Source organism: Grus americana, chromosome 9 (assembly GCF_028858705.1).
Source record: "Grus americana isolate bGruAme1 chromosome 9, bGruAme1.mat, whole genome shotgun sequence".
Classification (NCBI taxonomy): Eukaryota; Metazoa; Chordata; class Aves; order Gruiformes; family Gruidae; genus Grus; species Grus americana.
In genome coordinates this window covers 1,160,156-1,227,466 of record NC_072860.1, presented here as the reverse complement: position 1 = coordinate 1,227,466, position 67,311 = coordinate 1,160,156, and the positions used below count along the sequence as shown (strand labels likewise).

Here is a 67,311-nt window from a genome sequence, read left to right as displayed (position 1 = left end):
GCCCTCGCACAGACCCACTCACATTCGGGCTGCGGGCTCGCCCAACCCAGAAAGGCCTCAACATAGTGCCTTACGTCACTCTCGACCAAAATTTGCGTCCATCCTCAAAACTGTAAACGTCGAGCCCCTGCTCCCAGGCCAAAGGTGCCAGCCCCAAAACTGGGGCCTGGCCTCAAACCTCCCTCAGCGGCCCTCGCACAGACCCACTCACATTCGGGCTGCGGGCTCGCCCAACCCAGAAACGGCTGAACATAGTGCCTTACGTCACTCTCCACCAAAAATTGCATCCATCCTCAAAACTGTAAACGTCGAGCCCCTGCTCCCAGGCCAAAGGTGCCAGCCCCAAAACGGGGGCCTGGCCTCAAACCTCCCTCAGCGGCCCTCGCACAGCCCCACTCACATTCGGGCTGCGGGCTCGCCCAACCAAGAAAGGCCTCAACATAGTGTCCTATGTCACACTCGACCAAAATTTGCGTCCATCCTCAAAATTGTAAACGTCGAGCCCCTGCTCCCAGGACAAAGGTGCCAGCCCCAAAACGGGGGCCTGGCCTCAAACCTCCCTCAGCGGCCCTCGCACAGCCCCACTCACATTCGGGCTGCGGGCTCGCCCAACCCAGAAACGGCTGAACATAGTGCCTTACGTCACTCTCGACCAAAATCAGCGTCCATCCTCAAAACTGTAAACGTCGAGCCCCTGCTCCCAGGACAAAGGTGCCAGCCCCAAAACGGGGGCCTGGCCTCAAACCTCCCTCAGCGGCCCTCGCACAGCCCCACTCACATTCGGGCTGCGGGCTCGCCCAACCCAGAAAGGCCTGAACATAGTGCCTTACGTCACTCTCGACCAAAATCAGCATCCATCCTCAAAACTGTAAACGTCGAGCCCCTGCTCCCAGGCCAAAGGTGCCAGCCCCAAAACGGGGGCCTGGCCTCAAACCTCCCTCAGCGGCCCTCGCACAGCCCCACTCACATTCGGGCTGCGGGCTCGCCCAACCAAGAAACGGCTGAACATAGTGCCTTACGTCACACTCGACCAAAATTTGCGTCCATCCTCAAAATTGTAAACGTCGAGCCCCTGCTCCCAGGACAAAGGTGCCAGCCCCAAAACGGGGGCCTGGCCTCAAACCTCCCTCAGCGGCCCTCGCACAGACCCACTCACATTCGGGCTGCGGGCTCGCCCAGCCGAGAAAGGCCTCAACATACAGCCTTACGTCACACTCGACCAAAATTTGCGTCCATCCTCAAAACTGTAAACGTCGAGCCCCTGCTCCCAGGACAAAGGTGCCAGCCCCAAAATGGCTGCCTGGCCTCAAACCTCCCTCAGCGGCCCTCGCACAGCCCCACTCACATTCGGGCTGCGGGCTCGCCCAACCCAGAAACGGCTGAACATAGTGCCTTACGTCACTCTCGACCAAAATCAGCATCCATCCTCAAAACTGTAAACGTCGAGCCCCTGCTCCCAGGCCAAAGGTGCCAGCCCCAAAACGGGGGCCTGGCCTCAAACCTCCCTCAGCGGCCCTCGCACAGACCCACTCACATTCGGGCTGCGGGCTCGCCCAACCCAGAAAGGCCTCAACATATTGTCCTATGTCACTCTCGACCAAAATCAGCGTCCATCCTCAAAACTGTAAACGTCGAGCCCCTGCTCCCAGGACAAAGGTGCCAGCCCCAAAACGGGGGCCTGGCCTCAAACCTCCCTCAGCGGCCCTCGCACAGCCCCACTCACATTCGGGCTGCGGGCTCGCCCAACCAAGAAAGGCCTCAACATAGTGCCTTACGTCACACTCGACCAAAATTTGCGTCCATCCTCAAAACTGTAAACGTCGAGCCCCTGCTCCCAGGACAAAGGTGCCAGCCCCAAAATGGGGGCCTGGCCTCAAACCTCCCTCAGCGGCCCTCGCACAGCCCCACTCACATTCGGGCTGCGGGCTCGCCCAACCCAGAAACGGCTGAACATAGTGCCTTACGTCACTCTCGACCAAAATTTGCGTCCATCCTCAAAACTGTAAACGTCGAGCCCCTGCTCCCAGGACAAAGGTGCCAGCCCCAAAACGGGGGCCTGGCCTCAAACCTCCCTCAGCGGCCCTCGCACAGCCCCACTCACATTCGGGCTGCGGGCTCACCTAGCCGAGAAAGGCCTCAACATAGAGCCTTACGTCACTCTCGACCAAAATCAGCATCCATCCTCAAAACTGTAAACGTCGAGCCCCTGCTCCCAGGACAAAGGTGCCAGCCCCAAAACGGGGGCCTGGCCTCAAACCTCCCTCAGTGGCCCTCGCACAGCCCCACTCACATTCGGGCTGCGGGCTCGCCCAACCCAGAAAGGCCTCAACATAGTGCCTTACGTCACACTCGACCAAAATTTGCGTCCATCCTCAAAATTGTAAACGTCGAGCCCCTGCTCCCAGGACAAAGGTGCCAGCCCCAAAATGGGGGCCTGGCCTCAAACCTCCCTCAGCGGCCCTCGCACAGACCCACTCACATTCGGGCTGCGGGCTCGCCCAACCCAGAAACGGCTGAACATAGTGCCTTACGTCACTCTCGACCAAAATCTGCGTCCATCCTCAAAACTGTAAACGTCGAGCCCCTGCTCCCAGGACAAAGGTGCCAGCCCCAAAACTGGGGCCTGGCCTCAAACCTCCCTCAGCGGCCCTCGCACAGCCCCACTCACATTCGGGCTGCGGGCTCGCCCAACCCAGAAACGGCTGAACATAGTGCCTTACGTCACTCTCGACCAAAATTTGCGTCCATCCTCAAAACTGTAAACGTCGAGCCCCTGCTCCCAGGACAAAGGTGCCAGCCCCAAAACGGGGGCCTGGCCTCAAACCTCCCTCAGCGGCCCTCGCACAGCCCCACTCACATTCGGGCTGCGGGCTCGCCCAACCCAGAAAGGCCTCAACATAGTGCCTTACGTCACTCTCGACCAAAATTTGCGTCCATCCTCAAAACTGTAAACGTCGAGCCCCTGCTCCCAGGCCAAAGGTGCCAGCCCCAAAACGGGGGCCTGGCCTCAAACCTCCCTCAGTGGCCCTCGCACAGCCCCACTCACATTCGGGCTGCGGGCTCGCCCAACCCAGAAAGGCCTCAACATAGTGCCTTACGTCACACTCGACCAAAATTTGCGTCCATCCTCAAAATTGTAAACGTCGAGCCCCTGCTCCCAGGACAAAGGTGCCAGCCCCAAAACGGGGGCCTGGCCTCAAACCTCCCTCAGCGGCCCTCGCACAGCCCCACTCACATTCGGGCTGCGGGCTCGCCCAACCCAGAAACGGCTGAACATAGTGCCTTACGTCACTCTCGACCAAAATTTGCGTCCATCCTCAAAACTGTAAACGTCGAGCCCCTGCTCCCAGGCCAAAGGTGCCAGCCCCAAAACGGGGGCCTGGCCTCAAACCTCCCTCAGCGGCCCTCGCACAGCCCCACTCACATTCGGGCTGCGGGCTCGCCCAACCGAGAAACGGCTGAACATAGTGCCTTACGTCACTCTCGACCAAAATCAGCATCCATCCTCAAAACTGTAAACGTCGAGCCCCTGCTCCCAGGCCAAAGGTGCCAGCCCCAAAACGGGGGCCTGGCCTCAAACCTCCCTCAGTGGCCCTCGCACAGCCCCACTCACATTCGGGCTGCGGGCTCGCCCAACCCAGAAACGGCTGAACATAGTGCCTTACGTCACTCTCGACCAAAATTTGCGTCCATCCTCAAAACTGTAAACGTCGAGCCCCTGCTCCCAGGACAAAGGTGCCAGCCCCAAAACGGGGGCCTGGCCTCAAACCTCCCTCAGCGGCCCTCGCACAGCCCCACTCACATTCGGGCTGCGGGCTCGCCCAACCAAGAAAGGCCTCAACATACTGCCTTACGTCACTCTCGACCAAAATCAGCGTCCATCCTCAAAACTGTAAACGTCGAGCCCCTGCTCCCAGGACAAAGGTGCCAGCCCCAAAACGGGGGCCTGGCCTCAAACCTCCCTCAGCGGCCCTCGCACAGCCCCACTCACATTCGGGCTGCGGGCTCGCCCAACCCAGAAAGGCCTCAACATAGTGCCTTACGTCACTCTCGACCAAAATTTGCGTCCATCCTCAAAACTGTAAACGTCGAGCCCCTGCTCCCAGGACAAAGGTGCCAGCCCCAAAATGGGGGCCTGGCCTCAAACCTCCCTCAGCGGCCCTCGCACAGCCCCACTCACATTCGGGCTGCGGGCTCGCCCAACCCAGAAAGGCCTGAACATAGTGCCTTACGTCACTCTCGACCAAAATCAGCATCCATCCTCAAAACTGTAAACGTCGAGCCCCTGCTCCCAGGCCAAAGGTGCCAGCCCCAAAACGGGGGCCTGGCCTCAAACCTCCCTCAGTGGCCCTCGCACAGCCCCACTCACATTCGGGCTGCGGGCTCGCCCAACCCAGAAACGGCTGAACATAGTGCCTTACGTCACTCTCGACCAAAATTTGCATCCATCCTCAAAACTGTAAACGTCGAGCCCCTGCTCCCAGGACAAAGGTGCCAGCCCCAAAACGGGGGCCTGGCCTCAAACCTCCCTCAGTGGCCCTCGCACAGCCCCACTCACATTCGGGCTGCGGGCTCGCCCAACCGAGAAAGGCCTCAACATAGTGCCTTACGTCACACTCGACCAAAATTTGCGTCCATCCTCAAAATTGTAAACGTCGAGCCCCTGCTCCCAGGACAAAGGTGCCAGCCCCAAAACGGGGGCCTGGCCTCAAACCTCCCTCAGCGGCCCTCGCACAGCCCCACTCACATTCGGGCTGCGGGCTCGCCCAACCCAGAAACGGCTGAACATAGTGCCTTACGTCACTCTCGACCAAAATTTGCGTCCATCCTCAAAACTGTAAACGTCGAGCCCCTGCTCCCAGGCCAAAGGTGCCAGCCCCAAAACTGGGGCCTGGCCTCAAACCTCCCTCAGCGGCCCTCGCACAGCCCCACTCACATTCGGGCTGCGGGCTCGCCCAACCCAGAAAGGCCTGAACATAGTGCCTTACGTCACTCTCGACCAAAATCTGCGTCCATCCTCAAAACTGTAAACGTCGAGCCCCTGCTCCCAGGACAAAGGTGCCAGCCCCAAAACGGGGGCCTGGCCTCAAACCTCCCTCAGTGGCCCTCGCACAGCCCCACTCACATTCGGGCTGCGGGCTCGCCCAACCGAGAAAGGCCTCAACATAGTGCCTTACGTCACTCTCGACCAAAATTTGCGTCCATCCTCAAAACTGTAAACGTCGAGCCCCTGCTCCCAGGACAAAGGTGCCAGCCCCAAAACTGGGGCCTGGCCTCAAACCTCCCTCAGCGGCCCTCGCACAGCCCCACTCACATTCGGGCTGCGGGCTCGCCCAACCCAGAAACGGCTGAACATAGTGCCTTACGTCACTCTCGACCAAAATTTGCGTCCATCCTCAAAACTGTAAACGTCGAGCCCCTGCTCCCAGGCCAAAGGTGCCAGCCCCAAAACGGGGGCCTGGCCTCAAACCTCCCTCAGTGGCCCTCGCACAGCCCCACTCACATTCGGGCTGCGGGCTCGCCCAACCGAGAAAGGCCTCAACATAGTGCCTTACGTCACACTCGACCAAAATTTGCGTCCATCCTCAAAATTGTAAACGTCGAGCCCCTGCTCCCAGGACAAAGGTGCCAGCCCCAAAACGGGGGCCTGGCCTCAAACCTCCCTCAGCGGCCCTCGCACAGCCCCACTCACATTCGGGCTGCGGGCTCGCCCAACCCAGAAACGGCTGAACATAGTGCCTTACGTCACTCTCGACCAAAATTTGCGTCCATCCTCAAAACTGTAAACGTCGAGCCCCTGCTCCCAGGACAAAGGTGCCAGCCCCAAAATGGGGGCCTGGCCTCAAACCTCCCTCAGCGGCCCTCGCACAGCCCCACTCACATTCGGGCTGCGGGCTCGCCCAACCGAGAAACGGCTGAACATAGTGCCTTACGTCACTCTCGACCAAAATTTGCGTCCATCCTCAAAACTGTAAACGTCGAGCCCCTGCTCCCAGGACAAAGGTGCCAGCCCCAAAACGGGGGCCTGGCCTCAAACCTCCCTCAGCGGCCCTCGCACAGCCCCACTCACATTCGGGCTGCGGGCTCGCCCAACCCAGAAACGGCTGAACATAGTGCCTTACGTCACTCTCGACCAAAATTTGCGTCCATCCTCAAAACTGTAAACGTCGAGCCCCTGCTCCCAGGACAAAGGTGCCAGCCCCAAAACGGGGGCCTGGCCTCAAACCTCCCTCAGCGGCCCTCGCACAGCCCCACTCACATTCGGGCTGCGGGCTCGCCCAACCCAGAAAGGCCTCAACATAGTGCCTTACGTCACTCTCGACCAAAATCAGCGTCCATCCTCAAAACTGTAAACGTCGAGCCCCTGCTCCCAGGACAAAGGTGCCAGCCCCAAAACGGGGGCCTGGCCTCAAACCTCCCTCAGCGGCCCTCGCACAGACCCACTCACATTCGGGCTGCGGGCTCGCCCAACCAAGAAAGGCCTCAACATAGTGCCTTACGTCACACTCGACCAAAATTTGCGTCCATCCTCAAAATTGTAAACGTCGAGCCCCTGCTCCCAGGACAAAGGTGCCAGCCCCAAAACGGGGGCCTGGCCTCAAACCTCCCTCAGCGGCCCTCGCACAGCCCACTCACATTCGGGCTGCGGGCTCGCCCAACCCAGAAACGGCTGAACATAGTGCCTTACGTCACTCTCGACCAAAATTTACATCCATCCTCAAAACTGTAAACGTCGAGCCCCTGCTCCCAGGACAAAGGTGCCAGCCCCAAAATGGCTGCCTGGCCTCAAACCTCCCTCAGCGGCCCTCGCACAGACCCACTCACATTCGGGCTGCGGGCTCGCCCAACCCAGAAACGGCTGAACATAGTGCCTTACGTCACTCTCGACCAAAATTTGCATCCATCCTCAAAACTGTAAACGTCGAGCCCCTGCTCCCAGGACAAAGGTGCCAGCCCCAAAACGGGGGCCTGGCCTCAAACCTCCCTCAGTGGCCCTCGCACAGCCCCACTCACATTCGGGCTGCGGGCTCGCCCAACCGAGAAAGGCCTCAACATAGTGCCTTACGTCACACTCGACCAAAATTTGCGTCCATCCTCAAAATTGTAAACGTCGAGCCCCTGCTCCCAGGACAAAGGTGCCAGCCCCAAAATGGGGGCCTGGCCTCAAACCTCCCTCAGCGGCCCTCGCACAGACCCACTCACATTCGGGCTGCGGGCTCGCCCAACCCAGAAACGGCTGAACATAGTGCCTTACGTCACTCTCGACCAAAATTTCCATCCATCCTCAAAACTGTAAACGTCGAGCCCCTGCTCCCAGGCCAAAGGTGCCAGCCCCAAAACGGCTGCCTGGCCTCAAACCTCCCTCAGCGGCCCTCGCACAGCCCCACTCACATTCGGGCTGCGGGCTCGCCCAACCCAGAAAGGCCTGAACATAGTGCCTTACGTCACTCTCGACCAAAATTTGCGTCCATCCTCAAAACTGTAAACGTCGAGCCCCTGCTCCCAGGCCAAAGGTGCCAGCCCCAAAACGGGGGCCTGGCCTCAAACCTCCCTCAGTGGCCCTCGCACAGCCCCACTCACATTCGGGCTGCGGGCTCGCCCAACCAAGAAACGGCTGAACATAGTGCCTTACGTCACTCTCGACCAAAATTTGCGTCCATCCTCAAAACTGTAAACGTCGAGCCCCTGCTCCCAGGACAAAGGTGCCAGCCCCAAAACGGGGGCCTGGCCTCAAACCTCCCTCAGTGGCCCTCGCACAGCCCCACTCACATTCGGGCTGCGGGCTCGCCTAGCCGAGAAAGGCCTCAACATACAGCCTTACGTCACTCTCGACCAAAATTTGCGTCCATCCTCAAAACTGTAAACGTCGAGCCCCTGCTCCCAGGACAAAGGTGCCAGCCCCAAAACGGGGGCCTGGCCTCAAACCTCCCTCAGCGGCCCTCGCACAGCCCCACTCACATTCGGGCTGCGGGCTCGCCCAACCGAGAAAGGCCTCAACATAGAGCCTTACGTCACTCTCGACCAAAATTTGCGTCCATCCTCAAAACTGTAAACGTCGAGCCCCTGCTCCCAGGACAAAGGTGCCAGCCCCAAAATGGGGGCCTGGCCTCAAACCTCCCTCAGCGGCCCTCGCACAGCCCCACTCACATTCGGGCTGCGGGCTCGCCCAACCCAGAAACGGCTGAACATAGTGCCTTACGTCACTCTCGACCAAAATTTGCGTCCATCCTCAAAACTGTAAACGTCGAGCCCCTGCTCCCAGGACAAAGGTGCCAGCCCCAAAATGGCTGCCTGGCCTCAAACCTCCCTCAGCGGCCCTCGCACAGCCCCACTCACATTCGGGCTGCGGGCTCGCCCAACCCAGAAACGGCTGAACATAGTGCCTTACGTCACTCTCGACCAAAATCAGCATCCATCCTCAAAACTGTAAACGTCGAGCCCCTGCTCCCAGGACAAAGGTGCCAGCCCCAAAACGGGGGCCTGGCCTCAAACCTCCCTCAGCGGCCCTCGCACAGCCCCACTCACATTCGGGCTGCGGGCTCGCCCAACCGAGAAAGGCCTCAACATAGTGCCTTACGTCACTCTCGACCAAAATTTGCGTCCATCCTCAAAACTGTAAACGTCGAGCCCCTGCTCCCAGGACAAAGGTGCCAGCCCCAAAACGGGGGCCTGGCCTCAAACCTCCCTCAGCGGCCCTCGCACAGCCCCACTCACATTCGGGCTGCGGGCTCGCCCAACCCAGAAACGGCTGAACATAGTGCCTTACGTCACACTCGACCAAAATTTGCGTCCATCCTCAAAACTGTAAACGTCGAGCCCCTGCTCCCAGGACAAAGGTGCCAGCCCCAAAATGGGGGCCTGGCCTCAAACCTCCCTCAGCGGCCCTCGCACAGACCCACTCACATTCGGGCTGCGGGCTCGCCCAACCCAGAAAGGCCTCAACATACAGCCTTACGTCACTCTCGACCAAAATTTGCGTCCATCCTCAAAACTGTAAACGTCGAGCCCCTGCTCCCAGGACAAAGGTGCCAGCCCCAAAACGGGGGCCTGGCCTCAAACCTCCCTCAGCGGCCCTCGCACAGCCCCACTCACATTCGGGCTGCGGGCTCGCCCAACCAAGAAAGGCCTCAACATACAGCCTTACGTCACTCTCGACCAAAATTTGCGTCCATCCTCAAAACTGTAAACGTCGAGCCCCTGCTCCCAGGACAAAGGTGCCAGCCCCAAAACGGGGGCCTGGCCTCAAACCTCCCTCAGCGGCCCTCGCACAGCCCCACTCACATTCGGGCTGCGGGCTCGCCCAACCGAGAAAGGCCTCAACATAGTGCCTTACGTCACTCTCGACCAAAATTTGCGTCCATCCTCAAAACTGTAAACGTCGAGCCCCTGCTCCCAGGACAAAGGTGCCAGCCCCAAAATGGCTGCCTGGCCTCAAACCTCCCTCAGCGGCCCTCGCACAGCCCCACTCACATTCGGGCTGCGGGCTCGCCTAGCCGAGAAAGGCCTCAACATACAGCCTTACGTCACTCTCGACCAAAATTTGCGTCCATCCTCAAAATTGTAAACGTCGAGCCCCTGCTCCCAGGACAAAGGTGCCAGCCCCAAAACGGGGGCCTGGCCTCAAACCTCCCTCAGCGGCCCTCGCACAGACCCACTCACATTCGGGCTGCGGGCTCGCCCAACCCAGAAACGGCTGAACATAGTGCCTTACGTCACACTCGACCAAAATCTGCGTCCATCCTCAAAACTGTAAACGTCGAGCCCCTGCTCCCAGGCCAAAGGTGCCAGCCCCAAAACGGGGGCCTGGCCTCAAACCTCCCTCAGCGGCCCTCGCACAGCCCCACTCACATTCGGGCTGCGGGCTCGCCTAGCCGAGAAAGGCCTCAACATACAGCCTTACGTCACTCTCGACCAACATCAGCATTCACTCTCAAAACTGTAAACGTCGAGCCCCTGCTCCCAGGCCAAAGGTGCCAGCCCCAAAACGGGGGCCTGGCCTCAAACCTCCCTCAGTGGCCCTCGCACAGCCCCACTCACATTCGGGCTGCGGGCTCGCCCAACCAAGAAAGGCCTCAACATAGTGCCTTACGTCACACTCGACCAAAATTTGCGTCCATCCTCAAAACTGTAAACGTCGAGCCCCTGCTCCCAGGACAAAGGTGCCAGCCCCAAAACGGGGGCCTGGCCTCAAACCTCCCTCAGCGGCCCTCGCACAGCCCCACTCACATTCGGGCTGCGGGCTCGCCCAACCCAGAAACGGCTGAACATAGTGCCTTACGTCACTCTCGACCAAAATCAGCGTCCATCCTCAAAACTGTAAACGTCGAGCCCCTGCTCCCAGGACAAAGGTGCCAGCCCCAAAACGGGGGCCTGGCCTCAAACCTCCCTCAGCGGCCCTCGCACAGACCCACTCACATTCGGGCTGCGGGCTCGCCCAACCCAGAAACGGCTGAACATAGTGCCTTACGTCACACTCGACCAAAATTTGCGTCCATCCTCAAAACTGTAAACGTCGAGCCCCTGCTCCCAGGACAAAGGTGCCAGCCCCAAAACGGGGGCCTGGCCTCAAACCTCCCTCAGCGGCCCTCGCACAGACCCACTCACATTCGGGCTGCGGGCTCGCCTAGCCGAGAAAGGCCTCAACATACAGCCTTACGTCACTCTCGACCAAAATCAGCGTCCATCCTCAAAACTGTAAACGTCGAGCCCCTGCTCCCAGGACAAAGGTGCCAGCCCCAAAACGGGGGCCTGGCCTCAAACCTCCCTCAGCGGCCCTCGCACAGCCCCACTCACATTCGGGCTGCGGGCTCGCCCAACCGAGAAAGGCCTCAACATAGTGCCTTACGTCACACTCAACCAAAATTTGCGTCCATCCTCAAAATTGTAAACGTCGAGCCCCTGCTCCCAGGACAAAGGTGCCAGCCCCAAAACGGGGGCCTGGCCTCAAACCTCCCTCAGCGGCCCTCGCACAGACCCACTCACATTCGGGCTGCGGGCTCGCCCAACCCAGAAACGGCTGAACATAGTGCCTTACGTCACACTCGACCAAAATTTGCGTCCATCCTCAAAACTGTAAACGTCGAGCCCCTGCTCCCAGGACAAAGGTGCCAGCCCCAAAATGGCTGCCTGGCCTCAAACCTCCCTCAGCGGCCCTCGCACAGCCCCACTCACATTCGGGCTGCGGGCTCGCCCAACCCAGAAACGGCTGAACATAGTGCCTTACGTCACTCTCGACCAAAATTTGCTTCCATCCTCAAAACTGTAAACGTCGAGCCCCTGCTCCCAGGACAAAGGTGCCAGCCCCAAAACGGGGGCCTGGCCTCAAACCTCCCTCAGCGGCCCTCGCACAGCCCCACTCACATTCGGGCTGCGGGCTCGCCCAACCCAGAAACGGCTGAACATAGTGCCTTACGTCACTCTCGACCAAAATTTGCGTCCATCCTCAAAACTGTAAACGTCGAGCCCCTGCTCCCAGGACAAAGGTGCCAGCCCCAAAATGGCTGCCTGGCCTCAAACCTCCCTCAGCGGCCCTCGCACAGCCCCACTCACATTCGGGCTGCGGGCTCGCCCAACCCAGAAAGGCCTGAACATAGTGCCTTACGTCACACTCGACCAAAATTTGCGTCCATCCTCAAAACTGTAAACGTCGAGCCCCTGCTCCCAGGCCAAAGGTGCCAGCCCCAAAACGGGGGCCTGGCCTCAAACCTCCCTCAGCGGCCCTCGCACAGCCCCACTCACATTCGGGCTGCGGGCTCGCCCAACCAAGAAAGGCCTCAACATACAGCCTTACGTCACTCTCGACCAACATCAGCATTCACTCTCAAAACTGTAAACGTCGAGCCCCTGCTCCCAGGACAAAGGTGCCAGCCCCAAAATGGCTGCCTGGCCTCAAACCTCCCTCAGCGGCCCTCGCACAGCCCCACTCACATTCGGGCTGCGGGCTCGCCCAACCAAGAAAGGCCTCAACATAGTGTCCTATGTCACACTCAACCAAAATTTGCATCCATCCTCAAAATTGTAAACGTCGAGCCCCTGCTCCCAGGACAAAGGTGCCAGCCCCAAAACGGGGGCCTGGCCTCAAACCTCCCTCAGCGGCCCTCGCACAGACCCACTCACATTCGGGCTGCGGGCTCGCCTAGCCGAGAAAGGCCTCAACATACAGCCTTACGTCACTCTCGACCAAAATTTGCGTCCATCCTCAAAACTGTAAACGTCGAGCCCCTGCTCCCAGGCCAAAGGTGCCAGCCCCAAAACGGGGGCCTGGCCTCAAACCTCCCTCAGCGGCCCTCGCACAGCCCCACTCACATTCGGGCTGCGGGCTCGCCCAACCCAGAAACGGCTGAACATAGTGCCTTACGTCACTCTCGAACAAAATCAGCGTCCATCCTCAAAACTGTAAACGTCGAGCCCCTGCTCCCAGGCCAAAGGTGCCAGCCCCAAAATGGCTGCCTGGCCTCAAACCTCCCTCAGCGGCCCTCGCACAGACCCACTCACATTCGGGCTGCGGGCTCGCCCAACCCAGAAACGGCTGAACATAGAGCCTTACGTCACTCTTCACCAAAATTTGCATCCATCCTCAAAACTGTAAACGTCGAGCCCCTGCTCCCAGGACAAAGGTGCCAGCCCCAAAACGGGGGCCTGGCCTCAAACCTCCCTCAGCGGCCCTCGCACAGCCCCACTCACATTCGGGCTGCGGGCTCGCCCAACCAAGAAAGGCCTCAACATACAGCCTTACGTCACTCTCGACCAACATCAGCATCCATCCTCAAAACTGTAAACGTCGAGCCCCTGCTCCCAGGCCAAAGGTGCCAGCCCCAAAACGGGGGCCTGGCCTCAAACCTCCCTCAGCGGCCCTCGCACAGACCCACTCACATTCGGGCTGCGGGCTCGCCCAACCCAGAAACGGCTGAACATAGTGCCTTACGTCACACTCGACCAAAATTTGCGTCCATCCTCAAAACTGTAAACGTCGAGCCCCTGCTCCCAGGCCAAAGGTGCCAGCCCCAAAACGGGGGCCTGGCCTCAAACCTCCCTCAGCGGCCCTCGCACAGACCCACTCACATTCGGGCTGCGGGCTCGCCTAGCCGAGAAAGGCCTCAACATACAGCCTTACGTCACTCTCGACCAGAATTTGCGTCCATCCTCAAAACTGTAAACGTCGAGCCCCTGCTCCCAGGACAAAGGTGCCAGCCCCAAAACGGGGGCCTGGCCTCAAACCTCCCTCAGTGGCCCTCGCACAGACCCACTCACATTCGGGCTGCGGGCTCGCCCAACCAAGAAAGGCCTCAACATACAGCCTTACGTCACTCTCCACCAAAATCAGCATCCACTCTCAAAACTGTAAACGTCGAGCCCCTGCTCCCAGGACAAAGGTGCCAGCCCCAAAACGGGGGCCTGGCCTCAAACCTCCCTCAGCGGCCCTCGCACAGACCCACTCACATTCGGGCTGCGGGCTCACCCAACCCAGAAACGGCTGAACATAGTGCCTTACGTCACACTCGACCAAAATTTGCGTCCATCCTCAAAACTGTAAACGTCGAGCCCCTGCTCCCAGGACAAAGGTGCCAGCCCCAAAATGGGGGCCTGGCCTCAAACCTCCCTCAGCGGCCCTCGCACAGACCCACTCACATTCGGGCTGCGGGCTCGCCCAACCGAGAAAGGCCTCAACATACAGCCTTACGTCACTCTCGACCAAAATTTGCGTCCATCCTCAAAACTGTAAACGTCGAGCCCCTGCTCCCAGGACAAAGGTGCCAGCCCCAAAACGGGGGCCTGGCCTCAAACCTCCCTCAGAGGCCCTCGCACAGACCCACTCACATTCGGGCTGCGGGCTCGCCCAACCCAGAAACGGCTGAACATAGTGCCTTACGTCACACTCGACCAAAATCAGCGTCCATCCTCAAAACTGTAAACGTCGAGCCCCTGCTCCCAGGCCAAAGGTGCCAGCCCCAAAACGGGGGCCTGGCCTCAAACCTCCCTCAGCGGCCCTCGCACAGCCCCACTCACATTCGGGCTGCGGGCTCGCCTAGCCGAGAAAGGCCTCAACATACAGCCTTACGTCACTCTCGACCAACATCACCATTCCACTCTCAAAACTGTAAACGTCGAGCCCCTGCTCCCAGGCCAAAGGTGCCAGCCCCAAAACAGGGGGCCTGGCCTCAAACCTCCCTCAGTGGCCCTCGCACAGCCCCACTCACATTCGGGCTGCGGGCTCGCCCAACCAAGAAAGGCCTCAACATAGTGTCCTATGTCACACTCAACCAAAATTTGCGTCCATCCTCAAAATTGTAAACGTCGAGCCCCTGCTCCCAGGCCAAAGGTGCCAGCCCCAAAACGGGGGCCTGGCCTCAAACCTCCCTCAGCGGCCCTCGCACAGCCCCACTCACATTCGGGCTGCGGGCTCGCCCAACCCAGAAACGGCTGAACATAGTGCCTTACGTCACTCTCGAACAAAATCAGCGTCCATCCTCAAAACTGTAAACGTCGAGCCCCTGCTCCCAGGCCAAAGGTGCCAGCCCCAAAACGGGGGCCTGGCCTCAAACCTCCCTCAGCGGCCCTCGCACAGACCCACTCACATTCGGGCTGCGGGCTCGCCCAACCCAGAAACGGCTGAACATAGTGCCTTACGTCACACTCGACCAAAATCAGCGTCCATCCTCAAAACTGTAAACGTCGAGCCCCTGCTCCCAGGACAAAGGTGCCAGCCCCAAAACAGGGGCCTGGCCTCAAACCTCCCTCAGCAGCCCTCGCACAGCCCCACTCACATTCGGGCTGCGGGCTCGCCTAGCCGAGAAAGGCCTCAACATACAGCCTTACGTCACTCTCGACCAACATCAGCATTCACTCTCAAAATTGTAAACGTCGAGCCCCTGCTCCCAGGCCAAAGGTGCCAGCCCCAAAACGGGGGCCTGGCCTCAAACCTCCCTCAGCGGCCCTCGCACAGCCCCACTCACATTCGGGCTGCGGGCTCGCCTTGCCGAGAAAGGCCTCAACATACAGCCTTACGTCACTCTCGACCAACATCAGCATTCACTCTCAAAATTGTAAAAGTCGAGCCCCTGCTCCCAGGACAAAGGTGCCAGCCCCAAAACGGGGGCCTGGCCTCAAACCTCCCTCAGCAGCCCTCGCACAGCCCCACTCACATTCGGGCTTCAGGCTCGCCTTAACACCTAGCAGTTCCCTACCTCTGTCTCCCCTCAACAGTCCTATTCATACAGCTCGTCTTAAATGTCAGGAGAGGGAACCCACTAGATAGCAGAAGGACTTTGTTAGAGCCATGGGCTACAGAGCAGAGGGACACACTGAAGACAGAGACAGGCTGCTGGATAGGCATACATATGCATTTGTTAGGAGCACTGTGGGAAGAATTAATACCAGCTGGGGTAGGAGAACTAGAGAGGCATATAAAGGAGAAGTGGAAGGCAGCATGGTACAGGGCAGTATTGGCAGAAGAGCAAAAATCTTGGGGGATCCGGTCAGCCTGAAAGGGTGATGGAGGCAGCGACAGGAAGGAGATAGGCAGAGATCTGGAGAAGCATGGCAGGCATGGGCCCGGACACACGTCTCACCACACTTCCTGGCACCCACGGGAGACCTTCACCACCCTGAGGCCTCTCTCTGCCTCCGCCCCTTGCTCTTCCACAGTGCTGGCTGCCCGACCCTCACCCACCCAGGAGCAGGTGGTGGGTGCCTCCACACTCCTCTCCCACCAGGCTTCCAGGATGCACCACAGCTCACACGCACAGCTGACGGACGCACCGAGCTCCCAGCGCTGTGTGCTGAAGGTGTGCACTGTCGTTGAATGCTGGGAGGGATCCGTCCTTGCCGCAGGGTCCGGCTGTTCCTTGTCAGAGGCAGCTGCCTGTGGTAGCCCCTTCATTTCTCTCCTAGGCCAGCTCCCAAGGACAGGCAAGCACAGGCAGCCCCCTCCCCAGCCAGAGCCCTTGGCACAGCAGGGCCAGCCCCAGTGCCTACACAAAGAGTTGCCCTGCCCCTTCACCACCTGCAGCCCTTTTAAAAACCAGGCACAGCCCCCATCCTAATCAGACACACATGGGCTGCCTACTCCCAGCACACACCTGTGAAGATTTGTTCCTTAATGCACAACAAAAATGCAAGCCAGAGAGAGGATGTTTCTAGAAGGAAACTTCCCTCAGTGGTCCCTGCACAGCCCCACTAACATTGAGACTGTGGGCTTGCCTAGACCCCGAAAGCGTCCAAAGAGCACCTTAATGTCCTTGTCACCCAAAATCAGCATCCATCCTCAAAACTGTAAACGTTGAGCCCCTGCTCCCAGGCCAAAGGTGCCAGCCCCAAAACGGGGGCCTGGCCTCAAACCTCCCTCAGCGGCCCTCACACAGCCCCACTCACATCGGGGCTGCGGGCTCCCCTTAACACGTAACAGTTCCCTACCTTACTCCGTCCCTCCAACAGTTCTATCCAGACAGGTAAGTTCTCAGATGTGAGGAGAGCAAACCCAGCAGAAAGCCTCAGGGAAAAGGACCTTGGAAGAACACCATGGTCAATCCTAGTTGTTACACAAAGAGCAGCCCTCACCCTTTGCCACCTGCAGCCCTTTTAAAAACTAAGCCCAGCCCCATCCTCATCACACCCACCTGGGCTGCCAGCCCAAGCACACAGCTGTGAAGATTTGCTTGTAAAGCACAACAGAAATACCAGCCATGGAGAAGTTTCTACACAGAAACTTTTCTGAGTGGTACTTTAAAATACATACTCACACTGGAGCTACGGACTCGCCTACCCACAGAAGGGGTCAAAAAAAAAAAAAAAAAAAAAAAACCCTTACGTCCCTCTTGCCAAAATCAGCATCCAGTCTCCAAACTGCAAACATCCAGCCCCTGCTCCCAGGCCAAAGGTGCCAGCCCCAAAACGGGGGCCTGGCCTCAAACCTCCCTCAGCAGCCCTCGTACAGCCCCACTCACACTGGGGCTGTGGGCTCGCCTAGCCGCGCAAGGGCTCACAACAGCGCCTTGCCATGCCTTTTGTCATCCATGCCACGCCTTTGCTTGTTTTGCCTATCTAATTTAGGGGCTCAGCTACAAGCCCATCTCCCCGTGACTGGTTCCCCTAGCACGTGAGAACGGTACTTATTGGGGTTGACACTCTTTACAAGAAATATTAAATGTAGGAAACAGCATTTGTATCAAAATGCTGTGCCAGGGCAGCCTTCAAAACCTTCAACTCCACAGCTGTTAATAAATTAGCATTTCTTCTCATTAAGCAGTAAAGATGTTGCGCCCCTCTAACACCCACTGTACAGGTAAAACCCTTGCCCTAGGACACGTGCCAGGCTTATCCGAGAACTCTGATTTATTGACATTTGTCAAAACAACACAAACGTATAAGAAAGTTAATTCCATAAAATCACATTGCTTAAGTGCCATGTTCATGTTAAAAAAAAAAAAAATCCATTGAATTTCATTCATTAAAATATCAAACGTTTCCTTTTCACATTTATAAAAACAGTGCAGCTGGTGTGTACCATAAAGACATGTGCATTGGCCGGGGCCCTGCGTCCCACTTTGCACCGGGAAGGGCTCCTTTACTGGGTACTTGCACGCCATGGACACTACCCGTGACAACAGCCTCCCCGCTAAAGGATGTGCGGCAAGGCATATTTCATCATCCTCTAGTGACATCTGCTTTCTCAGTTACCAACAGAGTAGTTACAGCACATTCCTTAGAAATCCTAAACCAGACGGACAGTCCAATCCACACCGAAGCCAGGCGTCAGGTTCACATCAAGCGTGTTCAGTCAGGATGGCTGCAAAGTCTTAATGAGAACTGATTTCAGTGTATTGCTGCCTGTTCCCAGAACTCTGTAACAAAATAAGAGGAGAAAATTTTACTCCCAACACTAGCAAAGAAAAAGCAACTCAAATGCTAAGAAAAAAAAAAAAAATCAAGTTTCTAATGGTTTGAAACGTGCAATGGTAGAAAAACACGATAAGGGCTTGTCTCCAACTCCTTAACCACTTCTACTCGGGCAGAGAAAGACCCTACAAAGAAAGAATTATTTGAAGTCTCACTGGATTTTCTTAAGCAAAAAGTGAGACAGGTAAGCACAGACATTAATGCATACAGCCTCTTTGAAAGGGCAGCTGTTCATATAAGTTTTTACATCAGATTAGGTACAATAGGGCTATGTCGTGGTTTAGGCCCAGCCGGTAGCTGGGTGCCACGCGGCCGCTCACTCACCCCTCCCCCAGCGGGATGGGGAGGAGAAGTCTAACAAAAGGCTTGGGTCGAGATAAGGACAGGGAGAGATCACTCACTAATTACCGTCACGAGCAAAACAGACAACGTAGAGAGGAGATTCATCTAACTTATTACTAAGCAAAACAGAGTAGAGGAATGAGAAAATCAACTCTTAAAACACCTCCCCCCACCCCTCCCATCTTCCCGGGCTCAACTTCACTCCCGGCTTCAACCTCCTCCCCCCTCAGCGGCACAGGGGGGCGGGGAATGGGGGTTGCAGTCAGTTCAGCACACGGTGTTTCTGCCGCTTCTTTGTCCTCAGGGGGAGGACTCCTCTCAACATTCCCCTGCTCCAACATGGAGTCTCTCCCACAGGCTACAGCCCTTCACAAACTGCTCCAGCGTGGTCTCTCCCACGGGGTGCAGATCTTCAGGAGCAAACTGCTCCAGCATGGGGTCCCCCACAGGGTCACAAGTCCTGCCAGCAAACCTGCCCTGGCGTGGGCTCCCCTCTGCACGGGTCCACCGGTCCGGCCAGGAACCTGCTCCAACGTGGGCTTCCCACGGGCCACAGCCTCCTTCAGGTGCCTCCACCTGCTCCGGCGTGGGGTCCTCCATGGGCTGCAGGTGGAATCGCTACACCCCCTCATCCTTCCTCCATGGGCTGCAGGGGGACAGCCTGCTTCACCATGGCCTTCACCACAGGCTGCAGGTGGATCTCTGCTCTGGTGCCTGGAGCTCCTCCTCCCCCTCCATCTGCACTGACCTTGGTGTCTGCAGAGTTTCTTACATCTTCTCACTCCTCCCTCCGGCTGCAAAAGCTCCCCCAACTGTTTTGTTTCCCTTCTTAAATATGTTATCACAGAGGCGCTGATTGGCTTGGCCTTGGCCAGGGGCGGGTCCGTCTTGGAGCCGGCTGGCATTGGCTCTATCAGACACCGGGGAAGCTTCTAGCAGCTTCTCACAGAAGCCACCCCTGTAGCCCCCCCCCCCCCCAAACTTTGCCATGCAAACCCAACACAGGCTATCTGCCTTTACAGACACACACAGACACCCCTGACAAATCAAACAGAACGCCTGCAGAGAACAAGGGAGGTGCTGAGTACACAGGGAACAGATTCAAATTGAAAAGAGGTTTTGCCTGCAAAAGAACTAAAACCAAATGCAAGGCTCTTGGGAGAACGTCCGCTGAATAGCCTCCTAGTTCTTCCACCTTTGCCTAGGTTGTGCGCACAAACGTGGGACAATTCTTCTAGAAAAGAACCGAGAGGAACAGGCCCTCTGCTCACCTTTCCTTTCACTACACAGGAACACGGTGCTATCCTGCTGCCTGCTTGGAGCCCACAGCAGGAGGGACAAGGCTATCCAGCTGCTGACGGTTCCCTGTCTGAACCAGCCACTCGTAGAATTTGTTTTCCACCAGCATCTGGAACTGTTTCCTCTGATCCCTGAAACCAAGACAAGAGCAGGGAAGTAGTAAAGGTCACATTTATGTATAGTATTATACTTCTATAACTTCACTTTTGCTACCAAAACAAGCCTCCATATCTATCAGCCAAGAGCCAGGCTTGGCTCCTGAACTGCCTGGAAGAGGCTTTTACCAAGTGAACATGACTGGAATGAACCCCAAAAGCAGAACTCAGCACAGCACAACTTCCCCGTCCCATTAGCACAGCGACCCTGCTCCACAGGGCTGCCTCTGCTTTAGAGCACAGATTAAAAACAGTCTAAAAAGGGTGAAAAAGAAGATTAGTAACCGGCGTTTAAGCACTGAAGACACAAAATTCTGTTCTGACAGCATCTGAAAGAGAGAGGATGGGATCAGGAGGAAAAAAAGTGCATATAAACAACACTCCTCAAATAATTCCCATTACTGCTAAATAACTTTTGGGGTGCTTTTGGCAAGACCAGCAATAACAGGGTGTATGACGTAGCTCAGGCTCGCTGTCCCTGGCACGAGGCAGGTGCCCAAGAGCAGCACAGGCTCACGGCAGTGTTTCTCCAGAGTCATCTGGGATCAGCTCAGCTCCAGAAGTTCTTAAGCCAAAGGTGGCATGGGTGTTGAGTAGCTCCTGCTAGACTTTCTTTTTTAACTATGAACTTACATAATTCCTTTCCAAACCCATATAAAACATGAACATTTTCAACATCCCGTGGAGATTTTATGTGCTTTTGCTTTGAACCCATTCCTAATTTGTTGTGTCGATCCCATCCTGTAGTGGGAAAAGCAGCAAACCAGCTCTATTCCTTTCTGTACTGCTCAGCTTCAAAGGGGCCCAGCGTACCCAGACCCTTTTTTCAAGTTCAAGGGCTCTTCTTTGTACGATAGCTTCCACTGGAGATGTTCGCTGACGTGCTCCGCAGAAAGCAGGGTTCTAGGACATAAACTAACCTAAATTCCTCCCCAGCGAACGTGAACACAAAGGCAGTCACTTCTCTCTTCTCTTAGGGTTTTATCTTCTCCAAGTGCTTTTTCTATACCTTGATTTGCTACTGACCCTGAAAGACTTTCTGTCTGATATGCTCAGAAAATGAATAAACAGGATTTTATGCTTTGGCAAGTTGTTCCTCAAGCTGTCTTATTGGTCCTGTCTTACGGGGGTTTTACTTTCAGCCTGGCAGGATTTACATTCTTTCTTTTTTTTGCCCCACTTTCCTCATTCAGACAACTTCAGCTTCTTGAAAGATGTCTTCTTATTTCTAACATCCTCTTTCACCTCCCCGTTCAAGCATGGCAGCTTTTTTCTTTCTACAAGTCTGATATCCTGTTTGCTCTAAGCTTCCTAGTTGTCCCGCTGCCTGCAGGAGACAGAGACATTTTACACTGTCAGCTGCCCAGTTTCTTTTCAGCAAGCTTCTAAATTTGGCACAGTTTTTCCTCCTTTTATGAAATAAGCCACTCCAGTAGCAATTTCTTGCCTCCTGTGATTGCCGTAAAGGATGTTAAATCTAAGCACATCATTCATATTACCTCACATTTCTTTAACGGTAAGATTTTTGGCAGGCCGAATGCCTTCACAAAACCCTAGGGTGAGAAGCAGCAGCCCTGGGAGGGGCCAGAGGGGGAAGCACCTTAGATGATGTCAATAGATACAACAGATGACTCTAGCACAAGGGCTGAACTCATAACTTTCCTCTCTGCTGCCCTTGAAGACTCAGGGCTGAGAGTTTTGAAGGTTTTTATACCTCTGTCACCACTACTGGGTCACTGCTGCTCAGCCACCCTCCACCTGTAGCTAAATCGTGCCCCAGAACCCTTCCTCTCTCCCAGCCTAGAGCTCTTCCAAACCACAGGCTCCTCCACGCTTGGCGCAGAGGCACCTGGATTTCAGAAACCAACAAGGGAAGCAGCAGGAGCTCCTCCAAAACAAGGAACGATCAAGTGGACTAGAACTCAGCCTGGTATGGTGGGAAATGTTGAGAGTTTGACCCGAGAGGAGGTCTTCATATTCTGTGTATCCTCCAAGACCACTGCTTATCAGCGCCCAGTTACACGCCCGTTACAAGTCACCGACTGAGCACAGAACAGAAAGAAAATCTACGCAGCTCAAGCACAGCTTAGGGAACAAAACATGTTCTCATCTCTTCAAGCACCTACATTTGAATATCCAGGTTTCTATCCCCAGTCTGTATTTGCAAAAGAAGCCAGGTTCTTCAGGTTGCTGCACCAAAATGGCTCACGAAAGGATAAAAGCAGCTAAACTGAAGTAGGCAGAGATTTGTACCCTCGCCTGATCCGGCTGGCTGCTGAAGAAAGCACGCTGACAAAGGAAGTAAGCGGAGCTTTTTCAGAGCTCCACAATAGGTGCTGAGAAAGCAGACAGACGTGCACCGGTACATGACAGGGGCTAGGACAGGCCTAGCTAGTACAGTAAACGCTGGGCAGAGGATTCCATGGGATCTGATAAAGAGGACTTTAAAAGCTACTGCCCACGAGGTGATCAGCTGTAATGGTCCACGTGCACATTCTCAGCTCACCTCAACAACAGATGGGACAGTAATTTAAAGTCTCAATGTAAAGGTCAGGCTAAGAGTGACCACCGATCAGCTGCAGGGCAATAATTAGTTGAGCTGTTGCTCAGGGTATGCACCCAGACCTCACCCACAGCAGCGCGCGACGCTTAAGCAGAACAGAGACGGTACCCAGCGTGAGGTGAGTTATAAACTCTTTCTGCCAGGGTGGATCCCCAGCAGTGCCTAGGCATGCTTCTCCTCAAGTCTCGCAAGCGGGAAAATGCAATCGTAACAAAGCACTTCCTTCAGAGTTACGATCGCAAGCGTTATTCTTACCACTTACAGCAAAGTAACGCTAAAGACCAGGATCCCAAGACTGCCAATTACTAATGCTCTGGAAATGGCACGCAAGACACGGCTCGTGCAAATCGACCCATGATTAAAGCATTTTTGATGAACTACATCAAATGACTCCTCTTTGTACATCTGAAGTGAGCTGCGACGCAGCCGACGCGTTCCTGTTCGGATGCAGCACTCACTTGGTCAGGCCCGCCTCCTTCACAGTTTTCTGCCAGATCTGTACCTTCTGCTCTCGCTGACTCAGCGCCTTCTGATACGCGGGAGGAAGCCCGCCCGGCGTCTCCGTGGTGTCTCCTTCCATCTCAAAAGGAATCACGAAGGTGTAGAAGTCCGAGGGCGGCAGGAGACGGAAGACACTGGTGTCACCGCTGTCCTTGCACACCAGCATGGGAGTGTCCCAGTAGTTCGGCAGAGTGGCCAAGCCCACCTGAGCCATGTGGTCTTCGAGCATCGGATAATGGGTGTGGAAAGGGGCAAAGCTGACCGTTTGGTTCCCCGAGAGGATGAGAGGCTGGGTAGGCGTGAGAATGTAAAAACTGCAGCCGGCAGTGGAAGAAAGGGACAAACGATGGCAAACCACAATGACTTTGACGTTGTCACAGCTCTGGACGTGAACAGACACCTGCACAGGGCCGAGGACAAAAGTGCTGTTTCGGCACTTCTCAATGGTCACGGATCTGCAGAAGAACAAGAGAGCGAGGATGCAGTGAGTGGGAAAGAGCAAAACCAGGACTTTTTCACTGCTTAGTCCATCTAACAGGAGCTTAGCGCTTGAACAAGACATCTCGCCATGTCCCAGGAGAAACACAAACTCACCGGAGAGGAGAGAGGAGATAAATGAAGGACTCGTTGCAGCGATGAATTCTTACGTGAGCCCCCACCAGGGTGTCCGAGCTCTTGGCCAGCGTCTGCTTGTACACCTGGCTCATTATCACCATGGGGAACACCTCGGGCGCCACACGAGTATTGCAGGCAATCTTTGCTCTCCTGGTTGTTCCTTCAACTGCAAAATAAAGTTAACCAATGCATTTAAAAGAAAAAAAAAATTAAAATAAAGCACAAAAAGGCTACACATGATTCCTACAGACACGCAGACGTGACGGTTCACTGTCCACATCACTCAGCAATCCCCGAAGAAAATAATCAGCCCAAAACCTGAAGGACGGTACTGTCAAACTGCACCACTTCATGCGTCAGGTGTACCACCCACCGATGCCGACTGGGCAGGTCAGCAGTACGTAGCGCTCAGAACCTCCAGAATTCGGGGACGTTGAAAGATCAAAACCACCTTAAGATTATTCAGGGGCAGCCAAAGCCCCCCAAAAGCTACAGAGAGCCCTGACCTAGGCAACTCCACTTCCAGAGGTCTGTTCCTTGGCAGGAAGATCCTCAGGGCTAGTTTTATGCTGAAAGCAGGAACTGTAAGTTTTAAGACAGTGAAGTGCTCCTTCTACAGCACAATCCTTAAGCAACCTCACCATCCTGCCTACCGCACTGCCACTCTTGCTATTGTGCGGTCAGAGGAAACAAAACATTCGTCTGAATTTTTTTCTCCTAAGATGGAAGGTGTCTTGGCTCTGCTATCACATCCCTGCAGGCGAGGGGCTGTGATGCAAGATGAGGAAACCCAAACCAGTGCTCAGCTTTGCCACAAACACACCACATTATCTATTCTCTGTCTCCAGCTGTACTTGAATAACGAGGATAATAATGACCTCACTCAGAGGGGGCTTCAGAAATAAAGGCATTAACATTTGCTCACAAAAGTGATCCAAAGACTGGAAAAATACACATGGATGTCACACAGCACCCCCTAGTCCCCCAGACTCGCCTCTAAGCTCTCATTTTTCCCATCTCCACTGACGGTAGGAGGAAAAGGAGGCAAACCCCCACACCACTGCCAGATCCCTGCTCAGCAAGAGGAAAGTTATCCCTAAAAATAAAGGCGAGGCCTGTACTACCTTGCTGCGCCCAGGCGAGTTTCTTCCCGGACTTGAGGCAGGCGGTCATTCCAAAAGGGTTTGTGGTCAGGCAAGACCACAGCCAGCTCTCCAGCTTGGGGAAAGAAAAGGCTTTGGACACCTTTGAGTAGCCGTTCTGCCCGTGACAGGGCTGCCAGAGGGCAAGCTCGTGCAGAGGATGGACCGTCCTGGATTTGTTCACGGTCCCTTCAATGAGAAAGCTGAGGGCACAGACGGCTTCGTAGGACACCAAGCTACTGCGGGTGGAATGGGAGGAGGCAGTGAGCTGCTCCGGCTCCAGCAGCAGTTCCAGCATATCCGAGAGGTGACTCTGCACGAAGGCGCGGTGGTCCTGGTCGTTCCAGTTCTTAACGGGCAGAAAAATACATAAGAACGAGGTGAGTTCTCACATTGCTGACAAGCTCCGCTGGCGTTGTACAATGCACCCTTGCCTATGCTCGTTCTAATAGAACGTGCTCTCTCCTGCTCACCACTTCTGCAGCTCTGCTCTTCCAAAACACAGAAGGGAAACTGGACTCATGAGCAACCTCCACCCAGAAAGAGAAAACATTTTATTCTAACTCCAAGTACCACCTCTTTCCACTCTAGAAAACAGACACAGACTCTCCGACAACCTTTCCCACACAAATTCAGGCAGCTGCTGCTGGCAATTGAAGGTAGGAAACGAATCAGTAACTGACAGTCAAGGTCTTGCAACTGCTCTATTGGAAAATTGCTGCATCCGTTCCCGACCTTCAGATATGATTAAGTGCCACCTTCTGAGGCACTGCGGGGTCATTTCTTCACAGCAAGCGGACCAATAAACCAAATGACCTCTGAAAGAATCATTAGTTCAACTTCTAAAGGGTTCCACAGACCAAAAAAAAAAAAAAAAAAAGAAGACTAGAATTATGGCAGACCTTAATAAAGACAAGCTTTGCTGCTGGCCTGCGAACCGCAGAACAAGCAACACGTGGCTGTGATTACACGTTGGCCTCACCACCCACGAGGGCTGCAGCCAAAAGGGTGTAACAAGCAGCTGTGAGCGTCTCGTGCGGCAGCTGGAGATCCCTGCCCTCTGACAGGAACCTTCTCGCGCCACACAAACCTCACTACAGCATTTCAAAAGGGGACACAGTTCACACATCAGGCATCGGTGAAGCCAGAGGAATCTCGCCCAGAGAAAAGTAACACCGGTGGAGCCAGCCCCAGTCCCGTGGGGACCGAAACCTCTGGGAGGGGGACAATGGCAGCCAAGACACATCTCCCTCCTGTCCAGAGTTTTATGTAATTGCTGCAGTTAAACAAAAACATCAGCTTTTAAACAACAGTGGATGCTCTGCGGCCACCCGACTCACAGCCCTCTACCAGTTCCTCTATTTTCTTTTTCCGTTTGTCCAATCTTTCAGTATAAAATTACCCAGTCCCTATTTTTAATCATTTCAGCTTGTCCCAAGCCACGTCCCACTAGCTGATACAGCTCACATCACCACAGCGATGACAGAAATCCACTGAGGTTTGCAGCCAGCCTTTATAATGACGTTGTCAATCTGTAATTCCCTCTCCAACGCAGAGCTGCCCACAGGCTGCACCCCAGACATCCAACTCGCTTCTCTCCGTCATTTCATTTACTGTTCAGCGAAGTACCTCAAACTTGACTCCGGTCAGCCTTTACCACAGGCAGGGTTACACCCTCCCAGGGACAAACCCAATGCTTTTCAACCCACCTCGAGGCAGGACTCGGCAGTTTCCCACACGGCCGCGCAAGACGACACAGCCACAAATACCTTGTTCTCACTGGTGGATTTTCCAGTCAGGCTGGGAGACTTGGTCCTGGGGCTGGGCCATTCCTCCCCGATCAGAGACCTTCGCAGAGAGACCTTGTTCACCTGCTGAACGTACAGGAACAGCAGGAACTGCAGAGTGTCTACCGACAGCTAGCCAAGAGGGGAGAAAAAACAGGCGTTAGAGTGGGCTGGGCTCTCCCCGCGCCCGCCCGGCCCGGGATGGGGCTCCTGCCTTGCTCCGCTCCCACTCCAGCTCCTCGGCGCTGGCACAGGCCGCCTCGGCCTCGGCCCACTCGAGTCGACGCGGCGGGTCCCGCCGGAGGAGGCTGTGGAAGAGTTCGAAGTAGAGCCAGGCCAGGCCGCGGCCCAGCTGCAGCTTCCCGCAGGCGATGTGCCGCCAGCGGGGCCACGACAGCCGCGGGAAACAGCCTTCGGCCGCCCGCGCCCGGGCGTACGCCGCCATCTTCCGCAGGTAGTGTGGACCGAGGCGGGCGGGCGGCGGGACGGGCAGGGCCCCCACCAGGAACGGCTCCGTCTTCACCCACAGCCGCACCGGGGCCGCCGCCGCCGCCGCCGCCTCCATGGCGACCGCCGCCGCCGCCCGCTTCCGGTGCCCGCCGAGGCGCCGCGCAGAGCGGCGGCCGCGCGGACCAACGAGACGGCTCTTCCTTCACGCCGTGGAGGACTCAGCCTGAGCTGGGAGGGTCCGCCCCTTCCCCGAGGAGCCGGTTTGATTGGCTGCTCAAGCCAGCGCGAAGGCGGGAATAAACGACGCGCCCTCTGAATGGCTACCGCCGGGTGAACGCATACTTCCGTGCATCCTAGAGCGGCGATAGGGTAAGGCGCGGCGTGACGCCCTGAGCCGTGATTGGGCCGGCGGCCTCAGAGCCGACGTCCCGGCAGACGATTGGTCGGCGGCGCCGAGCCGGTGGTGAAGTGTGCGCAGCCGATAGGTCGGCGGCCCGCAGCGCGCGGGGCTGCGCCGCGCTCCTATTGGTCGCTCGTCGCCACCGGGCTCCGCTTCACGTCTAATGGTGGCCGGGCCGGGGCGGGCGGTTGCGGCGTTGCGGACCTGCCCGGTGAGCGCCGCTTCCTCTCCCCGCCGCCCCCCTGCCCGGGCAGGCCCGGCCCCCGCGCCATGGCCCCGGGCTGGCTCGGCCGCCTCTGCCTCCTGCTGCTCTGCCTCTGCGGGGAGGCCGCCGCCGGGTGAGTGCGCCGGGCCTGTGTGCGTGTGTCCGTCTCTCAGCGCCGGGCCTGTGTTTGTGTGTACGTCCCTCACCGCCTCAGCGCCGGGCCTGTGTGCGTGTGTCCGTCCCTCAGCGCCGGGCCCGCCTTTTCCCCCGGTCCCCCCTCAGCGCCGGGCTCGGTGGCCGCGGCGCTGACGGGGCCCCGCTCCCTTCTCCCCGCTCTCTTTTCCCCCCCCCCAGGAGGGACTTTTACAAGATCCTGGGGGTGTCCCGCGGCGCCTCCATCAAGGACATCAAGAAGGCCTACCGGAAACTGGCGCTGCAGCTCCATCCCGACAGGAACCCCGACGACCCTCGGGCTCAGGAGAAATTCCAGGACCTGGGGGCTGCCTACGAGGTGAGCCCAGGGGGCTGCGGGTTCCCCCCCAGCCCTGTCCCGCACCCGTCCGTGGGTGCTGCCGAGCAGCACTGCTACCCGCGGGGTAGGGCAGGGCCCGGTGTGGGTGCTGGGGAAGGAGAGGGGTGAAGTTGTGCACCTTGTTGTAAGGAACTCGAAGAATCTTGAAGTGCTCCCAGCCCTTCCCAGGCTGTGAAAGGGTGGATGGGGTTCATGGTAAAACGTGGTGGGAGCCTGAAGCTGAGCTTGGCCAGCAAGTATTCTCATGAGGAGTCATCTTGTAACGTTCAGGGGAAGGAGAAAGGGCTTCTAGGAAATATAAAGGTGCAGGTGTAATCCATCCTCCTCCTATTACCATATCAAATTTCAGATGTCCTACCAAATAAAAAAGCTGAGGTAGAGAGACTGTCGGGTTGATTAGAGCACCCCTTCTATCAAAGGGCAATAAAAGACCTTAGCTCACTTAGCCGGGAGAAAGTGAAGGCAGCAAGCTAAAGTTATTTGGTGTTCATTAATAGTTCTTTGAGAAAGAAAGAGAGTTGCATCAGCTGTAAGTATTGGCACAGAACAGATGTGTGTGTGTGGATGGGGCCTGGCTGTAAGTCTGAGCTGATGGGTGAAAGGCAGTTGGCTTGCCTTTTAGAAGACATTAGGGTGGGAAAAATAATTGGGGGTTGCATGTGCCTGAGGATTCCTGTTGTTTCCCTGATAATACAGTAGCATACAAATGATACCTGACACTAAGAGTGCAGTGCATCATATAAATAGCACATAGATTATTTTATTAGCCAAATGTTTTAAGTCAAAGCCTGCTTTCTCTGCCACATACGTACAGGTTAACACAATTTAGGCGGGGTGATGGGATCTGTTTCTCCCACATTCTCTGTCCTTTTTGTCTCCCTCCTGTCACCGTTGGCTTCCACCTGCTCCCCCATCCCCCGTAGAGCAGAGGGCCCCCGAGGAAGATGGTGGCGACCAGCAGGAATTCATAGCAGCAGTTCCACCAGGAGCTTGCCTGCGCTGGTGGGCTGTTTGAGTGGGAGGCTCATGTCCTCTTTGAGGGATCGAGCTTCAGAAGGAAAGGGTTTGCGATCCCGCTGCAGTCTGCTGGTGCCGCTCAGCCTGCAGCTGTAGCATGGCTCCTGCTCCCATCTCTGATGCTCTTCCGATATGCAAATATAAAATCAATGAGGAAGTGAGAGAAATGGCTTGAACGCATTCCTCTTTGGTCAGAAAGAAAACACATCAACTTTATTTTTGTATCACAGCTGGGACCTCTTTTTAGTTCAGACTTACCTATTAAATAAATCAGTTGAACTATCATAGGGAAACCAGTGAACGTAAAGAATATTTTTGGGGAAAAAAGTATGTTACCTGCCATCTGCAGCATCTGAAGATCGATGCTTGTGGTTTACTCCAAAGCTGTGAGCTTGGTGTCGTTTCTGAGTTGGGATCTTGTCACATGTGACAGCACTTTACACATGGGAAGCATTTCTCTACTACTTCTCCCAGTCCCAGTTTATTTAAGTCTTTGCCATAGTAGCAGTTGAGAGTACTCTTTCTGTTAAAAACATTGGGGAGAAAACGGTTGTAAAATCAAATTGGCAGGGGATGTGGTGGCAGGAGTAGCTGAATATTAACTTTTACGAGCAGTGACTGAGTCTGCTTCCCCCTCACCAGGGTGTTATTGAAGCACAGCAGTGTCCTTCAGCATAAAGTGTGGAGTTCTAGTGCTATCGCAGACAACGCGAATGCAACGTGCTCTCGCTGGGTGCTGGGGAAAATTAAATTAGGAAACCCGCCTTCAAAGTCTTCATTTGTGTGCCTCTTGCTGAAGAGAGGTGCATCAGAATATCGAAATCCAGTATTGACTTACATGTTTTTTAAAATAGGTTTGGAAGACAAAACGTGTTGATGTCTCTTTATTTAGCCGGTACAGTTTATAAATCCTTCTGCTAAACAAGCTCCGGGATATAGCCTGTACATTTGATTCTTTTGGGCAAAAGGACGCCAGAATTACGTTTTCCTTAACCTAAACCGGGCTGCTTTTTGCCATAAAGCAAAGCCTCTGTCAGTAGTACTGCTGCTCAGGGTTTGGCTAACTAGGTTTCTAGAAAAATTGTGGGGAAAGTAGATTAATTAAACTACTCAGTCTCCTTCATTTAAACAGCCAAAGTGATTTCCACCCTGCAGCTGTGTGGTCTGAACACAGATGTTTCAGTTGGAAAGGAGACTGAGCCCGTGTGAGGGAGCTGAGACTCCTCTATGTGGAGTCATTAGTCTCTGAGTAAGTTTGGAGGTGGAGTTTCTGTGGGGTTTTTCTAACCTTACCCCTGGCAGTTGCTTTGCTTTCAAGGCAACATAACAAACAAGAACTCTCTTCACTAGTGTTCTCCAAAAGCCAGTAGAAAAAAGGAAAATTAATGGAGAGGTGAATATTTTGTGTTCTTTGTTCCTTTCTTATTGCTTGTGGTATCGTCAGTGCTGTGCAGTACTCTCCTGAGAGGGTTTTGCTCTGAGACCAACAGATCAGAAATGGAAAGCTTGTCCCAGTTCCAGGAAATGTGTGTTTTAATGCAAAATCTGAAGTGACAAAGGGAGAACTGAGCTCTTATCTACAAGATGAAGCTATTAATGTCACTGGTTTTTTTCCTTGTTGCTAGCATTTATCATTGGTTACAATTTCAGGCTGCTTTTCCTCATTTAGCTAGCTTCTCCACCTGTTTCTGCTCCTCTCTAGCCTTCTGAAAGCTAACCTTGCAATTTTAACCTTCCCAAATGTGATCAACAGGGGAGGAAGAGGAAGGAAGTGTAAATGTGACCAGAAACTTCTGGATCTCTGGGGGTGAAAAGAGCAAAGATCAATACTTAAGAATTAAAATTGAAGCTTTGCAGTCTTGAAAGTCATGTGTGTTGGGCTGTGTTATTCTGCCTTGGTACTGAAGTTCTAACTTTTGCTGCCCTTAGGAGTGAGGGCCAGCATTCAAAGTGGTGTGGGGTTACTGTATTTGGCAGGTTCAGCTTGGTAGGCAAACTCACTGTTGTTGCTAATTGCTATGAAATAGTAGCTGGAGAAATACAGGTTCTGTGTGCTTGAAGAACTGAGTCTCTGGGATAGTAGTTTGTGATTTATTTTTTTCAGTGTGTCTTGCTTTGTAGGAACTGATTTGAATTATTCCTTCTGATTATTTTTTTAATCCTCAAGATAGTCAATATTGTTTTATATTTTCTGTGTTGCTTATGCTGTTTTAATAATCTAACCATACCTTTTATGGGTTTAACTGATAAACGTTTAACTTTTCTAGTTCAGTGCAGCAAGCAAGTTCTAGCCAGTGCTTCTGTAACATGAAGCATTGCTGCTTGTCCCCCGGTGAAGAGTACTGGTGAGCTTCCTCTCAGAGCTATTTAAGTAACCCGGTTCAGCTGTGGGTGAACATCTCGTTGGTTTGAATCCCTTTGTCAGGTGCTGTCGGACGAGGAGAAGAGGAAGCAGTATGATGCATATGGTGAGGAGGGATTGAAGGATGGGCACCAGAGCTCCCATGGAGACATCTTCTCACAGTAAGGAGATTTTGCCACTTTAGACTGTTCTGCAGTTGGCGATCTAATATCGTGATGCTCGTGCGCGCGTTTGATACAGGCAAATTCTGCGTTAAGGTCTTTGACCCAGTCAGGAGGCACTGTTCTGAAGTGACAGTTGAGATTTGGAAAAATACGTTTACAGTGGATATCCCATGCGCAGTTTTCAGTTGCCTGGCTTGCAGCAGGCCATGCTCCAAGAACAGTGAATAGGAACCGATGTTGTCTTCCCACATGGATGGCTCTTACTTGGCAAGCTGCGTCACCAATGTGGGTGATTAGTACAGCTGCAGCACCTTACAAATCACGTATGAACTTTCTGGTGTTCTCTGGTACATGATTGATGTTTAACCCATTGTCTCAGATCATGTGCGTGCTTTGGGGGTTGCTTTTTCTTTTGCAAAGTAATGCTGTAGTGGCTTACACTGCATTTCAGAGCAACTGTAGAATTTGGATTGTTAAAATCTGAAGGCACCTGCATGTTGCTCAAACAGAACCTGAGCCTCTCTGTGTAGGGTCCCTCTTGGTTCTGCCAGGCACAAATTTACTGAAATAATTCCTGCAGTTGCTCATCTCACGTCATCATTCTGGGTGAGAACTTGCACTGTCTTCTGGTTTATTTTGAGGAAGAACATGCAGACTTGCAAGGGAGGCTTTTTTTTTTCTTGTATCCCTTTTCCCTCAGCTACTGAAAACCAACCCGGTGGCATTGACTTGCAGTGCCACAGGTAGCATGCTACTCTGAGTTTGCACCTTATGGTGATGGCAGCTGAGCAGCAGTGCGGTATGGTGAGGACTTCCCTTAGCAGTCAGGTTTTGAGGTGCTGGCATTCAACTCCTGCTCCAAAACTTGTTTCCTTGAGTACAAAAAACCTCTTCCAAAGCAGCTGCTTTGTTTGAAGGCATTAGCTTGTGTCCTTGAGGAGCAAAAAGTGGTATCTGGATTTACTGTGGTGTGTGTTTGCTGTAAGGAGGCTGCTCTGTAGGGGACTAGAAGCCTTTACCAAGCAGCACATTGCTGCTGCCTTGGGTGGCTCTCTTCATCAAAGCCCCATTTGATCGGAATTCCCTCCTGAACTGATTGCTGTGCTTTAATCCAGCTTCTTTGGGGACTTTGGATTCATGTTTGGAGGTAACCCTCGCCAACAAGACAGGAACATTCCCCGAGGAAGCGACATCATCGTGGACCTGGAGGTTACACTGGAAGAGGTGTATTCAGGAAACTTCGTAGAAGTGAGTTTGCTCTCCTGTCGCTCTTTCCAGTGTGTTCTCGGGTTTGATATGCCTGGGCACTGCTCAGAAGGATATCTTCTCCCCAAAAAATAGAATTAAAATAGATGCCCATTTCCTCAGTATCTGGCAGTGACAGTGGAGGATGTTGTGATGCTATTTGCTAGTAGTTAACTGAAGAAACAATACCTTTATTCATCTTTGCCATCTGGCAGTTTCTCTATAAAAGGGATGCTTCTTGCAATAATAGCTTATTTATTGGCTCTAAGTGCCTAGCTGTAGCTTTTTTTGCAGTTGGAAAAGGTGAAAGTGCGCACTCTCAAGAATTTGGTGATATTTGGGGACCATTCCTAGGCTGAAAGCATGTAGCTTTCTCCCATTTTCAGTAATTCTTGCAAAACCTCACTGAGGATTTTTCATGGCCTCTTCATGTGGCCAAACATGTCACTGCAGATCTCTGGATTATGTACTTGGCAAATGCATGCTGGCTTTTTTTTTTTTTTTAAATAAGCTACACTGCTGCTGCTGACAATCCCTGCTATTCTGCATGTTAGGATTTGTGTTGATTGAGCATCTGGGTAAATGGGGAATGCCAAAGAATTTTGCCCATCGTGTGGAACAAGGAAGCTGTGGTAACCAAAGGTGTCAGAAGTTTCATCCTAGCGTTACCTTTCCTATTTAGAAAGGTGTGCCAGAAAAAGAAATAAAATGCTTGTAGTGGTGTCAGAGACAGGATTTTTTCTGATATTTTGGTATTTAATGTGTGGTCAGCCAGAAGTGTAAGGTGAAAACTTATCAGTCATGTTTTGCCAAGACCATGTGGAGCTACTGTGGAGGCAGCAGAAAGTGTGTTTGAGGAAAAAAAAAAAAAAAAAACAGAAAGAAAATAAACGATGTTCAGGCTGTTTGAGAAATCCAGAGCCTTGTGGAGACCCAGGAGTGCTGGTGTCAACCTCTTTCCTTCCACGCAGGTTGTCAGGAACAAGCCGGTGGCAAGACAGGCACCTGGCAAGCGGAAATGCAATTGCCGGCAGGAGATGAGGACCACTCAGCTGGGTCCTGGACGTTTCCAGATGACTCAAGAAGTTGTTTGTGATGAATGTCCAAATGTCAAGTGAGTTTTATGCTCTTTACTGCTATACGGATGTTTATTCAAAACCTGCCACTAGATGGAGGAAAGTGCCTGTACTACCAGTAAGACGTGGAGAATTTGGAAAACTTAACACAGGCTTCTCACCTCCAAGGAGCCAGTCTTTGCTCTTACAGTAGACAAGCCAGCTCTGTTAGATGTAGAGCTCCCCAATTTGCTCTTTCAGCCTCTTATTCCTCGAACAATCAGTCATACTACAGTGGAAATTCCACAACCAAATCTGAATAAACAAAGTCAGGGAAGCCCACAGCTTCCAGCTGGGAACAGTTGGACAGGGAATACTGTGGTGTAGCTTTGCTTTCCCTACTAGATATGAGTATCAGCACACAAGAAAGGCAGCACTCGTCCTCCAGCTTTAGGTGTGAGCAAGGAGAGAGTATGTCTTAACTTGTGGGGGTCTTCTCATTGACCCAGTAACATAAGTAGGTGCTACCACCTGCTGTTGAAAACTTAGTGCCTGCTTGCTCTTCCCCTTCACAGGCTCGTGAATGAGGAGCGAACGCTAGAAGTGGAGATAGAGCCAGGCGTGAGGGATGGGATGGAGTATCCCTTCATTGGTGAAGGTACGTATGTGGGCACTGCTCTGCTGCTCAGCTCTGACTTGCACCTTTTCCGTGGTGTGAGGCTGGTCTTTATGGCAGCGCAAGCAGCCAAGCCCTGCATTGGGTCACTGAGCAGCACGTGTGAGTTGAAGTGCTGTGTCCTTTCCGTGCTGCTGGAATCCAGGAGCATACTCTTTGCTAAGTCTGAGTAACGCTCCAGGTTCCACTCCCTTTGCTGGTACCGGTGGCGCGCGCACACACAAAAAAAATGCTCTACATCTGATGTCTGGGGTAACTCTTGAGTAGGAGCATCTGTTCCAGGCTTGAGTATGTGAGGGAATCCCCTCTGCCCAAGGAGACAAAGTCCTTCAACAAGTAAAGGACATCATCAAGAGGCAGGCAAGTCTTTCAGAACAGCAGAGCTATGAGCTCATTGAGGTGATACTCAAAGTCCTGTGCTCTTTAAAAGAAGTGTGTGTAAGCAGGGTTTTAGTCATGTGAAGATCAACTGGTTGTTTTTTCCCTTTAATGTGTGACCTGCAGAGCTCTATTGTGTTTAATATGCTGCTTGTTTTTCCAGTTGTTACTAACGAGCTCCTTTAAACAGAGCTTTTCTGCCTTTTTCACAGGTGAACCCCATGTGGATGGGGAGCCAGGTGATTTGCGCTTCCGAATAAAAGTTCTTAAGTAAGTAACTGGCCTGATTAGACCACTCTTTCTGGTTACTGCAAAGGAAGCTTGCAAGCAGCTTTCTGGCCAGAGTTGCCCACTTGGCTAGCGTGTAGCTTACCCTTCTGAGTTGGTGCAGCTGAGAATCTGATACGCGGGGCTGTGCAGGATGTTCAACCCTGATAATGCTAGAATAGCTGGATTCACCACAGTTAAGATAATTCCACTTGTATTTCGTTTGGCTTGAATTCTGGCATGCATTAGTAGGTCCTGCATGAATCACATGAAATATGTCCTTTTTCCATAAACATACTATCTCTGTATTGTAAGGAAATACACTGTGCTAAGAAAATGGTTGTGTGAGTCACAACTCCTTGACACGCCTCACCACTCATTGCCCTAGAAATAGAAAGGTTATTTAATAGTACCTACCTCACACAGGAAAATGAAGCTAAATTTCATTCAGTCTTCACTTCCTCTTTGATTTGTGAATTGTCCAAACTCCCAAATGGAGGGGAGGAAGCTAGAGGGTCTATTTCCCATATGGGGGAGAAGGAAAGTTCCAGTGTCTTTTAATTCCGCAGGCACCCAGTCTTCGAAAGAAGAGGAGATGACTTGTATACGAACGTGACGATCTCGCTGGTCGAGGCACTTACTGGCTTTGAAATGGATATCTCCCATTTGGATGGGCACAAGGTGAGGCAACGGTTTGCTTTCTTCCTCTGTCTAAACAAAATGTAGCTGAGGGTCTCCTGTGCTGAGGGTTAGCTTGCTCGGGGTCCATGCAGCTGCTGGTTGTACATGGTATCCCCTCTGCTAGAGGCTTCCAGACAGATTTCCACGGAGCCAAAACAGAGGTGGGGCAGTATGGGCAGTAATACTGCCTGGACCCCTGGAACGTCACTGACTTTGGCAAGGAATCGATATCGATGAAGCTTATCAGTGGGTCGGAAAGGGCATTTGGGGTATTGGGAATGTTAGTAACGTTCTGAAGTATCTTTTGTCTCTAGGTTCATGTCGCTCGGGATAAAATTACGAAACCCGGGGCCAAACTGTGGAAGAAAGGAGAAGGTCTACCAAACTTTGATAACAATAATATCAAAGGCTCCCTAATAATAACATTTGATGTGGAGTTCCCCAAAGAGCAACTGACAAACGAACAGCGGGAAGGTGCGTGGTTTAAAGCTCTGTCGTGGCAGCAGGCTGCGCAGACCTCTTGCCAAAGCTGATAAGAAGTTGGTGCAACTGAACCAGCAGCCTGTAGCGGTCAGGAAGGGCTCTCCTTTCCCTGTGCCCCTTGTACGACATACCATCAGCCGATGCCCTGTGATTAACTTCCGGTTCCTTTTGAAGCAAGTGAACGTGGCTGCCGCAGTTGTAGGGAACCAGATTAGGTTGGGATGTAGCACTTGGCAAGTTTGCAGCTGCTTTGTTCTGTAGCTGGCCATGTGTCTGAACTCAGACTTACTGGGTTTAGCCTCTGTCTGCTTTGCCTCTGCTGGAGTGGGATCACAAGTGGTTTTCCAGCCCCTGCTTCTGCTTTCTTGAAGGCAAGACTTGTGGAAATCCCTCTGCTGTCAAGGGTAAAGTGTCATGTGGCATCAGGATTGTTCCTCCCTACATCTCCTCCTACCCCAAGTATTTTGAGGCCATGTAGGGAAGAAGGGTCCAATGCAGATGTTTCGTAGGAGAGATCTGCTTATCGGCTTTGGTGCTCAGATGGAAACTTGATGAACCATGTAGAAATCCTAAAGTTGCAGGAGGGTAAATATTATACTCCTAGCTGGAAATTCCTCTTTGCCTCAGCAGCCTCTGCAGTAGGTTCTGCTGCTCTGCGCGAGGCATCAGGGTAGGCGTCGAGGGCCCTGTCCTCTGCTACGGGGCAAAGAAATTCCTGGCACGTACCAGTGCAGCGCTCCAGAAAATTCCCATCCCCAGAACTTTTTCCTGCTGATCAGGGCTATCATTCATTCTTTGGAAGGTGCCCTTTTTAGTGGCTTGTGGCAGCTGCCCTGGTAGAACGAGGCAAATGTGCAGCTTTCCTGGGGTTTTCAAGCGCGTAGAGGGAAGCCAAGCCCTGGGTGGGCTTTTCTCAGCCCTATGCCACTTACTGCTGGATTGATGGCCGCGCTGAGCCCAGTTGGTAGCCGCAGCTCCAGGGTAGACTGATGTTCTGTGGCTCTTTCCGCAGCTGTGAGGTTTGTTCCTCTGGGCTGTGCTTTGAGTGAACCTGATTTGTGTTTTGACCCCTGTGCTTTCCCGCTCTTTGCAAGCATTTTGTGCCCAGTGAGGGCTGCAGAGCATAGTGGCTACATCATCATGAGGTCTCATTCCAGGCTCTGCTGCCCTTGAAGCTTCATAAGGTAACAGCACCTCTCAAACAGACATGAGGTTTTTCCAGCTGTTGCTCTTGGCAGTTTGTGAAGACACTGGGCAAAGAGCAGTGACAGAACCTTCCGTGTTTGTCAAAACTGCTCGCATGCCTTTACGGATATCCTGGGAACAGAGAGGTGATAGTAGTGGCAGGAGTGTGTTCAGGCACGGGGCCTTTGGGTGCTTCACTCCCTCCTGAAGCAATTCCATGCTTCCCAGGGGAGAGTGGCTGGATAGGCAGTCAGATGCATTTCTCTGTGCTAGAATATCTCCAAACATTCAATGATTTAAGGAGTTTTATGAGGGAATAGGTCTGCTTGTGTTGTGTGGCAGCAGTTCAGCGTACACATTCAAAGGAAGACTGTAGGCTTCAGAATTCAAAACATCCCTTTTTTTTCTTATTTTTGGCAGTGGTCCTAATTTCTTATCTCCTAACCGTACTTACAGCTCCTGGGGTGGTTAGAAGATAGTCTGACTCGGAGAGCACCGCTCCAGTCAAACCTTCAGAAATAATACTCTTGCTTTCCTGCTGGTGTGACATCAGGGAATTTACTGCCTGTTGATCAGAGGTGACTTTCTCTTTGACTTGCCTCTTGTTCACCTCTGCTGGCACTTGTTTATGGTCTGGTTTGGATCCCATGCGCTAGCTCTGGAGTGCTCAGAGCGCAGCAGCAGGCAGCAAAGTGCCCAGCTTGTGTTGTAACCTGTCGGTGATGCCTAGAAAAATCTCAAAGTTGGCTCTAGTAAAAAATGCCTGAGGTGCAGTAGCACCAACACTCAGGATTCCTGGCTGGAATTCCTGATTGAACATCAGATATGTGTTGAAATATCCTGTGCGCTGGTGAGGGTATCCTTCAGGCCGACAGGCAGCTGCCAAGAGCTAGCTAGCAGGAAACGAGGTACAAGAATGGTGTTAATCCCCCTTTTTTCAGGGTTACTGGAATGCACCTTTCCAGCGATGTCCTTCCTTTCAAAGAACCACACATCCAGGAGGCACATCCTCTACCCATCAGCCAGGAAGTGGCTCTGAGCTGCCTTTGGCTGTGCAGGGGAAGTGAACTTGCCTTGTACTCCCCTGGAGAATGACCCAGCCTTAAGGATTAGCAGCTCCTGTATAGGAGCTCGCTTTGCCCGGCTTCTGAGGATGTTTCTGAAGGTAGAAAAGAGTTCGGGATTCTCTGAGCAGCAAGCAAGAGGCAGGAATAGCTCTTGCCCAGCAGAGAACCATCTCAGTTCTAGTTACTTATTTCCAGGACAGTTTTCTAGTATTTTAACAGAACTACTGTGACCCTTACGCATTAAATCACTGGTCCTAAAGGACAGTAGTATTTGTAGCCAGGTACATCCCGCAGCCATGACTTAAGGGAGGACAAGCGGGACAGGGTTTTGCAGGGAGTCATGCTCCCTTTTAGCTGGGTTTCCTGAAGAAAGACTTGCATGCCTGAAAGCTTGGGTGGGTGTGTTTTTCCTGTACAATTGGTAGATTTAATTATTGATCTTCCCTCTCCCTGCCTATGTACCTCGCTTAAACTTAACAACTACTGCGGTATTTTCTACGCAGCCTAATGTGAGCTGTTGTACAAACACGTAAAGCATCCAGCCCCCCTTCACTGCGACTCTGGCTTCAGTGGAGCAGCAGAGCGAGCTGATCCAAGGCGGGACTGCCATCCTGTCTTTTGGCATGTCGAGACGCAGGCCAGCTGCCTGCATGCTTTTTTCCAAGACTAATGCTGTTTTGGGGACATCCAGCAGCAGAATTATAGCAGCTTAGCTTAACTTTTTTTTTTTTATCATTTGAAAGCTCTATGTGGTGTGGGGAGTTTTCTTCCCTGTTTTGAGTCCTGACAGCCCCTGGTCGGGCTTGGTGGCTTCTGGTGCTGCCATGTTCTGATGGGACCCATGGCCAAGGGCAGTCTGTGACCGGGCTGACTTTAAAGAGGGAGTCCCCTCAGATTATCTCTGGAAAAACAGTGTGACACATCTGTTCTTGCCAGTCTGTTTCCTCTGTTTTGTGTGGATCTGCCCTTTAAGTAACAGTGAAGACCTGCCAGTCTTTCCCTGGACGTGCTGACCCCAGTAGATGAGCTATTATGGTTTTAAGGGCTGACTCACTCTTATCCTGCCCTGGTAAGAATTTGACGCTGACAGGACCTCGGAGTAGTCAGTTCTTTGAAATGTTTCATGAATGGGCTTTCAGGGGTGGGGAAGATGGTATTTGTAAAGTCATCTAGGCTCTGTTGTGAAGCAGTGGGGTTAAAAAGGGGTTTTTTTTAAAAAAAAAAAAAAAAAAAACAAACTTAAGACGTTCAGGCCTTCAGTAGGATACTTAAGCCCACAGATAACAAGTTTGCTTCTCTCCCTTGCCCTCAGGGACTACTTCTAGTGGACAGCAGCGTCCCCAGGCACCACGTACCACTCTTGTGGGTTTCTGTAGCTGGCAAGTCCAGCAGGACTCAAGCGTAGCCCTCCCTTCTTGAGTTCAGTTGCAAAGCAGCTCTGGGAGTTGGCTTTACCCCTTACAGATCCATGAGGATCTCAAGGTGGTGCTCTGGGCTTTGAGTTTGCAGGAGGGGAGACGTTCTCCCCGGATCCACTGGTCTTGTGTGGTTTCACACATGCACGAAAGCGCTGGTACAGCATCACTCACCTCGGTCCTATGTCTCCTTTCAAGAATGCAGAAGGAGCAGGAGAAAAGCTGTTGCACCTCTGGTTTGGGGGGAATTTTTGCTTTTATTTTTCTTCTTAATGATGCTCTTGGAGTACCAGTGTTTGCATTATTCAGATACGTGGGCTCAACCTTGAAAGGCTAGTGCCAGATGTGTAAATGCAGCAGGAGCAGGAAATGCAGCAGTTCTCCTCTTTGTGCTGTGCAGTAACGCTTTCCTTTCCTCTTGCAGGTCTCAAACAGCTGCTGAAACAAGGGTCGGTGCAGAAGGTGTACAACGGATTGCAAGGATATTGATGTGTGGAAAAACTGGACTTAACTGAAAATGAAAAGTCAGATTTATTTGCAGTCTTTTCTCCTGCCTGCTGTAGAATGGAAGACAGGGAGGGTGGGGCAATTGTTGAGGTATATATAATTTTTTTTTTCTTTGTAAATTGTGGAAGTGCTCAGATGAGTTGGGGGAAATACTACACTTTTTCAGGATATAACTGGTGCTGCCTATCATGTTCCACGTCCTGGAACAACAAAGAGACTCCTTGAGCAGAAAAAAAAAAGTGGGGAAAGGAGTTTTAAATTCCACACAGATTGGAATTTCTGGTTTTTAAATATATTTTGATGTGACTTTTCTTGACCATCTCAACATATTTTCATAGCTTCCTGTGCTTTTTATGTCCTTTGTGTTGGTCTCTTCTGAGTTTCTCTTGGTTGGTGGTTTTTTTTTTTTTTAATCCCAGCCTTTTTTTCCCTTTCCCCTCTGAGTCCGGAGTGTGGTATTGCTTCAGAGTCTCTGTTTCTGGGGCAGGAGTACAGGTGCTGTTGGGAGTAGACTGGCAGGAGAACCTTTATGGGGTCGGGGGGGGGGGGGGAAGAGTCTCTTTAAAGCTCCTGTGGACTCCCTTAACTACCAAGTAGTCCTCTTGTCCCAAAAGTTAATGCTTGGCTTTAAATTTGAAGTCGGAACAGCTTAGCAAAGACTCCTCAGAGTTTCACAGTGGGATTTCTGGAAGATAACGGAACGGTTCCTTGTGGCCTTGGTTCTTCCTCGTTGCCCCCAAACGTAACCAACAGCTCGTCTGGAAAAGTTCACTTACCTCCTGCGCTCTGTCCTCTGTGAGGACGGGTGAAGCCAACGGCACAGAAATAAAGACGATTGAGTCGGAATGGCAAAAACTACCTGGTTATGTATTTCAGCAGCCCTTACCCTGGGAGACCTGCAAGTCATTGGTCCCTTCAGTGATCTCTGCTGAAAAGGGTGAAACTAAATCCAGCGAAAGCTCTGTAGCTGCTTTATTTGACCTGAGGGCCTGGTAACCTGGCAGGGGGCTTCCTGTGCTGCTCCAGTCTCTGTCACGAAGACTCTGCTGCTTTAAGCATCCCTGTTGGAGACGCTCATCTCCGCGTGTTCATCGGGAGTGGTAGCTAACAATTCCTTGGAGGTGTCAGAGTCATTCAGCCTTGTGCTTTGCTGTGACAGGGTTGTAGGCAGCAAGAGAAATGAGTCAGTTGTTCGTGTAGGACGGTGTTCAGGGCTCTTAAGGATCCCACTTTATAGCCCCTACAGCCGCTGCCTTCTGCCTCATCCCCTGCGTCCCTGACCTGGGGAGTGGATGGGATCTGTTTGCGGTTTGTCTTTTTTTTTTTTTTTTTTCTTCCTACACAAAAATCTTTGTTGGGGAGCAGCAACAGGGAGACTCAAGGTAGGTTTTGGTTTGGTTTTTTTGTTTTTCTTCATTGTGAGCTTTAAGTAGCTCAGATCAGAGCTGGGAGAGGTGGAGAGCAGCTCTGGCCCAGCCCTTGTGTGCTGCCCTTGGTCTGTCAGTGTCCAACCCAACCCTTAAACTCCAGTGGGAGCTGACGCAGCGGAAGCAGCAGCAGCATGAAGGTTTCCTGTTGGATCCTTTGTACGTTTGCATTGGCAGAGCCAAGTGGGGGCTTCGGGAACAGCTGAGAAGGGGGCGAGACAAACCTGGGATGCCAAACCCTTGGTCTCAATGCTTGTCTTCCTCAAAACCCGTAAATGTAAGCTGTTAATCTCAGCTGAGGCTGCTGCCTCGAGCGTCTGCCCACCTGCTCTTTCCAGGTGTCTGTAGGCAGCTCTGCCCCCACTTCCCCCCTCTCAGCTTAGATTTCTAAGAAACCTCAGATTTCAGAGAAACTTTCCTTCCGCTCTCTGCATGCACAGGGCTGATTCCTGTTATCTCAGCCCCTCGAGGGTCCATTGGATTGTCTTTCTGCCTTCCTATTCTATTTCCCTGGCACACGGCCGTGCTACCAGTCCTCCCCTGTAGCAATAAAGCCAAAAAGCCAGGACTTCACACCAAAATCTCAACTTCTGCACTGGAGAGAGTTTCGCTGTGGTGTAACCTTTCCTACCTGTGCCCCTGGCAGCAGGCAGTGCATTTATTTTGGGCATGAGTACTTGTTCCTGCTACTGCTTTTCCTTTCCCTACTAATTCTTTTCCTTCCTGTGTTTTTGGTTTTTTGTTTTGTTTTTTTTTTTTTCATTGTGGGTCTGTACTCCTCTGAGAGGCCAGTAGAACAGCGACAATAGCTGTAAAACCCCAACTTTTACTAGGCTGAGAAGAAGAAAAGAAAGCCCCAAATAATGCCCAGTAACACTGCTTCCTTCCCCTGCTTGCTGTGGGGGTGTGCAGAGCTGGGATCCTCTGCCTTCAGGCAAACGTGGACTCCTTTATCTCATATAAATGCTTCTTCGGAGGCTTAGATGTTCACATTGCCTCTTCTTGGGTTTGGGACCAAGCAAACACCCCCAAGGTCTAGACCTCAGCTGGGATTCCTGTAATGTACAGTCTTCCACGCAATGCTGCTGTTCCCAGATTGGATCAAATAAAAAAAAATAAAGTCTTGGTCCCCTTTTACCCTAAATCCTTGCACAAGTCAAGGATTGTTGATGGTTTAGATACAGGCGTGTTGTTCAGTTCTTCTAGCAAAACGCTTGTCCTTGCTGTTCTGGGAAGTGGGTGTTTAAACAAGCACGTGGTCCTTGCCTGGCTAAAATGGGGTGCAGATTTCTGAAGTGAAGGGTTTTGATCACCCTGGAAGCTATGTGTGTTCTCCACGCCTTCGCTCGCTCCAAGATCCCATTGCCTCTGTCCATGCCTGGATCCCTCTCCCCTTTGCCTGGATCCGTCCTGTCCCAGAGGTGGACGAGTGGATGAAAACAGGGTTTGGCTCTGCTTCTCCAGAAAGCATCGTGCCCTAGCAGCCTCGTCTGCTTCTCCTCTGCCTCCCCAGGCTGGGCTTGCTGCATCAAAAGCCCTGTTGTCCATCCCAGACCAGTCCCCGAGTCCAGGCAGGGGCTGAAAGCGTTCCCAGACAGTGGATGTTCAAGCACTTGCCTTTTAAAGCACTTCTTGAGAAGCAGAGAATTCCTGAATACATCGGCTCAAACAGCTGGAGACCATGGGGGGCCTCTGCCTGGGGGGAGGGAAGGTGAGGTGGTAATTCCTCACTGGAAGCCTTTAACACGATTTCTAGGTAGCGGCTCCCGTGCCGTCAGGCTGATGAGCAGCGGTGGAGCATCTTGCGAGGCACAGCTTGCTCGGTCCCCAGGGAGGGGACTGCCTGCTTGGGGCAGGGCGGGAGGTGTGGCGGTGGCGGAGGTTCTGGTGGCACCCCGCTGCCCCCGAGCCTCCCTTCATCCCCGCTGCCACGTAGCCCTGCTCGGTGTTGACTCTGGCCGGCAGCCAGCTTCCTCCTCCTGTTTCCTCTGGCTCGGTCAGACACACTGACCTGGGAGGTGAGAGGAAAGGGAAGAGGGCAGCGATGGGTCCTGGGCACCCTGCGGGGAGGGATATGCCAGCACAGCCGCTTCCTCTGCTCTTAAATATTCCTAGGAGAAAGAATATCCTGCTAGAAAGCAGATACCTGACAAAATTACGTTGTTCCAAAAAAAAGAAAAGTGTCCCTTGCTCAGGGAGGGTTGGCCGGCGGCTGCATGCCTTGCAAATCCCCTTGCCCCAGCGCAGCCCCTGGGTTAAAAAGGATGCGACATCCATCCTGAAAGTGGCGAGGCCAGAAACAAAACCAGCTGGGGCTGTGACAGCGTGACCTGTGGGGGATTCAGCAGAACGAAGCTTTATTCCAGAAAAGCGATGATGCCACAGGCACCGAGTTCGTAAGGGGTGTTTACAAAGATAATCCCTTTTTCCTTCCAGATGTAAATCTCATGCAACCCGTTTTCTTGAGAAGCACTGATGCCATCAGCCCCGTATTTAGGTTTTTTTCCTAGCTGCTGCCTCCCCTCCCCACCCTAGCAGGCGCAGGAGCCCAGCGCCAAGTTTTCAGGCAGCTCCCAGAGCGAGCTGGCCCTTTGCCCCCAGGGACGGGCAGGGCACCGCAGCACGGAGCCAAGGATGCCGTGTGAGCGGCCAAGGCTCCCGAAGGACACGGCCCGAAAACACCGACCTTACATCGGGATCTGCCACCCAAAAAGCAGCGAGGGGACTGTGTGTCCCTGTGAGGCCGGACGGGACCCTGCCCATCCCCTCTGAAGCACCCGTGGGCGCGGGGGAAAGCTGGTTCCTAGCACGTCAGCGTCGTCTTACTGGAACAACGTTCAAGGCTGGGCGTCTTATCTCAACCCTTATCCAAACCAGCACGAGCGGAGCCGAGGGATGGAAAGCAAAGCCTCACGCGGCCATCGGCGCGGACAACCGGGATGGTTCGTGTCGGGGGAGATGCTGCGTAGACAGAGTGGTTGCAGCCTCCAAAGGTCTGCGTGTGGGTTGCTTCACCCTCTTGCAGAAAGCAAAAAAAAAAAAAAAAATCCAAACAAACTGAGGAGCAAATTAATAACAACCGTCGGTTGACAGGATACGCGGTTAAGCGTTGGCGACCGTCCCAAGCTGTGATCGAGGGTGGGAAGAACAGCCGAATTCGGGTGAGGAGTGGCCATGGATGTGGCTACCAGCTGCTGGAGAGACGGTGTCTGTTGGGGCAGTGGTAGGACGCAGCTGGGCCCTGTGTCCCCAGCGTGCTGCTCCAGGATGAGCGTTGGTGGCCCTGTGATGAGGCACTTTGGGGGTTTCAGGATGAGGAAGAGAAATTTTGGGGCAGGTGGTGGATGCTATTGCTATAACCCCTGGACTCTTGGCCACCGTGGGCGGGCTGGGTGCTGGGATGGAGGGGTGGCAGTTTTGGGTGCCCACAGGCACAGCTCAGGATGAGGCTGTTCCTGGGGTCCCCGTGGTTTCGGGGGGATCCCCGCCGCTGGGTGCTGCCCCTTCCCTTCGTGATCGCTGCTGGTCTCGAGTCTTCGCCAGCAAAGTCAGCTCCTTTCTGGAGAGCTCTCCTGCTGCGACCAACACACGTGGGGGGCCCGGGAGCAGGAAAAAGGCTTTTCCAGCACTGTTTAAACCAGAGATTTCCTCATCTGTCCAAAAGATGACGCATTTCAGAAGCAAAAAGCAAAACAAGCCCTGTTGTTCCAGCTCTCCCCAGTTTTTCCAGCCCGGGTCTCTGCCAGGTGCCGTCTCTGCTGCTAGCCCGTGTCTGAGGGCAGCGTGGCAGCCTGGGGCACGGCTCTGCTCTCCCAGCACCAGCACGGAGCTGCAGCCCAGTGAGGGGCGCTTGGCATGAGCATCGCTCCGAGTCTTGGGACCAGGGTGCGATATCTGCCCCAAGAGATGCCCCGAGTCCGAAAACCAAAGCGGAGCCGTGAATGCAGCGGTTTCTCCCCACTGGAAACTAGCTACAACTGTTTTTATCGCTTTGTGGGGAGCAAACCTACCGCCCTTGACCTTCAGCATCGGCCTCGTGTCCCCTGATGCCCGTGGCGGGGCCGCGCGGTGCTTGGCTCACAGCAGAGCTCTGGCCAAGGGCACTTGTTGAGAGGCCGAGCGATGACGTCCGCGTGCCTCGGGCTCGTTGTTTTGGATCCTCCGGCCTCTTGGCTACCATCTCCCTTTTGCAAAGGAACCCGCTGAAGGGTGGGGAGCACCCTGGCCCCTGCCCTGGGAGCCTGGGGGAGGCGGGGGCTGCTCGGGGGGTGGCCGGCAGCCAGGGTGATGAGATGTGGTCTTTGGAGACCTCAGCCTCCATCCCTCCTTAAGGCCAACCACTGTGTCAGCTTCCCATCCCCTTTCTGTCCCGCATCTCTCTTCCCATCTTTTCCCAGCCTTCCTCTCTTGCTTTGAGCCGCAGGGAAGGGGATTTAGGAAAGAACGAGCTGGAAGTTAATCCAGGAAAGCTCCTCGCTCCTGTTCTGTCCCCTCTTTCGGTGGCCCAAGCCAGCTTCTGGCTCACCCCCAGCCCTTCCTGCCCTTGGGGCAGTGGGGACAGGAGGGGAATCCAGCTCCAAATCTTGCAACAGGCAAAAGGGAAACGCACCCAAGAATTTCTTATTAACATAAACCAAAGTCTAAAGAGGCAAAGAGTAATTAGTAGCTCAGATCTAGATTGCGGAAAAGGAAAATAAAGCCATGAATGCAGTTGTACCGCACTAGTACAGCTCTGCCTTTCTTTAGCTGGTCCTTGGGGAGCAGTTTCTCGCCATGGGGTGCGCAGCGTGTCGCCCCACGCCTGCCCCTCTCCCAGCGTCCCTGCGCTCCCATATCCCCCGGGGCAGATCCTTACGGGAGAGCAGTGAACGCATTGCTCTGCTCAGAAAAGCTGTCCCGGTGCGGCCGGCTGTACTCAGCCTCGAGGAAATGAAAAAGAAACGAAGCGTTGCCATTTGGCCATTGCAAAAATGACTTAGTGGAGTCAAAGCAAAGCTGCGGGCAGGTCGACCCGAGCTCAGGAGGTGCAAACCCCACCAGCCTCCTCCCAGTGCACGGCCCGGGGTCCAACACAGGGGCTGGACGCACCGAGGAGCCCACCCCACGCTGGCAACCGCGGGTCCCCCCCGCTCCGTGATGGACCTGCAGCCCGATGTCGGCACTGCTGGGGGGAAATGAGAGACACCGAAAGCCAATGGGTGGGTTTATTACAGGACATCTCAAAGCAGTGCCACCAAGGTGTGCCATCCTCCCTCCTGGGCACCTGTCCCCACTGGAACAGGGACAAAGCGGGTTTCAGTGCCGTCCTTTTAACCCCTTCTTGCTTGTTTCTCCCACCACTTTCCCTCCCCACCCCTCTTCCCCATTTTTTTCCATCCGTGCCAAGCGTATCTCTGTGTTACGTCTCAGAGCATCGCGCCAGCCCGGTGTGGGGACCGTCCCCGGGACAGGGTGCCGCTGCTGCTGCTGGGGGGGGTCACCCAGCCGGGGCCGGGAAGCCACCGGTGTCCTTTGGGAGCAAAGCCAGCGGCACTGGGGAGATGCATCCCTTGCGGAGCGTGGCCTCGGTCCCTGCCTCCGCGGGGTGACGATGGGTCCGTCCCCCGGCTCCACAGGGTGACGTGGGGCGGCTGCCGGCTCCGCTAGCAGCTCCCTCCCGTGCACAGGAAGATCCCCACGGCCATGCCCAGCAAGGCGAAGGTCCCCAGGATCAGGCCCAGCACCAACGCAGCGTGCGACCGGCTGCTCTGTTTTCCTGCAAGAGACGAGAGGGATGGAGGTGACGACTGGGGTCACACCCACCATGCCACCGCGTCCCCCCAGCCCCGGCACGGACCCGTCGCGGCGCTCTGAGCCCGCAGGATGTCAACGCAGGTGATGTTGAGGAAATGCTGGAGATCCTGGGTGGTCATGGGGTATTTCATCAGCTCCTTCTTGGCAAAGGTGGCCACCTTGTCGCGGCCGGGCCAGCGCCGCTCCCAGGTGGCATTGGGGACGTGGAAGCTGAGGAAAGCCGTCCCGTTGAGGGACACCTCGTAGAAACTGTGGGACGTGCCGTTGGGGAAGAGCTGGCAGCCCAGGTGGCAGGACAGGCTCTGGGTGTCTGCAGGGACAGAGGGATGGGGTCAGGGTCAGGGTCAGGACGCTCCCACCCTCGGCAGCCCACTGCCATCACCAGCATCAAGCCGTGCACTGAGTTTGCAAGGCCTCAGCCTTGCACCACCCCACCCGCAGCTTTGGTTTCGCTTGGTTTAGCTGCAGCAGCAACTTTTCCAATGGCCGGGCGGCCGGGCTTCTTTTTCCTTTCCTTATCTGCGTACGGCACAGCTTCGGTTTTGTAGAGACGGGAAGTTTTTCGGCGCAGAGCGAGCTACTCATCGCTCTCGCGGAAGGATGCAGCCCAGGGACCGTGGGGTGGGGGGAGGCATGGGGTTCACACCGAGCCCCCGAGGTGAGAAAGTGCTCCCCAAGGGCCAGGTAAAGAAACGCGGAGCTGGGGCAAAACTGCTTTGGGGGTAACAAAGAAAACAAAGTTAAAACACCCCCTGGGCAGGAAGGTTGGAGAGAACGGGGGATTGCGGAGCAACGCAGGCGGGAATGCGAAACCATCCCTGTCAGCGTCCCGTGCCTCCTGTGAAGGGTGCAAGGGGGGTACAGGCAGGGTGCAGGCAAGGTGCAAGCAGGGTGAAAGCAGGGTGCAGGCAGGGTGCTGGTGGGATGCAGGCAGGGTGCAGGCAGGGTGCCTACACCTCCCGGCCCCCCAGGCCGCAGCCCCCAGCCCTTTTCCCCAGGGACAGCAGGAGGTTGAGCATCGCCCTGTTCCAGGGTGGGCAATTCCTGGCTCTGCAGAAGCGCTCCTTTTGCCCAGGGCGAGGTGTTGCCCCTGGCCGTGTCCCCGTCCCTTCGCCCAGCTGTCCCAGGCAGCGCAGGGGGCGGGGGGTCCCCTTCCCCAGTGAGACCCGTCCCCTCACGGAGCCACGCGTCCCCGCGCCCCCCCCGGGGTACCACTCACAGCCAATGGGCCTCTCCTTGGTGAAGAGCTTCACCAGCTGGCTGAAGTAGCTGAGGTAGGTGGTCACCTCCTGCTGCCGCCTGGCCCAGGCGTCCGGGGGCTCCAGTGGCAGCACCTGGGTGACGTTAAGCCCCTCCAGGAGGTGGCTGAGCTGCCCGTCCAGGCTGGCGTTCCCCCAGAAGACGGAGTTGCCCTTGGAGACGTGGGTCCAATGTAGCATGGTGAAGGCGAGCGGGGCTGCGAGAGACAGCGGACATCACCCATGGCCCCGTCCCCTCCTCGTAAGCCGTCTGTATGTGTGTGTGTGTGTCCCTCCATGCCAACCCCAGGTCTCCCCAATCCCACCGCCGCCGCCTTACCTGCCCGCTCTGCCCCGCAGCCCAGCGCCCCGCAGAGCATCAGCAACCGGAGCATCGTGGGGACCGCGATGGGGACGGGAATGGTGGCCCCAGGGCTGGCCTGGCGGGGAGTTAAGCGGGACCGGGGAGGTGGGGCTGCAGGAGGAGGAGAGTGGGAGTCCAGCCAGGTCTCTCCCATTTCCTCAGCCCCAGCCACCCGCACCCCTTCCCTGCCGGACGTGCCGGGGGCGCCTGGCCTTGCCGTGCCCGGTGATGGTGATGCGGGATGAGGCTTGGAGCTCACCCCAGGGCCTGCAGGACCGTACGGCACCGCTCCCGCCAGCGGGGGAGAGAGTAGCCGGCACCCGCCTCAGTTTCCCCATCCCTTGGCTGGGCAGGGGCCCCGTTCCCGCTCCCCTGGGGTGATGCAGGAGGCTTGGGGGACACGCAGGGGTGGGGGACTGCTCTAGGGGGAGAAGGGAGGGATGGAAGGGAGCGGCCTCACAGCGACATGCTGCACCCGTTGGGGCCCGGGGGGGGACATCCAGCGCCGGTGGTACTGGCAAGCGCTGGTGCGATGGGACCCCCACCCCTGGAAGGATGCGACCCCCAGGATGCAGCATCCCCGCAGCCCCCAGAATGGGTGGGAACAGGAAAACCCCTGCTGGGCTCGCTCCGTATGTTTGGGGTTTAATTGTACCAAAAATAATTATAGGTTAAAATTAAAAAATAAATATATAAAATTTCTATTAAAATATCCAGCTCATCCTGCTGGCACAGTGTGGCACAGCCTGGGGCGGCATGTATCAGCACAGCACCACCTGCCAGGGCATGGTACAGCACAGTACGGCACGGTATGGCATGGTACAGCATGGCAGGGCGTGGTGTGGCACAGCATGGCACGGTACGGCATGGCATGGCATGGCATGGCATGGCATGGCACGGTATGGCACAGTACGGCACGGTACGGTGTGGTACAGCGTGGTACAGCATGGTACAGTGCGGTACGCACAGTACAGCACAGCACAGTGCGGTATGGCACGGCACGGTATGGCATGGCATGGCATGGCACGGTAGGCAGGGCGTGGCACGGCACAGTAGGCACGGTATGGCATGGCACAGTATGGTACGGCACGGTATGGCACGGCACGGCATGGCATGGTGCGTTAGGCACGGCACGGTATGTGTGGCACGGTATAGCATGGTATAGAACAGTATAGCACGGTATGGCATGGTATAGCATGGTATAGCATGATATAGCATGGTATGGCAGGGTATAGCACAGTATGGCACGATACAGCACGGTATAGCACGGTATAGCATGATATAGCACGGTACGGCACGGTACGGCACGGTATAGCACAATAGAGCACGGTATAACATGGTATAGCATGATACGGCACGGTATAGCACGGCATAACGGTATGGCACAATACAGCACAGTATAGCATGGTATAGCACGGTATAGCACGGTATAGCACGGTATGGCATGGTATAACACGGTATAGCACGGCACGGCGTGCCACGGCTGCAGGGAGGGGCGTGGCCAGGCGGGCGGCGGGGCGTGGCCTGTCCGGGAGGGGGCGTGGCCTGGGGGCGGGTCCGGCGGCGCCGGTGCCGGGAGTGCAGCGATGGCGGCGGCGGAGCTGGAGCGGCTGCGGATGGCGGGGGCCGGCATGGCCATCGCCGTCCTCACCAGCGGCGGGGACGCGCAAGGTGGGGCCCGGCGGGAGGAGGAGGAGGAGGACGGGGAAGCTCGGCCCCGGTCCCGGTCCCGCCCCGCGGGTGCTGCGTCTCCGTGTCCGCCCGGTCCCGCGGGCGCGGCGGGGCCGGAGTCCGCGGGGCCTCGGGGCGCGCAGCGGGACCGCGGCCCACGTTCCTCGGCGGGCGGCCGGGGCGGGGGAGCGGGGAGGGGGGACACCCCACCCCCCCCCCGTGTTCTCCCCGCGGGGGAAGGAAGGGTCGGTGCCTCCCACCCGCGGCCTTTCCCCATCCCCATCACCCCCGGAGCATCCACCGTGGAAGGTCACGGGCCCCACGCGGGAACCCCCACGGTGGGGTCCCCCCACCCGGGGCTAAGCGGCTGTTTCTAATACATCTCGCCCTGGGGCAGTCGCTCATCTGCGGCTCCCACCCGTGCACTGAGTTTCCCCGGTCTCTGCCCGCGTGGGTCCCATCCGCTCGAGGGGACACTTGGAGGTCACCCATGGGATCCCGCCCCTTATGGGGCACCCACCCTGCGCGGGGCCCCTCGGGGCCACCCCACTTCACTTCTCACCTTTCCAGGGATGAACGCTGCCGTCCGCGCCGTCACCCGCATGGGGATATACGTGGGAGCCAAGGTCTTCCTCATCTATGAGGTCGGGGTTCCCCCCTGCTCCCCGACACGGGTTGGGGGAAACCACACACACCCCCCCCCATGCTGGGGCACCCCTCACCTCTGCTCCCCGCTTCTCCGCAGGGCTACGAGGGGCTGGTGGAGGGGGGAGACAACATCAAGCAAGCCAACTGGCTCAGCGTCTCCAACATCATCCAACTGGTGAGGCTCACCGGTGGGGCCGCGGGACCCCCAAATCCCGCACCCCCAAATCCGCGTGACGACCTGTGTGTTGTTCCCCCCCAACATTATCTCTCCAGGGTGGGACGGTGATCGGCAGCGCCCGCTGCAAAGCCTTCACCACACGCGCGGGCCGGCTGCGGGCCGCCCGTAACCTGGTGGAACACGGCATCACCAACCTCTGCGTCATCGGCGGGGACGGCAGCCTGACGGGCGCCGACATCTTCCGCTCCGAGTGGGGTGGGCTGCTGGAGGAGCTGGTCCGAGATGGTGGGTGTCCCCCCCCCCCAGCTCTCCCAAAAAAAGTGGAAAGCATCCAAGGGGTGTTGATGTCCAGAGGTGCACCCCATCACTGTGACCCCCCCCAGGAGGGCTGGGCTCCTCTGCTGCTCTGCAGGACCCGGGCGGGGGGAAGCACCCTAAAATAACCGGTGGCGCGGACGTCCCCCCCACAGGGCAGATCAGCGAGGAGGTGGCGCGGGAGAACTGCCGCCTGAACATCGTGGGGCTAGTGGGCTCCATCGACAACGATTTCTGCGGCACCGACATGACCATCGGCACCGACTCGGCACTGCACCGTATCATGGAGGTGATCGACGCCATCACCACCACGGCACAGAGGTGAGCGGGATGGGTGCTGGGTGCCGGGTGCCGGCGCACCCCAGGGCATTGCACCCACCTTCCTTCTCCTCCCACCCATGTCCTTGCAGTCACCAGCGGACCTTCGTGCTGGAGGTGATGGGCCGCCACTGCGGGTAAGCCCCCGCGGGTGGGGAAGCCCGTCGGCGGGACGGGACGCTGCGTTTCGGGGCCGGTGCCGGTGCTGCCACTGCCGTGTCCCCCCAGGTACCTGGCGCTGGTGTCCGGCTTGGCCTCCGGCGCCGACTGGCTCTTCATCCCCGAGTCCCCTCCCGAGGACGGCTGGGAGGACCTCATGTGCGAGAGACTCGGGGAGGTGAGGGGGGGGTTCCCCCGGTCCTGTCCCCCTTTGCTCCCCGGAGAATCCCCGCAGGGACCCGGGCTGAGCCCCGCGGCCGGCGCCCGGCCCCTGCGAAGCTTCGGGAGCTCCCGCCATTGTCCCTGTGAAACGGGGCACTCAGCCGAGCGCAAATCCAGCCCTCGCGTGCCAGGGGCAGCACTGGCTCGAGGGTTCAGCCGCCCGGAACCCGAGCCACCCCCCCGGGCAGCAACCGGCGGCAGGGAGAAGGATGGTCGGTGAGGTTAGGCTGAGCCACAGCGGCTGTTTTCCTCCCCTCGTGCCAGACGCGCAGCAGAGGGTCGCGGCTCAACATCATCATCATCGCCGAGGGCGCCATCGACCGCAGCGGCAAACCCATCTCCTCTAACTACGTGAAGGACGTAAGCGCCCGCTCCAGCACCTGCTCCGGCACCCGCGGTGACCGGCGTCTCCCCAGCGTGACATCCTCTCTTCTCTGCAGCTGGTGGTGCAACGCCTGGGTTTCGACACGCGGGTCACCGTCCTCGGCCACGTGCAGCGCGGAGGGACCCCGTCAGCCTTTGACCGCGTGCTGGTAGGTCTTGGTGGGGGGAGGACATGGTGCGGGGGTGGGGGTCACCCTGCAGAAAGGAGCAGGCAGCTGGGGAGCCCCGCTCCTGCCTTCCCTCTGCCCGTTGGATTTTCCAGCTGGGACGAGGCTCAGAGGGTCCCCCCCGGGCTCGGCCCCGCTGTCCCCTGCACCCATTTCCCCTCCTTTGCTGCAAATTTCATGGGTTTTTAACTAAAACCAGCAGCGCTCTGGCTGTAAATCAGGGGTGCAAGCAGCCGCGCGGTTTCCAAGCCCAGGGGAGCATCCCACCCGGCTGGCACGGGCGGCCCCAGTGTCACGGAGTGGGGGGGTGCCCCTTTGCAGAGCAGCAAGATGGGGATGGAGGCGGTGATGGCGCTGCTGGAGGCCACGCCGGACACCCCCGCCTGCGTGGTGAGCCTCTCGGGGAACCAGTCGGTGCGGCTGCCGCTCATGGAGTGCGTCCAGGTGGTGAGTACCAGGGGAATTTTGGGTATGCCAGCCTGCTGGGTGGGGGGGTCCCGCTCCCCTCCCCGCAAGCGCAGGCGTCACGGAGCCACATCTTTTCCCCTCCCGCCGCCGCAAGACGAAGGATGTGCAGAAGGCCATGGATGAGAAGAGGTTTGAGGAGGCCATCCAGCTCCGCGGGAGGTGAGGAGCGGGGACCATGATGAGGGGTGGCATCCCTGCGGGGTGGCAAAAAGGACATGCTGGGATGGGGGCTTCTCTCCGGGGGGGAAATCTGCGGCTCCTGCAGCCTGCAGGGCATCCCCCCACCAACACCCTGAGGGCCACGGCACCTTGTCCTTGCAGGAGCTTTGAGAACAACTGGAACATCTACAAGCTGCTGGCGCATCAGAAACCGGCGCAGGAGAAGGTGAGGAGGGACGGGGAGAGCAGCAGGGGACACCGTTCCCACCCTGGGGACACGCACCGACGTGCCGTCCCCACCCCCGTCCCCGCAGAGCCCCTTCAGCATGGCCATCCTGAACGTGGGCGCCCCCGCCGCCGGTATGAACGCTGCCGTCAGGTCGGCCGTGCGGATCGGCATCTGCCAGGGACACACCGTCTACGTGGTGAGCGACGGCTTTGAGGGCTTGTCCAAGGGGCAGGTAAGGAGAACAGCGAGCCTGGGTGCTGCGGGATTCCCGGGGGAACGGGTGTGGGCTTGGAGGGGGTAGTGGCGTGCTCCCCCCATCACCCCAAAACCGAGCGCTGCTGCTTGCAGATCCGCGAGGTGGGCTGGCACGACGTGGCGGGCTGGCTGGGACGCGGCGGGTCCATGCTGGGCACCAAGCGGTAAGCACAGCCCCTGGGGGGGGCGAGGGGGTGTGGCGGAGGGGACACTGCCGTCCCCGGGGATTGCGGGGACCCCCGGTCCTCAGCCTGTGGTCTGTTCTCCCCTTCCCCACCGCAGGACGCTGCCCAAGACGTGCATGGAAAAGATTGTGGAGAACGTGCGGAAATTCAACATCCAGGGGCTGCTGGTCATCGGGGGGTTCGAGGTGCGGGGAAACCCTCAGCCCTGTTTCGGTGGGGGCCGGGGTGGGCTGTTGGCACCCTGGGCAATCCCTTTTGGGGTTTGGATCCATCCCCGGGACCAGCATCCCCCCAGCCCTCGGCTGCTTGCAGGCGTACGAGGGGGTGCTGCAGCTGGTGGAGGCCCGCGGGCAGTACGAGGAGCTCTGCATCATCATGTGCGTCATCCCCGCCACAATCAGCAACAACGTTCCCGGTACTGACTTCAGCCTGGGCTCAGACACGGCCGTCAACGCGGCCATGGAGGTGAGGGACGGGGACGGGGGGCAGCTCACAGGGCCGTCCCACTCCGCCAGGTCCCATTGTGTTTTGGGATGACGCGTGGGAATGAACCAGCATCGCGTCGCGGGCAGCAAAGATGGGTTTTCCTGGTGTGACTCCCCCTTCTCCCGGCGCAGAGCTGTGACCGCATCAAGCAGTCGGCCTCGGGCACCAAGCGCCGCGTCTTCATCGTGGAGACGATGGGGGGCTACTGCGGGTACCTGTCAACCGTCACCGGCATCGCCGTGGGTGCCGACGCCGCCTATGTTTACGAAGATCCCTTCACCATCCACGACCTGAAGGTGAGTGGAGTTGGAGCTGCTTTCTGGCAATGTTTTTGGGGTAAAATAAGAAGGAAAACGGAAAGGGAGGGCTCCAGCCAAGTCCCATGAAGTCGCTGGGTGACGTTAGTGGCTCTCGGGTCCAAATGATCTGGGGTGGCTGCAGTGGCCTTGGGGCACCGCTGGCATCCCGGCATTCGTCTTGCAGGCCAACGTGGAGCACTTGACTGACAAAATGAAGACAGATATCCAGAGAGGGCTGGTGCTGCGGTGAGTTGAGGACCCCCTGGGGATGCTCGCTGAAAAACCCAGCCCCGTGGCAGGGAAGGAGGCCGGAGCTGAGCCCCTGCTGCAGACTGAGAGGAGTCCTCAGGCACAGTGGGGTTTGGCACGGTGGGCGCACAGCATCCTGCCCGGGGATGCCGTTCTCGGCCAGGGGGACAGTCCTGCGCTGGATGCCTCCGCTGCCGGCCCCGTTCTGGCCCCAAGGTCCTGCTGGGGAGATGGGCTGGGGCTCTGGTCCTCAGGGAGAACAAAGCTGCAAAAAAAAGGTGTTTAGGGGAGCTCAAAGGGACCCCCTGGGGATGGCAAATTAAGGAGCAGCCCCCCAATCCCTTCCCTCTGCTCCCCCAGCAACGAGAAGTGCCACGAGCACTACACCACCGAGTTCCTCTACAACCTCTACTCCTCCGAGGGCAAAGGCATCTTCGACTGCAGGATTAACGTCCTGGGCCACCTCCAGCAGGTACAGGGGACAGGGCAACATGCGCCACCACCGTCCCCGAGAACCGGGTGGGCTTGACATCGCCATTTCTCTGTCCCCAGGGGGGGGCCCCGACCCCCTTTGACCGCAACTACGGGACCAAGCTGGGAGTGAAGGCAGTGCTGTGGATGTCGGAGAAGCTGCAGGAGGTCTACCGCAAGGGTGAGCCGAGGGCTGGGGGTCCTGAGGCGGGGTGGGGGGAGGCTGGTGGCACTGGGCAGCCCCTGGGCTCGGTGGCCATGGTTGGCAGTGTCCCCTTCCCCAGGGCGCGTGTTTGCTAACTCGGGAGACTCTGCCTGCGTGATCGGGCTCAGGAAGAAGGTGGTGGCCTTCAGCCCTGTGACGGAGCTCAAGAAAGTCACCGATTTTGAGTAAGTCCCTGTCCCCATGCCCCAGCGGTTCACCAGGTCCCGGGGAGGGGGACACCATCCCGGGTTGTCCCCGGGGCCACTCTAGAGCCGCGTCTCCCCCTGCGCAGGCACAGGCTGCCCCAGGAGCAGTGGTGGCTGAACCTGCGGCTGATGCTGAAGATGCTCGCCAACTACCAGATCAGCCTGACCGAGTACATCTCGGGGAAGATGGAGCACGTCACCCGCCGCACGCTCAGCATCGAGAAGGGCTTCTAGTCCCGCCAGCCCGAGCCATAGCTCCCCTCCGCGTCCTCTCCATCCCCATGTGCTGCTTGGGGAGCACAGGGTCCCTCCCGTTCTCAGTAGCCCTGTAGCTTTGCCATGACCCCTTAAAGCAGGTAGAGCCTGGTCCCAGCTCCCAAAACAGCACAATCCTGCCCCAAATCGCTGGTCCAGGGTCTGGTCCCCGTGCAGATGCAGAAAAGAGGTGTTTAGCTAGAGCCCGGCTGCACAGTCCAGACCCTTAATGATCCCGTAATAGTTTATTCCTATTATTTAATGATGGGGTATCTTGATTCCTCATTTAGCGGCTTGACCGCCTGAGCCAACTGCTGCTTTTAGTCGCATGCCCTGCATGCGGGAGGGGAGCTGAGGAGGGCACGGTGCCGGCCCGGAGTGGGTAAGGGGCTGGTCCAGGGGCTTTCGGCTGCCCCATGAGCCGCAGTAAAGCTCCATCCTCCCGTGGCGTTTGCCTGGTGGGGTGTCTCGAGGGCTCAGCGCAGAGCACCGGTCCTGGCAAGCCCCTCTTCCCCAGCCACCTTGCATGATGCTTGGCTGCGACCATCACCGCGCAGCCCCGGGTGCTGCCGACAGGGCTGTGCCCATCATCTCACCGTTGCTCTGTGACCCCCCCCCAAATCTTGTACCGTTCACGGCGCTGCTCTCCTCCTCTAGAGATAAAACCTGCTGGAGCCAAACCTGCCTCGCCAGAGAGTGGTCATTGCGCGTCATGTCCCCTCGGGGAGGAACGGGGGGTGTCACACCTGGGGTTAGGATGCGGATGAGCATATATGGTTTGCCAGAGCCTGATTAATGCCGGGCCAGGATGTTTCCCCGCTTCGTGCGTCCTCAAAGCCTGGGAGAGTGGGACCGCGGGTGGCCTCTCCCCAGCTGGGCCGTGGCGGGTGCAAGGTCAGCATCCCTCTGTGGGCAGACTTCGCAATCCCAGAGAAAAATTGCTTCTCCCTTGTTTTGGTTCCCACCTTCAAAGAAAGCGCAGAAGCGATTTATCAAAGCGATGTCTTTGTTAAGGCAGTTTCTCAGGGCGGTTGCCAAGCATGCCGGCTCCCGCGTGCAGCGCTCGGGCTTGGCCGAGCTCCGCTGCGCTCGGCCGATGCCAGACGGCTGCATGTAGCCACTTTCCCAGGCCGCTTCCCTCCTGGGGCTTTCGGCTGACGACTCCAGCCTCTGGGACATCGCCAGCATGAGGACGCACCACGGTCTTTTGGGTCGAACATGCAGTTGTTTTTTCCTCCCCGGGGAGTTGTCCCCAAGTGACAAGTCCCCCCTGATTTCAGTGCTTTTCCCCTAGCTGGCCACGTTACTTGTTTTAGGCTCTGGAGGAAGATGATTATTGTATCTTCCCTGCCAGAGCTGGATATGCAGAAAAATAGCTGACCTTGCTCATGGAGGCAGCATCGCTGCTATTCCCAAGTGAGTATCTGCTCCAGGGAGCCCAGGCAGAGACCTGGCCGTTCTTCCCAGCACCCGCGGGTGGGAAACAAGCTCTTCCACCGTCCCCTGTGCCACTTTTGAGGAGCTCCAAGCAGGACCTCTCGTCAGCCACAGACGCCTGCCTCACCGTTGGCCTCCGAGGGTCCCCAGGGATGCTTTGAAAGCAAGCGGTGCTGGATCCACATCTGCGGGCAGCCAGCCCCTGGCGTTTTCCACGACCAGGAAACGTCTGCCCTCACCGCTCGATATCCCCTGCTATGGCAGGTCAGGGTGAAGGCAGGTCACACCAAAACACCCTGCGGTTGTACTGTAGCCCCGGTGGAGCCTCGTGCCTGGGCGCAGCTGGCAGGCCCCAGGGCGTTCGGCTCCTCTCCAGCACGTGTTTTCTGCAGCCCAGTGCTCTCAGCAGCAGGCAGGGCAGCAGAAGGGCTGGCACGGCACCCCAGCCCTCCAGCAGCCAGATTTAGGGTGTGAATGGGGAAGGGGGTGTCCCCACGCTCAGACCAGCGGCACGTTTGGATACACTTGGGGACAGGGGTCACTGCAGCCTAACACCTCATTTCCACCCAAAAGAAAAAAAAAATAGCCTGGAGTGACAAATTCCTGGGGGTGGGGAGACAGACACGCACAGCCCCCAAATTCCATAGGGGGCAACCACCCCGTGCCCTGCCAGGATGAGCAGGAGGGGACGCAGTGACCGTGCCCCCCAGGCTCCACGGAACATGCAGCCCAGCCCCGGCTTCCCCGGGGGTCACCCTGCAAGGAGTGGTCGGGAGCATCATGGGCAGCTTGCCTGGCAGCGGGAGCACCAGCACCGGCCAAGTATGACGAGCACGGCACGTAGGCGGCAAGGAGCTCAGGGACAGTCGTGCCGTCGGGGATTAACAGCCCAACTTCTCCAGCGGAGAGGGGAGGAACTGTGCCAGAGCAGCCTCAGGCCATGGTGATTGCTTCATTAACCACCTTCACCATTAACCACCTTCACCATAAACCAAGCCCAAATGACAAACGATGATGCTTGCTTTGATCACACTCCTCCCAGAAAAGCTGGGGAGGTTCTGGCACGCCCAAACGGCAGCTCCCCTGTTCCCCGACGCGAACAGGCGCGATTCCTGCCACCGAGTAGGCTGCTGAGACAGCCTGGGAGAGGACTTGCCTTCGGCACAAGGGCAAGATGCAAACAAGATGATGGGTCTCTTGAGGCCTGGCTGTCAAGGGAAGTCTGGTCTATTATAAATCACGCTGGCCATTTAAATGCAGCTGGGTTTAATGCAGAAGGCAAGAATTAGGTCATTTGAGGAGTTAAAGGCATCAGCAATCTTCACCCTAGCGATGAGGGTCAAACTGCGCTCCCCTCCCACCAAGGTCAAGTAAACAGGCTTGGGGACACAGGACTGTCACCATCCCCGAGTGTTCCTTCCTGACACACAGGGGTTCGGCCACCTGTACAAACAGGGAGAGCAGCAACATGGAAAGACAATGCTGCCCTGCGCAGCACCAGGTCTGCAACTGAGAGGCACGGAGGGCTCGTGTCGCATGGGCCATCGTGCTGCCCGAGCAGGCTTTGCACTTCTGCACAAGCAAGCGAGCTTTGCTCACCATCTCTTTTGCTTCCTCCACACGGCATGGACTTGTGGCTGCAAGAAGGTTCCCAAATAGCACGGAGCTTTTGAAAAAGCAGCCCCGCAGCAGCTCAGTGCAGTAGCGAGCAGCCATCTCACGGGTCCAGTGAAGCAGGAGGGCAGGGGGGCCCACAGCCCTCCTCCTGCTCCACAGGGCTAACAAAGCAAGCTGTGAACCAGACGTAATGGAGTAATGCCCAGAGTCAGTTGTTCTCACTATGTTTGCTGAACCCCAGCCACAACTTACACATCCTAGAGGGATAATTGGTTTTATTTGGTATGTCACAACAGTTTAGTTTAGTTTGTATTTAACAGCTCTATAAAATCTTAGCAAATGCAGCTTTTTCCGTTAAGAGAAACGCCACCCCTGATGCCTGTGCAACTGGACAGTAATGCTTGGCTCATTTTCTCCTAACTGCAAAATGCACAGGAGCTTTTTACTCTGACATTAAGTTTCCTTAAGCTGCTCTAATGCCTGCAGGGGCACGTGGGGGTGAGAGTGCAGCTGAGCATTCAGGATCTGGGAGAGAGTAATTTCCATCTCACCTAGGCTGCACCGAGCTTTTCTTTAGGCCGCCCGACCGCCAAGTCAGATGCTGCCTGCGCTAATGAGGACCAGAAGTCATCAGGAGTTGAAGGTAAATTAAGAATTTGACATTGACCTTCACAACCTGCACCACACAGTTCCTGGTGATCATTGCAGGCTGTGTTTCCCCAACAGACTTCACAAAAACAAATCTTTGTGGTAGAAGCTGCCTTCAGAGCCTGCTATGCACACGCAGAGGCTGGCCGAGGGTTAGTCTGTGACAAGCAGTGACCTTTCTAGCTGCCAGCAGGCTTTGCCACCCCTCTTCGATCGCACAGCACAGCGGCACCTCTCGCTGCAGCCCTGCTCACTTTTGCTTCGCTGATTCCCCCAGCAGCTCCCATCAAACAGCCCCAGTGACGGGACGGACATGTATTACCGGAGCCTGCCACACAAGCAGGAAAGCTCCGGAGAGCCAGGTCAGGTGCTGCCAGCCCCAGCGTGATGTGCACAGCCGGGGGGGGAATGTCAGGAGCTCCAGGGGCAGCCAGCAGCACCCCATCCCAGCCTTTCCACAGGGAAAGCGCAGCAGGAAACACTGAGGCTTTGGCTGCAGCCAGGCATGCATGGGCAGAATGGCGCTGCGGGTCTGGGGCTGGCTGGTGCTCCAGGGAGGTTTGTAGTGGGCACCGTCACTCTTCCTGCAGCTCCTTCTTCCGAAAGGCCTGCAGCCTCCTGCCCACCGTCTGCTGGACGATCTCCAGACCCTCTGTGTCCAGTTCCTTCATGAGAAGCAGGATGGCGTTCAGGACATTGTTCTGTCGGGGCGAGACAGACACTGCTTTATACAAGCACGTTAACGCCAACCTGGAACAGGATGCTTGATTTTCAAAGGGCTGCTCTTTCTAAGAATTCCACCACCACCACCAGTTTGCAACAGCCACCTGCAGCTACAGGGACAGATCAACCAAGCCCTCGGGGCAAACATGGGCAGCGACTACAACTGGAATGCAGGACAAACCCGTCTGCCCAGTCCCGCACGGACTGCCCACATGCCTCCGGCTCCTGGCCACACTCCCGACTGGCTTCTCTAAGGAAAGGCCATTCAAGAGCAGCCGCCCTCTATCTCCAGCATGACTGCATGTGGGATGGAAAGGACAAGAGCCCTCTGATGTGAGGAGGAAGAGGAGCTGGTAGAATCGCAAAGCACGAGCTGGAAGGAACCCCTGAAGGCCCCCAGCCCAACCTCCCACCCACGCAGGACTACCGCCAACACCAGACCACGGCTCTGTCAAACCACGTCTTGAAAAACTCCAGGGAGAGATTCCACAGCCTCTCCAAATAACTCTCCTTCTAGGGAAAATCCTCTTCCTAACATCCAACCTGAACATCCCCAGCTGCAATCTGTGGCCACTTCCCCTTCTTTAATCTTTTCCTGAAGGCCAGAGCCTGCGGTACTACTCGTGATGCTGCTAAGGAATACACTCAAGTATGCTTATAACATATGAATGAAAGAGATATCACAGGCAACTAATACCAAAATGAGGCAGAACACGATCTAGATCTCACCCAGGCTGTCCTGTGCCGATCAAAGCGATGGCACCGAGCCCCGCAGACACCAATTCCCAGCTGAACAGCCAAGACCCATGAGGTTTACCCAAGGCTACACCATGGAGGGGTCTGAGGAACCACCTAAGCTTTCAATTCAGCAGTCTCCTTCCCACCAGGCCAACAGTCTGCTGGCTGCGCTTCAGCCGCTGCCCAACTGCCACGTGTTCTTTGCACAACCCCAATGAAGGGACACACACGAGCTTGTGTGCAGACAGATCAAGAGGACAAACTCCATCGGGTTTTCTTTACATTGCAAGATGTCTTAAAGATAGAACAGAATAGTTTCCATTGGAAGGGACCTACAACGACCATCTAGTCCAACTGCCTTGACCACTTCAGGACTGACCATGTTCAAGAACGTCATTAAAGGCATTAAACCCTGACAGGCTTGGGGCATCGACCACCTCTCCAGGAAGCCTGCCGCAGTATCTGACCACCCTCTCGGTAACAAAATGCTTCCTAACATCCAGTCTGATCCTCCTCTGGTGCAACTTTGAGCCATTCCCAGGCGATCTGTCCGTGGACCCCAGGGAGAAGAGTTCAGTATCTTCCTCTCCACGTCCCCTCCTCAGGAAGCTGCAGAGAGCAATGAGGTCACCCATCAGCCTCCTTTTCTCCAAACTAGCCCAGCCCAAAGTCCTCCTCGCTCCTCACAGGACATGCCTTCCAGCCCTTCACCAGCTGGAAGCTGGTTGCTCTCTTCTGGATACATTCCAGTACCTTAACATCCTAGTGAAGTGTGGGGCCCAGAGCTGCACACGATGAAAAGCAATTTGGTCTCTGAAAGCTACTCACTCTCTTCTTTCGGTTGCAGTCTGTCTCTCGAGGTGAAAAGGAGGAAAATTTATCCCTGGGAACAGGCTTCATACCAAGCTCCTCTCGAATTTTGCTAAAGAAGGGGAGGAAGAGCAAATGTTATTATGACCAGCTGGCAGAACCTTCCTCTGCCAGGCTAATCCTTTCTAATCATGGGCAACCATGCAAGAAGAACCCAGCTGAAGGACTCGAGGCACGCCTATTCACACACCACAACACCCCAAGCAAAACTCCCACACATACCAAGAGCCTCACAGCTATAAAATGTAAACCAGGACACTGCTACAAGGTGTCTGGGATGACAGATTCCCATGCCTGACGCTAGCTGGGACTGCAGACCACGTAACACTGCACTTGACCAACACACGTCGCAGCGCTGACACGCGCGTCGCAGAGCAGGAATAGGCTGGAGCTCACACTTCAGAGAGGATCCATCTCTGTCTGCACACGCAGCTGACATGCTTGAGAGCAAGTACCCACCTATGGAAGAGCCTGTTTTGCAGATATAGAACCAGACCCACAAGTGCTATTACACCAGCACAGCTCCACCACGGTTAACTGGAACAACGGGAATTTGCACCAGCTGCAGGCCCGGCCCATGGAGTATCAGGGTTGGCTGGCCAAGGTCCTTTCATGCCACACGCGAGTTCAGCCCAGAAATTCTAACAGCTCACAAGCAAGCCCTCACTTTGTCTCCTCCAGACTGAAGTTCAGCAGTTCACTCTCGGTCTCCGTTGTGGATTCAGCAACACTGGATTCAGTGGACTCAGGGCAGCCATTCTCCACGCTCCTCCTGGCTGGTGGGGCCGTGATCTCCTCACCGTCAACCAGGGCCTGGGACAGTTCTTCTTCCGTCACAGCTGCAAAAGACAAACCAAAACCCTGCTGCAATGAACTCTAGCGCAGCCCAGGAAGACAGCATCTGTATCGGGGCATGTACTGCTGGTACAGAGGTATACCGCAGGGGTTTGGTCCAAAAATTGTCCTTTGCACTGGCCTTTGGCTTTCATCGTCGTCCTGCAGTAAAAGTCCTGCAGGAGAACGCCAGCAGGAAAGATATCAGGGAGGGATGCAAACATGCTTTGCCATTTCTTGTCTCTGGAGAAGGCTCCAAAAGCCACCAAATTACTGCTACCAGACGGAAAAGCTTCTCATTTTTTTTTATGATAGCAGATCCAATTACAGAATCTTTGTTTTGCCACAGCAAAGGAGAGAGCTCTAAAAGAACCACTAATTAGTGGCACTGTCTCAGCTATAATGAGGCGCTCTCAGTCCCGCTAGTGTTAACTCTGGCGCTGCAGGGAAGGGAGAAAACAGCTTAGGAGTGGTGGATCTGGCAGAGGGGATGCTCAACCTCAGATCCCATCTGGCTGAGCATCACTACCATGTCAAGGGAGAGTCAAAGGACACCTTAAGGAGAGGAACCAACACATCACCGGTTTTCCACAGTTCACCCTGCCCATGGTTTAGGGCTGTTCGTTTACCTGCAGACACCCACCTTGGTTATCAAGCTTCTGTAGGCTGGGTAGGTTACGCAGCACCGTCATTCGGTAGCGGTGGGGGTCCGACCCACAACAGGGATTTTCAGACAGCCACAGGACCCTCAGCCGGGGTAGGTTTTTGAGGTAGAAGAGCTCATTTAGGCTTGTAATGTTGTTCTTCCTCAGATAGAGTTCACTCAGATTCTGGCATTGATTCAGCGGCTCGAGGTCTGAGATGCCATTCACACTGGAGAGAGATTGTAGGATCAGAGACGAGAGTGCCCATCCCTCCCTCACTGGGAGCACAGAGCCCCTGTAGCACAGCGGCTTTCCGGCCCCCCCTTGCCCTCACACCGGCGTAGCACATGGGATGTTCAGGGGCCTATGGTGCTGCACAGAACAAAAAGATAGCATTTCACCTTTCTAAACAGAGGAAAAAACTAAAAAAGCAGGCTCTCCTCTCTGCTGAGGATGACAAACAGCCTTCGCTTCCCCCAAACACCCATCACACTTGCACCCTTTTCTGTAGCAGTCCCCCAGACTCACTGAAGGAGACCCCATATAAGATTTCCAAGCTAACAGGCTCAGATCCGCAGACAGCATTGGCTCCATGGGATCCCCAGGACAGGTGAAGGATGGGTGTGTTGGGGGGAGGCATAGGGAAATGAAAAGCTTTGTGAGATCCATGAGGCATTTCAACAAGCATTCTGCAAACCGGCCCCATACAGAGGCCTGGAAGATCCCATCTAAACTATGGAATAGGACTTAGGGAGCAACAATCCTAAGAGGTTTTAACACCTCTCGAAATCAGGATTATTTTCTCGAGCAGCAAAGGGAAGGTGCAGAGGAACTAGCAGAATAATCATTTCTGCATCTCTGCCGCTTGAGAAATCAGGCAAGAGGAGGCAGGCAGCTCAGACACATAACCACAGAAAGGTGATAAGAAACCAAGGGCCGAGCCACAGCCCCATGAGGCCATTTCCCCTGCCCCCTCCAAGGCCGGCAGCCTGACATTCACCTGAACGTGATCACCTCGATGTTGGGCAAATCCCGGCATATCGATATCTGGGCAGGAAGAGACAGAAACAGCAAGTTGGAACTACCAGGAAAAAAAAAGCAATTTAAATCACTAACAAGCCAAGATAGAAAGCAAGAACAGGAATTTAGGTTTGCTTCAGTTTCACCCAAGCTTAACACCACCACAGAGATTTGCTGCCACAGTCATTGCAGAGTCAGCAGCTCCTCCACCCTCTCCGCCCGGGAGGGGAAGCACAGGCACCAGCCAGCACATCGCTCTTCTGCTCCAGCAACTCTGCAGTCTGAGATGGTTTTCCAGCCACTGCACACAAGAAGGGATCCCTCTTATCCCAGACAGCCCTCTCCTAAAGCCTCAAATAGATGAGGCAGGACTCAGGGTCCCACTCTCCAGAGGTCTGTGCAGGGCCTCAGAGAGGAATTTTCCAACACTCTCTGGAAACAACAGCAATTTTTTTATTTTTCTTTTTTTTTAATGAGATGCTAATCAATCCTGAAAAGCTCTGCAGCTCACTGGCACCAGGCCAGCCCAAACCCAGGCCTGCACCCTCCTCAGTGCCCCATCAGCCCCATCCCTGCCCTGCCTCCAGCTGCCAGCCCAGGCTATGGCTTCCCTCCGGGAGCACCACACAGGCCGCAGGCTGTGGCTCAACGATGGCAGCCGGGAGCCATGGGGTCCCTCCTCGCTGGAGCGGGGCTGTGCGGTACTTACATCCGTCAGGTGGCTGCCCCTGTGGGAGGAGAGCAGGGAGTCACTGGGAGTATGGCAGGGCCCAGCCGCCCACCTGCTGCCCCCACACCCGGGCTGCACAGCCCCAGCCCACTGCCTCCATCCACCCAAGCCGCTCTGACACGGCCAACCATGGGTCTCCTTGTTCACCACCCGGCCATCTGTCCCCCCCAACCCTAGCCCTGCCTGTTCCTCCTTCCCAGCCCTGCCTGTTCTCCTAACCCCAGCCCTGCCTGCTGTCTGTCCCTCAGTCCTCCCAGGCCTGCCCATTCCCCTCCAGCCCTGCCTGCTGCCTGTACCTCAGTCCTGCCCATTCCCTCAACCCTACCCATCCCCTCCAGCCCTGCCTGTCCATTCCCCCCAGGCCTGCCCGTTCACCCCAGGCCTGCTATCCCCCCCAGGCCAGCCCGGTCTCCTCAGCCCTGCCATTCCCCCCAGGCCTGCCCGCTCCCCCTCCAGGCCGGCCCGGTCTCCTCAGCCCTGCCGTTCCCCCCAGGCCTGTCCGTTCCCCCTCCAGGCCGGCCCGGTCTCCTCAGCCCTGCCGTTCCCCCCAGGCCTGCCCGTCCCCCCCCGGGCCGTCCCCGCCGGCGCCCACCAGCAGTTGAGGCGGCGGACACCGTCAAGCGCGGCGGCCTTAGCCCGCGCCAGCACAGCCGCCCGCGTCAGCCTCATGGCCGGGCCGGGCCGCGGCGCCGCCGCCGTCGCCAGGGGCGGGCCCCGCCGCCCGCGCAGGCTCCTCCCGGCCGGGGCGGGCCGGGCCGGGCCCTGGCACCGGAGCTTTACCAGGCATTGCCCAGCCTTCCCCTCCCTAGCCTGCCTCCGGGGGGCTGGCAGAGAGGAGGAAAGGCCGTGAGCCGGGGAGCGGCGGCAGCCATCCGGCCCTCGGGTCTCCTGCTTGGGCCCTGCCCACCCTGAATTTAGCCGTCATGGCTGCGGCAGGCTGGGTGCCCCCAGGTGCGGTTTTATGTAATTACCTCATATTGACGCGTAAATGTTATTATCCATTTCATAACATCTTATTAGAGAAGGTTTCCTACATATAGCTACGCCTTTATGGGTATATATTTATATCTAACTTTACACGAGTATATATACCTCTGCATCTATCTATATGTATAAAGTGTGCATTAAAAATATATATTTATACATAATTCTACACCACTTTCTATATTAATATATAAAAATATAAGTAGCATTGCTGACCGTACCGGCACCAGGAGCCCCAAGGCCAGTCCTCCATCACGTTTTGGGGTAAAATTGGGGTGATGTGCCTTCATTTTGTAATGTCAGGGGTTTCGGTGGCTGAACTGGGAA

At 55.7% G+C, this 67,311-nt stretch overlaps 5 protein-coding genes across 6 annotated transcripts; 2 read left to right on the top strand and 3 right to left on the bottom strand.

Moving 5' to 3' along the window:
- Positions 1–17,313: 17,313 nt before the first annotated feature.
- On the bottom strand, positions 17,314–26,971 carry TBCCD1 (TBCC domain containing 1). Of its 2 annotated transcripts, none has more exons than XR_008578257.1 (7): positions 26,514–26,971; positions 26,282–26,431; positions 24,495–24,861; positions 23,350–23,536; positions 22,757–23,210; positions 19,509–19,667; positions 17,314–17,840 (listed from the first exon to the last, which is right to left on the bottom strand). XR_008578257.1 is itself a non-coding variant. In XM_054835107.1 (7 exons), exons 1-6 carry the CDS (start codon positions 26,862–26,864, stop codon positions 19,538–19,540), a joined length of 1,683 nt encoding a protein of 560 aa, XP_054691082.1. In that variant the 5' UTR covers positions 26,865–26,971; the 3' UTR covers positions 17,314–17,840; positions 19,509–19,537. The 2 variants fall into 2 exon arrangements, 1 of the variants encoding a protein (XP_054691082.1); XM_054835107.1 differs by having other exon boundaries at positions 22,713–23,210.
- A 296-nt stretch (positions 26,972–27,267) lies between these two features.
- Positions 27,268–40,717, top strand: DNAJB11 (DnaJ heat shock protein family (Hsp40) member B11). Its single transcript, XM_054835108.1, has 10 exons — positions 27,268–27,487; positions 27,709–27,865; positions 31,329–31,426; positions 32,545–32,677; positions 33,646–33,788; positions 34,305–34,387; positions 34,996–35,053; positions 35,620–35,731; positions 36,046–36,205; positions 40,306–40,717. The coding sequence occupies exons 1-10, from the start codon at positions 27,420–27,422 to the stop codon at positions 40,368–40,370; spliced, it is 1,077 nt and encodes a 358-aa protein (XP_054691083.1). The 5' UTR covers positions 27,268–27,419; the 3' UTR covers positions 40,371–40,717.
- A 6,321-nt stretch (positions 40,718–47,038) lies between these two features.
- PROCR (protein C receptor) lies at positions 47,039–49,256 on the bottom strand. The gene is made up of 4 exons (XM_054835112.1): positions 49,187–49,256; positions 48,828–49,064; positions 47,652–47,918; positions 47,039–47,570 (listed from the first exon to the last, which is right to left on the bottom strand). The coding sequence occupies exons 1-4, from the start codon at positions 49,239–49,241 to the stop codon at positions 47,458–47,460; spliced, it is 672 nt and encodes a 223-aa protein (XP_054691087.1). The 5' UTR covers positions 49,242–49,256; the 3' UTR covers positions 47,039–47,457.
- Positions 49,257–50,756: 1,500 nt separating this feature from the next.
- Positions 50,757–57,419, top strand: PFKL (phosphofructokinase, liver type). The gene is made up of 22 exons (XM_054835102.1): positions 50,757–50,881; positions 51,452–51,525; positions 51,627–51,704; positions 51,803–51,992; positions 52,178–52,343; positions 52,433–52,477; positions 52,569–52,677; positions 52,986–53,081; positions 53,162–53,254; positions 53,594–53,719; positions 53,835–53,899; positions 54,062–54,125; positions 54,214–54,360; positions 54,477–54,547; positions 54,666–54,753; positions 54,881–55,033; positions 55,186–55,350; positions 55,538–55,599; positions 55,963–56,074; positions 56,155–56,254; positions 56,358–56,463; positions 56,571–57,419. The coding sequence occupies exons 1-22, from the start codon at positions 50,797–50,799 to the stop codon at positions 56,716–56,718; spliced, it is 2,343 nt and encodes a 780-aa protein (XP_054691077.1). The 5' UTR covers positions 50,757–50,796; the 3' UTR covers positions 56,719–57,419.
- A 2,631-nt stretch (positions 57,420–60,050) lies between these two features.
- Positions 60,051–66,734, bottom strand: CFAP410 (cilia and flagella associated protein 410). Its single transcript, XM_054835111.1, has 7 exons — positions 66,593–66,734; positions 65,980–65,998; positions 65,251–65,297; positions 64,250–64,479; positions 63,440–63,611; positions 62,731–62,824; positions 60,051–61,142 (listed from the first exon to the last, which is right to left on the bottom strand). The coding sequence occupies exons 1-7, from the start codon at positions 66,667–66,669 to the stop codon at positions 61,017–61,019; spliced, it is 765 nt and encodes a 254-aa protein (XP_054691086.1). The 5' UTR covers positions 66,670–66,734; the 3' UTR covers positions 60,051–61,016.
- Between the last annotated feature and the right edge of the window lie 577 nt (positions 66,735–67,311).

Excerpts from the sequence above, each read along its gene's own strand:
- PFKL (XM_054835102.1), top strand. The coding sequence starts at position 50,797 with ATGGCGGCGGCGGAGCTGGAGCGGCTGCGGATGGCGGGGGCCGGCATG. Across the intron at positions 52,678-52,985 it reads TGTGCGAGAGACTCGGGGAG|ACGCGCAGCAGAGGGTCGCG; the intron begins GTGAGGGGGGGG and ends CCCTCGTGCCAG. Across the intron at positions 55,034-55,185 it reads CCGTCAACGCGGCCATGGAG|AGCTGTGACCGCATCAAGCA; the intron begins GTGAGGGACGGG and ends CTCCCGGCGCAG.
- PROCR (XM_054835112.1), bottom strand. The coding sequence starts at position 49,241 with ATGCTCCGGTTGCTGATGCTCTGCGGGGCGCTGGGCTGCGGGGCAGAG. Across the intron at positions 47,919-48,827 it reads CAAGGAGAGGCCCATTGGCT|ACACCCAGAGCCTGTCCTGC; the intron begins GTGAGTGGTACC and ends CTGTCCCTGCAG. Across the intron at positions 47,571-47,651 it reads GGCTCAGAGCGCCGCGACGG|GAAAACAGAGCAGCCGGTCG; the intron begins GTCCGTGCCGGG and ends CGTCTCTTGCAG.
- DNAJB11 (XM_054835108.1), top strand. The coding sequence starts at position 27,420 with ATGGCCCCGGGCTGGCTCGGCCGCCTCTGCCTCCTGCTGCTCTGCCTC. Across the intron at positions 27,488-27,708 it reads TGCGGGGAGGCCGCCGCCGG|GAGGGACTTTTACAAGATCC; the intron begins GTGAGTGCGCCG and ends CCCCCCCCCCAG. Across the intron at positions 34,388-34,995 it reads GTATCCCTTCATTGGTGAAG|GTGAACCCCATGTGGATGGG; the intron begins GTACGTATGTGG and ends CCTTTTTCACAG.
- TBCCD1 (XM_054835107.1), bottom strand. The coding sequence starts at position 26,864 with ATGGAGGCGGCGGCGGCGGCGGCGGCCCCGGTGCGGCTGTGGGTGAAG. Across the intron at positions 26,432-26,513 it reads TGGAGTGGGAGCGGAGCAAG|CTGTCGGTAGACACTCTGCA; the intron begins GCAGGAGCCCCA and ends CCTCTTGGCTAG. Across the intron at positions 24,862-26,281 it reads AATCCACCAGTGAGAACAAG|AACTGGAACGACCAGGACCA; the intron begins GTATTTGTGGCT and ends CTGCCCGTTAAG.
- CFAP410 (XM_054835111.1), bottom strand. The coding sequence starts at position 66,669 with ATGAGGCTGACGCGGGCGGCTGTGCTGGCGCGGGCTAAGGCCGCCGCG. Across the intron at positions 62,825-63,439 it reads TTCAGTCTGGAGGAGACAAA|CAAAATTCGAGAGGAGCTTG; the intron begins GTGAGGGCTTGC and ends CCCCTTCTTTAG. Across the intron at positions 61,143-62,730 it reads ACTGCAACCGAAAGAAGAGA|AACAATGTCCTGAACGCCAT; the intron begins GTGAGTAGCTTT and ends TCGCCCCGACAG.